The sequence below is a fragment of the Nicotiana attenuata genome, chromosome 9, assembly GCF_001879085.1.
Source record: "Nicotiana attenuata strain UT chromosome 9, NIATTr2, whole genome shotgun sequence".
In the NCBI taxonomy this organism is placed as follows: Eukaryota; Viridiplantae; Streptophyta; class Magnoliopsida; order Solanales; family Solanaceae; genus Nicotiana; species Nicotiana attenuata.
The window spans coordinates 35,666,631-35,722,279 of record NC_031997.1 but is presented as its reverse complement, the minus strand read 5'-3'; the positions used below and the strand labels follow the sequence as shown (position 1 = coordinate 35,722,279).

Sequence of the window (55,649 nt, the reverse complement as noted above, 5' to 3'; positions counted from 1 at the left end):
AGAGAGAGAGAGAGAGAGAGAGAGAGAGAGAGAGAGAGAGAGAGAGAGATTATTGCACTTGTGGAGAAATGGAGCAACATCAGTCCCTTACAAGGTAGGGTTAGCACCCTTTATATAGGAAGGGAACTCAGTTATAAATACATATTTATCTTAATTACGAAATAAGGAGATGGGATGGCTTGATGCGATGCCTCAGCGTAGGCTCCGGATAGGCCGGCCATGTCAGACTCAACTTCGTGTCATGGGGGCTTCCCATTTTTGTCCTAGCCTCGGCCTCCATCTGGCCCCGAATCGGATCTTAACAAGCCCCGAGGGAGAGGACTAAGTTGTGGCTTTGTGTCCTCGGGGTCTCGAGGCATTTACCCGAGATGGCTTGATAGCGAGAAATCAGTCCCTCTGATTTCACCGCGTACAGCATAGTTGACCTTAAAATTAACCATCAAACTGTCTGACTCTGCGGCGACTATGCGGTCCGCATAGCTATTATGCGACCGCATAATGGACCGCATAAATGCACTTTTCTGGGAAACATTATTCCTTAACTTTTCAATGCACAGATCAGTCCAAAGGGTCCGGACCATGGCAAGCAAGCTCGCCGCGAAGAATTTTTACAAATTTCAAACACATATTCCTAACTTGGCACTACGAGCTTTCGGGTTTAGAGTAGAAATTTTCATGGGGCCTTACATCCTCCCCCACTTAGGATCATTCATCCTCGAATGAGGATCAAGGTTCACCCGTTAGCAATCTTTATGCAACCCCAGCTTTTCACAACATGAAACATATCAACAGCCCCAAATTTGGCTAACTCCCTAAATTTCCAAAAATTTTGCCAGAGTTTCCTTTGTAACTAGGCCTATCCACCTGTCAGAGAGCCCCAGAAACATATCCTAACAGCATATACACAATCCATAGACATGACATAACTTGTAACGACACCAACCACGGCCGCACAGGCAACATATAACCAAAATAGAACAGTTTTTTACATAGACCAAATCAAAGGATACGTCTGTACGGGCTCTGACCACATGGGCCCACGTCTCGGAATCCGACAAAATCACAAAACTAGAAACTCCTTTCACTCTCGAGTCTGTACATACCAAATTCATCAAAATCCGGCCTCAAATGGTCCCTCAATCCCCAAATCAAACTCTCCAAAACACAAGCCCTAACCCCTTCGACTTCACCCCAAATTCCCACTAGTTTCATGATTAAACAGTAGGAAAATCATCATAAACACAAGTAATAAGGCCCAAGTAACTTACCCAACTGATAACCCTCGATTCCTCTTGAAAATCACTGCCCAAAGCTCAAAACCCAGCCAACAATGGCGAAGAATGGGCAAAAATTCGTGAAAGAACCTTTATATACATTCTGCCTAGCAATTTCCGCATTTGCGGTCCTTCTACCACACCTGCGCAACCGCTTCTGCAGTCCAATCATGCGCACCTGCGGTTTTTACTTTAACACCCAGGATCGCATCTGCGCCCCAGGCACCGCACCTGCGGTCCCGCAGATGCGTCCAGCACACCGCATCTGCTTCTCCTCTTGGCCCTCAAGTCCACATCTGCGGCTTCCACACCGCATTTGCGACCTCGCACCTGCGGTCCCAAATCTGCAAGTGCGGAAATAACAGAAGTAGCAACTTCAACTGGAACAACTAAATTCCAACTCTTCCGTTAACCATCCAAATTCATCCCGAGGCCCTCGGGGCCTCAACCAAATACACCAACAAGTCACATATCACCATTCAAACTTATTCAAACCTTTGGAACACACAAAACAACATCAAAACACCAAATCACCCACGGATTCAAGCCTAAGGACTTTCAAACTTTCGAATTCCGCAAATGATGCCGAAACCTATCAAATCACCTTCGAATGACCTGAAATTTTGCACACACGTCACAAATAACACTACGGACCTACTCTAATTTCCAGAATTTCATTCCAACCCCGATATCAAAATTTCCACTGCCGACCGAGAAACGCCAAATTTCCAATTTCGCCAATTCAAGCCTAAATCTACCACGAACGTCCAAATCACATTTCGGACGCGCTCCCAAGTCCAAAATCACCTAACGAAGTTAACCAAACCATCAAAATTCCCATCCGAGATCATTTACATATAAGACAACATCCGGTTGACTTTTCGAACTTAAGCCTATTCAAAAAAGACTAAGTGTCTCAATTCACTCCAAAACCACTCCGAACTCGAACCAGCCAATACGGTGCGATGAAATATAGTTGAAGAACACATAACAAGGCAGAAATGGGGAAAACGGGGCTATAACTCATGAAACGACCGGTCGGGTCGTTATATCCTCCCCCTCTTACAAATGTTTGTCCTCGAACGAGTCTAGAAACATACCTGAAGCCTCAAACAGGTGTGGATATCTGCTCCGCATCTCCCGCTCAGTCTCCCAAGTAGCCTCCTCCATGGGCCGGCCTCTCCATTGCACTTTCACTAAAGCTATATCCTTTGATCTCAACTTTCGAACCTGCCGCTCCAAAATAGCCACTAGCTCCACATCATAAGTCGAATCACCGTTTAACTGAACCGTGCTGAAATCCAAAACATGAGAGGGATCGCCAATGTACTTTCGGAGCATAGAAACATGAAAGACCGAATCCACACCCGACAAGCTAAGGGGCAAAGAAAGCTCATAAGCCACTTCCCCAATCCTCCGAACCACCTCAAAAGGCCCAATGAATCGAGGGCTCAATTTGCCCTTCTTCCCAAATCTCATAACACCCTTCATGGGTGAAATATTCAGTAGAACCTTCTCCCCAACCATGTAAGACACATCCTGAACCTTTCTGTCGGCATAACTCTTTTTTCTCGATTGCGCTGTACAAAGCCGCTCCTGCATCATTTTCACCTTGTCTAAAGCATCCTACACCAAGCCTGCACCCAAAAGCCTAGCCTCGCCCGGCTCAACCAACCTACTGGAGATCTACATTGTCTCCTATATAAAGCCTCATATAGAGCCATCTGAACACTCAACTGATAACTTTTGTTATATGCAAACTCTACGAGCGGTAGAAACTGGTCCCACAAACGCCCAAAATCAATGACACAAGCGCGCAACATGTCCTCCGATATCTGAATAGTTCTCGGACTGGCCGTCTGTCTGAGGGTGAAAAGTTGTGCTCAACTCAACCTAAGTACCCAACCCTCGCTGCACGACCCTCCAAAACTACGATGTGAACTGAGTGCCTCTATCTAAAATGATGGAAACCGGGACACCATGCAGGCGAACAATCTCTTGAATATAAATCTCAGCTAACCGCTCTGAAGAACAGGTAGTACACACAGGAATAAAGTGCACGGACTTGGTCAGCCGATCTACAATCACCCAAATAGCATCGAACTTCCTCAAAATCCGTGAGAGTCCACCTACAAAATCCATGGTGATCCACTCCCACTTCAGCTCTGGAATATCCATCTGCTGAATCAAGCCAACCGGTGTCTGATGTTCATATTTCACCTGCTGACAATTGAGACACCGAGCTACAAATCCCACTATATCCTTCTTCATTCTCTTCCACCAATAGTGTTGTCTCAAATCCGGGTACATCTTCGCGGCACCCGGATGGATGGAATACCGCGAGCTATGGGCCTCCTCTAGAATCAACTCCCAAAGCCCATCTACATTGGGCACACATATCCGACCCTACATCCTCAATACCCCGGCATCACCAATAGTCACATCTCTGGCATCGCCGTGCTGAACTCTGTCCTTGAGGACAAGCAAATGAGGATAATCATACTGGTGCTCTCTGATACGATCAAACAAGGAAGACCGAGAAATCATAAAAAACTAAGATCCGACTAGGCTCCAAAATATCAAACCTCACGAACCGATTGGCCAAGGCCTGAACATCAACTGTAAAAGGTCTCTCCCTAACAAGAATATATGCCAAACTGCCCATACTTACCGCCTTTCAACTCAAGGCATCGACCACTACATTGCCCTTTCTCGGATGGTACAAGATACTAATATCATAGTTCTTTAGTAGCTCTAACCATCTCCACTGCCTAATTGAGATCCTTCTATTTGAACAAGTGTTGGAGGCTACGATGATCAGTAAACACCTCACAAGACACACCATAGAGATAATGCCTCCAAATCATCAATGCGTGAACAGTTGCAGCCAACTCCAAATCATGAACAGGGTAGTTCTTCTCATGGGGCTTCAACTGACGTGAAGCATAAGAAATCACTCTACCCTCCTGCATCAACACACACCCAATACCAACTCTAGATGCATCACAATATATTGTATATGAACCTGAAGCTGATGGCAAAACTAACACTGGAGCTGTGGTCAAGGCAGTCTTGAGCTTCTGAAAGCTCGTCTCACACTCATCTGACCACCTGAACCCTTTTGAGTCAATTTGGTCAAGAGTGATGCAACAGATGAAAATCCCTGAATGAACCACGGTAATAACCCGCCAACCCAAGAAAGCTACGAATCTCTATGGCTGAGGACGGTCTGGGCCAACTCTAAACCACCTCTATCTTCTTCGGATCAACCTGAATACCCTTACTAGACACCACGTGCCCCAAGAATGCAACTGAATAGAGCCAAAACTCACACTTAGAGAACGTTGCATAAAGCTTCTCATCCCTCAACCGCTGCAATACAAATCTCAAATGCTCAGCATGCTCCTCCTAAATACGCGAGTACACCAAAATATCATCAATGAATACAATAACAAACGAGTCGAGATAAGGACGAAACACACTATTCATCAAAGGCATGAACGCTGCTGGGGCATTGGTCAGCCCAAAAAGACATCACAAGGAACTCATAATGACCATATCGGATCCTGAAAGCTGTCTTAGAAATATCCGAGTCCCTGATCTTCTACTGGTGATACCCTGACCTAAGATCAATCTTGGAGAACACTCTCGCTCCCTGAAGTTGGTCAAATAAATCATCAATACGAGGCAAAGGATACTGGTTCTTGATTGTGACTTTTTTCAACTGCCTGTAATCAATGCACATCCTCATTGTGCCATCCTTCTTCTTCACAAATAGAATAGGCGCACCCCAAGGTGACACACTAGGCTGAATAAACCCCTTATCAAGGAGTTCCTGAAGCTGCTCCTTCAACTCCGTCGGTGCCATATGATACGGTGGAATAGAAATGGGCTAAGTGCCCGGCACCAGATCAATGCCAAAATCAATATCCCTGTCCGGCGGCATGCCCGGCAGCTCTGCAGGAAATATATCCGGAAAATCCCTCACTATTGAATCAATGGGAGGGGTCTCTGCACCAACATCCCTAACAAAAGCCAAATATGAAAGAAAACCCCTCCCAACCATCCGTTTGGCCTTCAAAAACGAAATCACTCTACTGGGAACATAATCTGACGAACCTCCCCACTCAATCTGTGGCACACCCGGCATAGCCAACGTTACAGTCTTAGCATGACAGTCCAAAATAGCACGACGCAGAGATAACCAATTCATGCCCAATATCACATCAAAATCGACCATACTAAGCAACAAAAGATCCACTCGGGTCTCAAAACCCCCAATAGTCACCACACATGATCGGTATACGCGGTCCACAATTACAGTATCACCTACCAGAGTAAATACACGAACAAATGAAATAAGAGACTCGCGGGGCATATCCAAATAATGAGCAAAATATGACGACACATATGAAAAAGTGGAACCAGGATCAAATAATACAGAGGCATCTCTGTGGCAAACTAAGAAATACCTGTGATGTCTGGCTGGGAGTGCATAGAAACGGGCCTGACCACCACCTGACCGACCTCCCCCTCTGGGGCGACCCCTAGCTGACTAGGTGGGTGGTAAAGTAACTGGTGCTGAAGTTGATGGTTGACTCCTCTGCTGAGGCGGACCCCCATGACTACGAGGACACTGCCTCCACATATGCCCTAACTCTCCACACGCATAACAACCCCCTAGTACTGGTGGCAGGGACTGAAGGGGACCCCTAGCACCGGGATGACTAGCAAAAGAACCTGGCATGGAAGAGCCCTGAACTGATGGAGCACAGGACGAACTCTAGGCTGGGAGGGCACTAAGTGATGAATGACCCTGGTGAGAACTGTGAGAACCATGGCCCGATGATGCCCCATAGTGAACTGGGCGAGCTGACAGAGCATGTTTGAATGGACGGCCTCTGCCGTGCTGAAACTGACCCTGAGGAGCACCCCAAAAACTACCAGATCCACGAGGCCTCTTGGCCTCCCTCTCCACTCGCTCCTGACAGCGAATCAACTCTATGTCTCAAGCAATGTCAACAACCTCCTCAAAAGAAGCACCAGATACCCTATCTATGGTCATAAGAATCCGTAACTGATACGAAAAGCCATCCACGAACCTCCTGAGCCTCTCCCTGTCTATGGGAACCAACTAGATAGCATGACGGGCAAACTCAGAAAACCTCATCTCATACTGCATCACAGTCATATCATCCTGACGCAGCTGCTCGAACTGCCTGCACAGCTCCTCTCTGCGGGACTGTGGCACATACTTCTCCAGAAGGAGAACGGAGAACAGCTGCCAGGTGAGGGGTGCTACACCAACAGACCTACGCCTCTCATAAGCCTCCCACCAAGTAAAGGCAGCTCCAGAAAATTGAAAAGTACTAAATGAGACCCCAGTGGTCTCCAGAATACCCGTTGTACGTAGAATCCTCTGACACTTGTCCAAGAAACCATGGGTATCCTCGCCCTCTGTACTACTGAAAGTCGGAGGCTGAAGTCTACCAAACCTCTCCAATATGCGCTGCTCGTCATCAAGCATGACCAGTACCACATAATCCTGAGCAGGTGCAATCGGTTGGGCTAGTGGTGCCTCCGGTGTCTGCAGTCCCTGAACAACCTGCTCGGGTGTACGAGCGGTGGGAGTCTGAGTGCCTCCCCCAGCCTAAGAAGTAGCTGCCGTAGTAGAAACAGCGACCGCCTGAGCAAGATTGGTGCACATGGTCAAGATCTGAGCCAAGGTCTCCTGAAGACCTGGAATAACAATAGGCACGGCCAGCACCTGAGCTGGTCATGCTGGAGCGTCCACAACTGGCACCTAATCATGAACTGGGGCGGCTGGTGGATCTGCTGGTGCTGCCCTAGCTGATGTGCGAGCTACACCCCTGCCCTTACCACGGCCTCGCCGCGACTTCGGCCTCTAGCGGCCCCAACGGGTGGTACCGGTAGTCGTCCGTCCTGCCCGGTAGCACGTGTCCTCACCATCTGTAAGAGAATAGAATAACAGAAGTTTAGTTACCAGAATCAACAGATTCGCACAACAAGAACTCAAGAATGTGAAGTTTTCCTAAAGGTTCTACAACCTCTCGAAGATAAGTACAGACGTCTCTGTACTATTCCGCAAGACTCTACTAAAACCGCTCTTGACCCATGAGACCTATGTAACCTAGGCTCTGATACCAACTTGTCACGACCACAAAACCAACCCGGTCGTGATGGCGCCTATCATGGAACTAGGTCAGCCGACACATTCCCAAAATAGTTCAACATTTCATTAAAATTTAAATATCAACCTTTTTCATGCTGAAATCTTCATAGAAATTGTAAAGTCAAAAAAACCAAAATGCGGAAATAAAGCCTGACCTCGGGTGTCACTAAGTCATGAGCAATACTATAATTGTTCTGAAACATAATAAGACGAAAATAGTCTGGAAATAAACTACTAATATCTATAGGAACATAGGAGGGAGAAGGGCAAGGCTGCGATCGCCATGCAGCTACCTTGCCAACTCCAAGTATCCACGGCAGATGAAGATCAACGCTTGCTAGCACATCCAGCAACCCCTGGATCTGCACACAAGGTGCAGTGAGTAATGTGAGTACGCTAACTCAGTAAGTAATAAAGGTAAATAATGACTGAGCAGTAGGAAACACATAAATCCACATCACAAAAACTCAGTAAGTTCAACATGCTTTCAAATCAGTATATGAGTCAAAACCCTCTCGTTTAAAACCCAGTTTTTCAGTAAATCATTTGAACAAGCTTTTTAACAGTTTTCAACAGAAGTTCAATGCAATTTAGAGTAAAAATGATGAAAATTATAATAGCCCCTCGGGCAAAATATAGATCGTATGCAGCCCCACGGGCAACATGAATCATAAACCGCCCCTTGGGCATAACATCACTCAAAATCAGCCCCTCGGGCAAACCTCACAGTCACTCATAACTAGCCCCTCGGGCACAACATGAATCAAGAACAGACCCTCGGGCATAACATCATATCACTCACTCAGGGTACCCGCGCACACTAGGGGTGTGCAGACTCCGGAGGGGCTCCTACAGCCCAAGCGCTATAACAAGCCACCTCATGGCATAATAAATCAGGCCCTCGGCCTCTCATAATCACAAATCAGTAACAACATGCTGCGGCGCCCGGTCCCATATTCTCCTCACAACATAGGCCCTCGACCTCACTCAGTCAGAAACCTCTCAAGCCACTCGGGCTATCAGTAAAACAGGGTGCTCAGCCCAAAATATCATTTTATGCATCAAAACATAGTAATAAAGACTAAGTTATGAAATCAGTAAAACATAGCATGACTGAGTAAAGATCTTAAGTCAAAACAGTGAGAAAATAATAGTAAAAGGCCTCTAAGGGTCCAAACAGCTTGGCACGAGGAGCAAATATGGCATTCATCCCAAATCATAGAAATTCTTTCTAAAGCACATAAGTATCAAATAGTTTTCAGTCAAATACGCAACTTAATAGTTGCTATGGGACGGACCAAGTCACAATCCCCAATGGTGCACGCCCACATGCTCGTCATCTAGCATGTGCGTCAGCTCAAAATAGTGAAACAATGTGTAATCTGGGCTTCATACCCTCAGGACAAGATTTACAATCATTACTTACCTCGAACCGTTCAAATCCCTACTCGGAGATGCCCTTGCTTCTGGAATCGGCCTCCAAACGTCCCGAGTTAGACCAAAAGCGATACAATGCAATCAATATAGGCCAATGACCAATTCCGTACGAAAAATTATCAAATTATACAAAAATCCTAAAATTCACCCAAACCTGGCCCCCAGGCCCACGTCTCGGAATCTGACAAAATTACAAAACTATAAACTCCTTTCACTCCCGAGTCTATACATACCAAATTCATCAAAATCCGACCTCAAATGGTCCCTCAATCCCCAAATCAAATTTTCCAAAACACAAGCCCTAACCCCTTCGACTTCACCCCAAATTCCCACTAATTTCATGATTAAACAGTAGGAAAATTATTATAAACACAAGTAATAAGGCCCAAGTAACTTACCCAACAAATAACCCTCGATTCCTCTTGAAAATCACTGCCCAAAGCTAAAAACCCAGCCAACAATTGTGAAGAATGGGCAAAAATTCGCGAAAGAACCTTTATATACATTCTGCCCAGCAATTTCCGCATCTGCGGTCCTTCTACCGCACCTGTGCAACCGCTTTTGCGGTCCAAACATGCGCACCTGCGGTTTTCACTTAAACACCCAGGACCACATGTGCGCCAAAGGCACCTTACATGCGGTCCAACAGATGCGTCCAGCACACCGCATCTACGGTTTCTCCTCTTGGCCCTCAAGTCCGCACCTGCGCTTCCATACGGCATTTGCAACCTCGCACCTGCGGTCCCTAATCCGCAAGTGCGGAAATAACAGAAGTAGCAACTTCAACTGCACCAACTAAATTCCAACTCTTCCGTTAACCATTCAAATTCATCCCGAGGCTCTCGGAGCCTCAACCAAAAATACCAACAAGTCACATATCACCATTCAAACTTATTCAAACCTTCGGAACACTCAAAACAACATCAAAACACCAAATCACCCTCGGATTCAAGCCTAAGGACTTCCAAACTTCCGAATTTCGCAAACGATGTCGAATCCTATCGAATCACCTCCGAATGACCTGAAATTTTGCACACACGTCAAAAATGACACTACGGACCTACTCCAATTTTCAGAATTTTATTCCGACCCCGATATCAAAATTTCCACTGCCAATCAAGAAACGCCAAATTTCCAATTTTGCCAATTCAAGCCTAAATCTACCACGAACCTCCAAATCACATTCCGGACGCGCTCCCAAGTCCAAAATCACCTAACAAAGTTAACTGAACCATCAAAATTCCCATCTAAAATCATTTACATATAAGTCAACATCCGATTGACTTTTCCAACTTAAGCCTACTCAAAAGAGACTAAGTGTCTCAATTCCCTCCAAAACCACTCCGAACCTGAACCAACCAACACGATGCGATGAAATATAGCTGAAGAACACATAAGGAAGCAGAAATGGGGAAACGGGGCTATAACTCATGAAACGACCGGCCGGGTCGTTACACCAATTAAAGTAACAAACTTGAGTAGGGATTATTTTATTTACAGAGTCGCCACTTGGAATTGATTTCTTGGGTGTTCCAAGTCACATTTTATTTGAATCCCTAGTCAAAGGAAGGTCTGACTCTATTATTATTGGTCTGCAAAAAGTTCGGATAAAGAATTCTATTGATCGGGGAGAAGGAGTAAGGTATTCCTCGAGTCCCGTGGTTCTAGCACGGTTGCTTTATTGACAACATTTGGCTTATATTATTTTTGGATAAAATTGTGTTTTATTGATTCTCATGTTTTACCTATGTCCGCTTTTATTGCTTGATTATTGAAAGATGTTTTGAATAAAATAAGATGTCGTAACCACACTACGCAAGCGAATGCGTGACCGAGACAAAAATTATTAATTTTGTCATAACAGTGCTACGCACGCGAATCCGCAGTCATGACAAGGATTATTTGTACGTTATTACTTTTGGATAAATTACTACTTTTTGAGAAAATTAATTCGGAATTTACTAAAAGTTAACTATCGCTCTACGTAAGAGATTCCGCAATTATAGCAAGGGATAAATTAAAATAAAAATTAATTAAAGTTATTGGATATGATATGAGATTATTGAACTAATTGAATGTTAGACATCACGCTATGCAAGGAAGGCCGTGAAGTTAAAGTGCGCTTACTAATTGCCTAACGTTTAAATTAATTACTAAGAAAATAAATAAATTAATTAGTAACAAAATCTAATTTTTATTGGAATTAATTGGTGGAAACAGTGACACTTTAAAGCTTGTTCTAACTTGTTATTTTAAAAAATGGGCAGCTTTGCTACCAAAAGAAAATGGCCAACTCTTATTGGCATTGGCCAATTTTAAAGGAAATGGGCTAGCTATGGGATTATATTGGTGTTGGACTGCTATTATTAAAGAAAATAAAATGGATCAACTTTGGGTTTAGCTATTGGGCTTAATCAAATTGAATCCCCTTATGGCCGTTATATGAATTTTCTATGTTCAAAAACCCATGTTTCTGTAGGTTAAGTAAGGATTTCGACCGCTTATTTGCTCTCTTTTACTTGCGTTTTAGCTCAAAAATGCTTAAAGGCATTCCGGGAAACTAATAAAATGTGCTTACTTACAGGAATAATAGAAAACGAGCCAAAGAAGTCAAAATCAACTCATAAAGGAGTCTAAAGTAAACAAGAACCAAAACAGGGCAAAATAGCTAGCAGTGCGGACCGCACAATTCTAGTGCGGACCGCATAATTCTAGTGCGGCCGCAAAATGAAGATTCAGGGAGTGGTTTTTGGCCAGCTTAGGGAGCGGGGACCGCACTGAAATTGTGCGGCCGCAGGAGGTCAAGTGCAGCCGCATCCATTACTATGTGGACCGTAGGGTTGAGATTCAGACAGCTGGAAAGTAAATGAGTGTGGATCGCATCACTTTTGTGCGGCCGCATAATCCTAAGTGCGGCCGCACCTATTTTTATGCGGACAACATAAAACCCCAAGTTCTAAGCCCAAGTTCCCAAGAATGCGGACCGCACAACAATTGTGCGGCCGCAGTAGATCATTGTGCAGACTGCACCAGAATTATGCAACCGCACAACCTTCGCAGGGGCATTTTTGTCAGATATTTTCAGCTTAGTATAAATAGAATATTTTGTCATTTTTAGGTTAAGTTTAGCGTGCAGAGGTGCACCTGAGCGGTTTTCTTTACTTCTTTAAGTAATTTGGGTACAATATTGACTTCTTAACAGTAGATTTTCTTTGTTTAATAAATGATTGTGCATTCTATCTTAATTTCTTCTTGCATTTCTTCATTTTTCATGAGTAGCTAAATCTTTAGCTAGGGTTGTGGCTCAACCCTAGTGTGGATACTTAATGGGTATTTAATCTTAGGGCTTGTTTGTGATTGGGTTAGTGATATTTAGCCTTGTTTATGCTTAAATTCTAGAATTAATGGTTGCAAACATTTATTCATGACTAATTCACCTAGTCTTTGCTTGAGAAAGAGAGACTAGGTTTAGGAAAGCTTGGCTAACAAGGAATTGGGGTGAATTCAAGAAATTGATAGCCCCAATTAAAGGGTCAGACCTGGAGATAGTAAGACCCGACTTGAGCATACATCACTTGATTTGTGCAATACCCACTTGGGCTTCAGAAAGCCAAATTAGGCAAAATCACTAAAACTACCGAGAGGTATAGAGTGAGAAATTATGTGTGACTGCTATACCAGGATCCCGATTAGTCAAACTTGCCCTATAGTTTACAACCCGTTTGGTAGCCACCTAGGTGGAAGTCAAGACCCTAGATTCCTTTATCATTTGAAAAACACTCAAAACCAAAAACATTGTCTTCTTATTTAGTAGTTGCATATCATTAGCAAAAAGTATAAATAAAAACAACCAATGAATACGTGGAAGTGCAATCTAAGGCACATCATACATTTACTCAAGTGATATACCTAATCCCATATCTAACTCCCTGAGGAATCGACCCCAGCATGTGTTGGGATTTATTATTGCTTTGACCGCCTCACTACCTAATTGTGGTGTATGTTTGGGTGAGATCAATTTTTGGCGCCGTTGCCGGGGAGTTAAACGAATTTTGTGTTTGAATTGATTTTAGGTACAACATGGCTCTGAACAACAATCCCATTGGAAATGTACCATTGGGGGAGGACGTGGATGATGATGCAATGGATGAGGTTCCTATTAAACCTCAAGCTAATAGACGAGGCCTCCCGCCTCACGATAATGTGTCCGTCCCTCCCCCACCTCCACTAAGAGCAGCAGCCCATCGGCAATTGCCAAATGAAGGTTATGCAAGTGTTATAGTCCCGCCCCGCATTAGGGAGGGCAAATTATAAATCACCAACGTGATGCTTACACTACTTGAGCAATGGGGTTTCTCACCGGGGCTCCGAATCAAAATGCCTACAAGCATCTCAAGGGGTTCATCAATACTTGTTGGGGAGCAAGCAAACAAATGTTTCTGAGGACGCACTGAGGTTGAGGCTATTTCCCTTTTCTCTGTGGGGAAAAGCATTGGACTGGTTACAGAGGTTGCCCAACCATTCCATCCACACTTGGGATGAGTTGGCAGAAAAGTTCATTTCCAAATTCTTCTCTCCAGGACATATGGCGACGCTTCGGGATGAGATTCTTGCTTTCAAGCAAGAACCCAATGAGCCACTGCACGAGATTTGGGAAAGATATCGTACCATGGTTAAAGAGTGCCCAAACAATGATATGACTGAAGCCATGATCCAACAGACCTTCTACAGGGGGATCAACACAACAAATCAATGTGTGGTTAATCAACTCGCCTGGGGGAACTTCATGAACACGCCATATGTCGAAGCTTGTGAAATTCTTGATGAGATGGCGGATACCTCTTCGGCGTGGCAAAGTAGAGTCAATGTACCGCAAGGTGACCCTAATGTTATTCACCTACACAAGGAGCTACATGACCATGGGCAAGCTATTGCCGAGTTGACAACTACCATGAACCAATTGGCTAAGGCTCAGCTTCAAGAAGTACAAGGGCCGAAACAAATTCATGCAATGGGAGGTGTGAATATGATGGTAAACAAAATACGACAACAAGGTCAACAAATGCAAAGCCGTCCGGAACAATTTGTGCAAGATGATAGTGGTTATGATCAATGTGATTCATTCAATGAGCAAGACGAAGAAGTTCAATATGTCAAGAATTATCAAGGTCAAAGAAACAATGATCAAGGACAAAACCAACAACAATGGAGGTCACAAGGGAACCAAGGTAATTGGAACAACCAAAACCACCAAGGCAATTGGAGTGGTGGCAATTCTAATTAAAGCAATTGGAACAATCAAGGAAATCAAGACAATTGGGGTAATCAAGGAAATTGAGGTGGTAACAATCAAAGAAATTGGGGAGGAAATAACCAAGGAGGGTAGAACAACAACAACAATTGGGGGCTGGGTTTTCAAAGGCCTCCGATGTTCCAACAACCAAGCAATCCACCTCCCGATCCTTCTCAAGACCCGAGCTCTTCTTCCAATGATATTGGTAGAATTGAAAACATGTTTAAACAGATGATGGAGAAGAACGTCAACTCCGATGCTCAAGTAGCCTCGCACAACACTTCTATTCAGAATTTGGAGGTTCAATTATGACAAATCTCACAAGTTTTGAACACTCGTCCTAAGGGGGAACTACCTAGTGATACGGTGGTGAACCTGAAGGGTGGGAATAATACGGGACATGCTATGGCCGTGACTACTAGAAGTGGAAAAGGCGAAGGTGCAACCACCTCAAATCAAAGAAGGGTTGTGGGTGAAGATGTTGTGGTTCAAGAGGATGAAATCCCAAGCAATGTGGTTCAAGCTAATGAGAAGTGAGAATTGATATAGATGAAAGTGTGGAAGAGACACAAGAAGAGGTGAACCCGTCTAGGGAACACGTGATTGACATGCCGGAACCGGTGGTGCCAAAGGCTAAGGCACCAATGCCAAGGCCTCCTCCTCCATACCCTCAGAGGCTTGCAAAGCAAAACAATGAAAACCATTTCAAAAAGTTTATTGATATGATGAAGAGTTTGTCAATTAATGTGCCGTTGGGTGAGGCATTGGAACAAATGCCGGGATATGCAAAATTCATGAAGGATTTGGTAACCAAAAAAACATCAATTAATTGTGAGACCATCAAGATGACTCATCAAGTGAGTGCTATTATTCACTCAATGGCTCCAAAGTTCGAAGATCCGGGCGCTTTCACAATCCCTTGCACTATTGGGAGCCCCGATTTTGCCAAAGCATTATGTGATCTCGGGGCAAGTATCAACTTGATGCCCTACTCAATGTTCAAAACTTTGGGAATTGGGCATCCAAGATCCACATCCATGAGGATGCAAATGGCGGATCGATCAATGACGAGGCCTTTGGGTGTTATTGATGATGTATTGGTTAGAGTTGACAAATTCATCCTCCCAGCGGACTTCGTTATCCTTGATTGTGAAGTGGACTATGAGGTGTCTATCATTTTGCGTAGACCTTTCCTTGCTATGGGGAAGGCTCTTGTTGATGTGGAGGCCGGTGAGCTCACTTTTCCGGGCGGGTGACGAAAAAGTGGTCTTCCATGTGTGCAAATCAATAAGGCAACCGAATAGTAATGAAGTTTGTTCGTTTGTGGATTTGGTGATCGACGTGATAGTTGATGATGCTAGTGCAACAATGAATGTTGAGGACAAATTGGAAGTCGTTTTGCTCAACCTAGATGATGATGAGGAGAGTGATGGCTATGTGGAGTGTGTAAATGCATTGCAAGGCATGGGGTCGTACACTTATGAGCTCCAAAAGCTATCTTTGGATATTGAAAAGCAGAAGACTCCTCCAACAAATCCCTCAATCGAGGAGCCTCCTACCTTGGAGCTAAAGCCATTGCCCAGGCACCTCAGGTATGAATTCCTTGGCCCTTCTTCTACTCTACCTGTTATCCTTTCTTCTTGCTTAACTAACATGCGGGTAGAGTCCACATTGGAGGTGCTACAAAGGAGGAAAAGAGCAATCGGTTGGACTTTGGCGGATATCCGGGGCATAAGCCCCGCCTTTTGCATGCACAAGATTATTTTGGAGGAGGGTTCCAAACCCTCCGTTGAACATCAAAGAAGATTGAATGAAGCAATGCAAGAGGTGATGAAGAAGGAGATAATCAAATGGTTAGATGCCGGGGTTGTCTACCCCATTTTCGATAGCTCATGGACCTCTCTGGTTCAATGTGTCCCAAAGAAAGGGGGCATGATTGTGGTAACAAATGACAAGAATGAATTGATCCCAACAAGAACCGTCACCGGGTGCAGAGTGTGCATGGACTATAGGAAGCTCAACAAGGTTACTTGGAAAGATCATTTCTCGCTTCCATTTCTTGACCAAATGCTTGATAGATTGGCCGGGCGTGCTTTTTATTGCTTCCTTGATGGATACTCCGGCTATAACCAAATCCTTATTGCTCCTGAGGACCAAGAGAAGACCACTTTCACTTGTCCCTATGGTACTTCAGTATTCTTGCGGATGCCTTTTGGATTATGTAATGCACCAGCGACTTTTCAACGGTGTATGATGGATATTTTCACCGACATGGTAGAGGACATTTTTGAGGTCTTTATGGATGATTTTTCTGTGGTTGGGAATTCATTTGAAGATTGTTTGAAAAATTTGGATAGGGTATTGGCTAGATGTGAGGAGACAAATTTGGTGTTGAATTGGGAGAAGTGTCACCTCATGATCGAGGAAGGCATTTTCCTTGGCCACAAAATTTCAAAGCATGGTATTGAGGTTGATAAGGCAAGATTGAGGTGATCTCCAAACTCCCTTCCCCCACATCCGTAAAGGGAGTGAGGAGCTTCTTGGGTCATGTGGGTTTCTATCACCGATTCATCAAGGATTTTTCCAAGGTGGTGAACCCATTGTGCAAACTTTTGGAGAAGGATTCCAAGTTCCATTTTAATGAAGATTGTATGAAGGCATTCGAGTTGCTTAAGTTCAAGTTAACTACTACTCCTATTATCACTGCACCGGATTGGAGCTTGCCTTTTGAGCTCATGTGTGATGCTAGTGATGTTGCGGTTGGAGCGGTGTTGGGGCAAAGAATCAACAAAATCTTTCATCCTGTCTACTATCCTAGCAAGACCATGAATGATGCCCACGTCAACTACACAGTGACCGAAAAGGAGCTACTTGCTATTGTTTTTGCCATGGAGAAGTTCCGGCTGTATTTGATGGGTACTAAGGTGATTGTTCACGCCGACCATGCGGCGCTTCAATATTTGATGAGCAAGAAAGATTCTAAGGCAAGATTGATACGGTGGGTGCTTCTTTGCAAGAGTTTGATCTAGAGATTCAAGAACGCAAGGGTAGTGAGAATCAAGTGGCGGACCACTTGTCCCGTTTGGAGGAGGAGGGGAGGCCACATGACGGCCTTGAGATCAATGATTCATTTCCCGACGAGCATCTCCTATCCGTTTCAATGATCGGGATGTCATGGTTCGCGGATTTAGCCAATTATCTTGTGAGCGGAATTGTACCGAATGAGTTCTCTTCAAACCAAAGGAAGAAGCTCAAACGGGATTGCTTGGATTACTATTGGTATGAGCCGTATCTTTTCTGGATATGTACCGATGGTGTGACGGCGATGTGTGCCGGAAAAAGAACAAATAGGAATTCTTGAGGCTTGCCACTCTTCACCTTATGGTGGTCACCATGGTGGAGCTAGAACGGCTACAAAGGTTTTGAATTGTGGATTCTATTGGCCTACCCTCTACAAGGACGCTAGTGAGCTTGTCAAGCATTGTGATGAATGCCAAAGGGTCGGTGGGATTTCTCAGAAGAATGAGATGCTCCTTACCACCATTTTAGATATTGGTATCTTTGATGTTTGGAGTATTGATTTCATGGGACCGTTCGTGAGCTCTTGTGGGAACACTTACATTTTGGTAGCTATGGACTATGTGTCAAAATGGGTTGAAGCCGTGACTTTACCCAACAATGAAGCTCGAAGTGTGGTGGCATTCTTGAAAAAGAACATCTTCACAAGGTTTGGTACTCCGAGGGCCATTATTAGTGATGGGGTTCGCATTTTTCCAACTGAGCTTTTGATAACTTGCTCACAAAGTATGGTGTCACTCATAAAGTCTCAACCCCCTACCATCCTCAAGCAAGCGGACAGGTTGAAGTCTCCAACCGGGAGATCAAGAGTATTTTGTCAAAGACTATGAATTCCAACCGAACAGATTGGTCAAGGAAACTTGATGATGCTCTTTGGGCTTATAGGACGGCCTACAAGACGCTGATTGGGATGTCACCATATCGATTGGTGTTTTGGAAGGCGTGTCATATTTCGGTAGAACTTGAGTATAAGGCCATGTGGGCTTTGAAAAAGTTGAACCTTGAGTGGGATGTCATTGCAAATCTAAGAGTGGCAGATTTGAATGAGCTTGATGAATTCCGGTATCATGCCTACACAAGTTCGTCCCTTTACAAGGAGAAGATGAAGTACCTCCATGACAAGTATATCCACAACAAGGAGTTCAAAAAAGGTGATCTGGTGCTATTGTTCAATTCTCGGTTAAGGATGTTTTTGGGCAAGTTAAAATCAAAATGGAGTGGGCCCTTTGAAGTAGTGAATGTGACCCCCTTTGGTGCTCTAGATTTGAAAAATAAGAATGATGAGGTTTTTAGAGTAAATGGGAACCAGGTTAAACATTATCTTGGCAAGGTTGATGATGCCCATATTGTGGCGGTTCTTCATTTCAAGTGATTGGTAATTTACCTCGTGCCGCGACGTTAAATCAGGCGCTTCTTGGGAGGCAACCCATGTGTTTTTTTCTTTTTTTTGGTTTTCTTCTTTAGATTAGATATACTTTGTTTTGTTCTAACCAGTTTTGAAGTGTATGCAGGAATGGGTGTGCATTGCAGGGACTGTGCATGAAAAATTTGGCTAAGTGTCAAAATGCATAGTCTCTGAAGTTGGCCTGTCAAAAATGCTTAATGAATTGTGGTCGCACACATTTTTGTGTGGTCCGCACTGATACTGTGGTCGCACTCATTTTTGTGCGGTCCGCATGCAGGACTTCTCACCAGGGCAAGTAAGGAGTGCGGACCGCATCAAAATTATGCGGCCGCACTCAGGTCAAACTGTGCGTCCGACGGGTCTAAGTATAAATAGGGCTTCTCTCCTCTTTTTACACTTTTCGATCTTTTGAGCCCTGAAGACGAAGCTTGCAGCGTAAAATTTCCCATTTGCTCTCAAATTGTTCCCTCATTTCATCACCTGTGTCTTCATTACTAGTATGTTAAATTCTTCATTAGATTCTTCATCTTTTGTTTTGATTTGTTCTTTGATTTAGGGTTATTTCCATGCCTAAAAATGTCAATACTTTGTTGTTTTTGGTTAGAATCATGTGGGTAGCATATTAAGTGTTAATTGGGGGTTGGGTAAGTAGTTATCCATGCTTAATTGTGCAAACTATGCCTAAATTATGTAAAGATCGCATGAACCCTAGTTACAGTGCCCGTGAATTTTGAATTGTGCGGCCGCACATATTTTTGTATGGTCCGTAGTAGAGGCTACGCGGCCGCACACACTTTTGTGTGGTCCGCAGCCCTCTGAGTTAGGCAAATGGTGAGCTTGACTTATGCGGCCGCACTCAAAATTGTGTGGTCCGCGGTGGCCTTGTGCGGCCGCACTCATTTTTGTGCGATTCGCAATGATGGAACTTCAGAGACCCCAGTAGTCTGAACCTGGGACTCTGCGACTGCACTCATTTTTGTGCGGTCTGCAATGGGCACTCTGCGGCCGCACTCATTTTTGTGCGGTCCGCAATGGTCACTCTGTAGCCGCACTCACTTTTGTGCGGTCCGCACTGCCCTTCTGAGAGTGTTTTTTTGCAACTTCCAATCATGTTTATGCATGCATTATGAGCTTCAATTATAACTGATTTCTAGTTTTTATGTGTTACAGACAATGGTTCGCTCACGAGGCAAAGGTGATATGTCAAAAGGGAGAACAGAACCCTCCCGAGGCTGGGGTCGAGGCAAAAGCAATCTCCCTCTAGCAATCCAAAAGGTTATAAGCAAGAAAGCAATAGCAAATAGAGCCCCTGATACCTCGGAGACCAGTGAGTACATCCCATCCGGGGAAGCTTCTGAGGGTAATTCCATGTAAGCACAGCTGGAAGCCCAATCACAACAACTCCCAGGGAGATTCCACTTGGTGGATGAATCTTCATCAGCTGCTAGTTCTTCGGAAGGTTCGGAAGAGGGAATCCAAGACTCTGAGCCCTCTTCCTCACATGCTCCCCCTGCTCCGATAAACTTAGATAATGATGTTCTAGATGATGAAGAGGGGGCGATACTGCAGTGACTGGATTAGAAAGATCAAGGAGGTCGGAGATATGGGAGGACAGATTTGTTAGTGCCAATAACTTCTAAAAGTTTAGGGAATGGTGGCCACAGAGGTCACTCACTCTTGAGAGACAATTTTAATGAAGGATTTTCACAGGCACAACCCCAATGTCCTTAAGCAATTCCAGGAGTGGAAAGGATGAAAATAGTTCACCACCAGTGTCCTAGATGCAAATGAGTACCTGGTCAAGGAATTCTATGCAAATGTTGCTCACATCAAGCAGGGAACTAAGGTGACAAAAGTGCGGAATCTGAAAATCCGCTTTGACTCCTGTGAACTGAACACATATGTGGGGTTTGAAGAAGTGGAGGCAGTGCAATATCTGGAGAAGCTAGCCATGGGTGATGCAGCTCGTCCGTGGTTGGCTGAGATTCTAGCAATCCCAGGGTCAACACCTCCGTGGCTCACAGCAGGGGTTCCAATTATTCGGGCCACCCTAAACTTTAAAGCAAAAGGGTGGCAAACGTTTGTGTGTAGCCGCATTGACCCATGCCTCAATGAAAACATGCTCCCACTTCCCCGTGCAGTCTTGGTGGCTCCAATTATGGCAGGGTATTCGATAAATGTTGGTGCTATCATGTCCACCAACATTACTTTAGCTGTCCAGAAGAGTGAGAGATCTTATCCGTACCCGAACTTCCTCACCGAATACTTCAAGGATCAAGGGGTGGAGCCGAAGCATTATGACACCAAGGTGAAGGCCAAGAAGCCTTTCTCATGGTACCACCTCCAGGGAGCTGACAACCCGAAATTCAAGGGTAAAGCTACTACCTCTGTTGGCGAGTCTGAGGAGCCAGCAGTAGTAGTCACTGATTCACCTGCCGAGCCTTCCACAGCAGCCGGTACTTTCACCGGGACAGCAGTCATGCCACCATCTTCATCTACCGGACCACCTGCTTCTGCTAGACTGTCAGTACCATTGCCAGTGCCAGCTTCCTCTACCTATCCTCAGACTGCACTGCGAGTCTCCCAGGTATTGGCGAGTCTCAACAATTAGATATAGGCAGCTACTACAAAGCTGACTGATATATCCAGTGTTGTTGCAGCACAGTCCTTAGCCCAGCAGCCCCAGCAGGGCCACAGGTACCTTCGTTAGTGGAGGAAGCATTGAAGAAGATTATGGCTGACCAGAAGACTATCATGGATAAAGTGGAGGCACATGGGAAATTTATTGAGGATTTGGGCAAATAGGTCAAGAAGATACGGAGATCTCAGGCATCAAAGAAGTCGGTGGATAAGCTGAGAAAAGAGATTGAGAAGATTACATCCGCCGGTGATCTACCATTGGACCTGCTCATGGAGATAGCACCCCCAGCAGCACAGGCACCACCAGCAGCACAGACAGCACCAGGGGCAGGAGCCGGCCAGTCTGAGGAGCCGGTTGCCACTTCCCACACTACTGAGGAGAGGATCCAGATGCTCAGCAACCCAGTTGTCCCTCAGCCGGGTGATGATGAGATACAGCTTGAGGCTGAGGTTGCTGATGATCCTATGCAGACTGAAACCACATAGGGAGTTCTCTTAACTTTCTACCCTTTCCCTGTTCTTATTTTTGCTAAGCATTGAGGAAAATGCTTATTTTTCATTTGGGGGGTGGTTTAGTTTTATTATTTGACATTTAGGCTGTAATAACTCTGATACTATTTTCCTTTCATCTTTATTTTCCTTTTGGTATGTATCTATTTTTCCCATTTGATGTAGATATTCATTTCCCTTATGTATATATTCATTTGACTTTGGTTTGTATATTCATTTATCTCGCTTTCTGTAGTTTATTTCGTAGCTTCTTTAGTTTGTTTTTCCTTAGTAGTACAACTTCTTATTTACATTAATAGCTTCTTTTTAATTTGCTAGCTTCTTTTTACGTTTTAAGTGAACAATAATCCTTTGGTTTTCTTAATGCCACGGTTCTTTCCAAAGGTGGATTATGTGTAAACCGGGTGGCTCTTCCCAACGATGGATGGCATGACAACCTTCTTAAGGGATTGAGTCCATTTTCTTTTATGTTTTGGTAAATATAGTAGTAATGAATAAAAGGGGTCTCAAGCATGCTTCACTTGGTACCAACACATTTACCTATGATCGTATGGTTAAAAATAAGCTGTTGGCAGAAAATAGCTCTAGTTGTGACTCTTTTGACTTTTGTGTTGACTTAAGCAATCATCGAGTGGTTCAAATCGAGCCATTTGTGATTCTCAATTTTAGCTAGGGTTGTCGTGGGCCCTTGACTCTGTTCTCTTTAGCAATCCAGAAGCGTGAGAGGTGAGATGTTTAGTTGCAAGTCCAAGTACCCGTGCTAATGGTCTAGAACTTGCCCCGAATATTTGTCTAGGAAAAATTCTAAGTGTAGCTTGGCTTGAGAAATGATCGTAGGCTCTCCTGGATCCGATTTGAAATTTAAAATCTTCCATGGCCTACCAATGTGATATCCATCGTCAACTCCTTTGAGCCGAAGCCCTTTTTCTTTCAATAACCACGTTACAAGCCTTCATCGGTTTTGTAATGACCCTCTCTTGGCACCCGATCTTTCCTTAGAATTCTTGAGAAACAATTGGAAAAAAACATAAGTTTGGGGGAGAGAAGAGGAGTTTGAAAGTGATGAAAGGTACAAAGAAGAGAAAGAAATGAAGAAAGGGGAAGGCAAAGAAAAGAAAGAAAGAACAAAAAGAAAAATGCCAAAAAGAAAGTGAATAAAGTGAAGAGTTGAAGGGAATCCAAAAGAAAATAAGGAGGAAAGGCTGAAGTAAATAGAAAAGGAGAAAAATGAATGTCATGCTCAAGAAAGAGTGACGTTACGTTTCTCTAGTTCCCCCGAGGATGAAGAAAATGATTTAAAGAGTCGAGAAAGTATGAGCCGAAAAGAGAAAATGGAGTGTTAACGAAAGATGAAACCATTCTATTCCAACAAGTCCTACCTTGATCCAAAAGCCTTCATTACATCCCGCAAAAGACCTACATAATTTCAAGTTGAGTGAGCTTACATTAGTGGTGATTTACATGAGGGGCAAGCTTATGGTACTTAAAGCCGGACTTGTGACGTTCTTTTGAGAGAGATGAGCGAACTTTTCACAATCCTTGCTTCGAGTGTTACATTCTAAAGTGAGATTTGCTAATGGAGAGTAGAGGAGAAAGATTTTGGGATCCACAATGACCTAAATAAAAGAGCGAGCTTCCTTGATGAATAGAGTCAACTCTTGATGCTCTAGAGTCACACTAGAACTATGGTACTCAAAAAGTCATATCATGGTGTTGTTGATAATTCATATGTGTTGTGGGTAATTGTTGGTCCCAATTGATGTGTAATTGATTCACCTTAGGCTAGCTGAAATATCCCATTTTCTAGTGAAGGTGGGAATTACCTTATTTGCTTGAGGACAAGCAAAAGCTTAAGTTTGGGGGAGTTGATAAGCAGAGATTTTGACCGCTTATTTGCTCTAGTTTACTTGCGTTTTAGCTCAAAAATGCTTAAAGGCATTCCCGGAAACTAATGAAATGTGCTTACTTGCAAGAATATTGGGAAACGAGCCAAAGAAGTCAAAATCAACTCATAAAGGAGTCTAAAGTGAACAAGAACCAAAACAGGGCAAAAGAGCTAGCAGTGTGGACCGCACAATTCTAGTGCAGCCGCAGAATGAAGATTCAGAGAGTTGTTTTTGGCTAGCTCAGGGAGTGCGGACCCCACTGAAATTGTGCGGCCGCAGGAGGTCAAGTTCAGCCGCATCCATTATTATGCGGACCGCAGGGTTGAGATTTAAAGAGCTGGAAAGTAAAGGAGTGCGGACCGCATCACTTTTATACGGCCGCATAATCCTAAGTGTGGCTGCACCCATTTTTAAGCGGACCGCAGAAGACCCCAAGTTCCAAGACCAAGTTCCCAAGAATGCGGACAGCACGACAATTGTGCGGCCGCAGTAGCTCATTGTGCGAACCGCACCAGAATTATGCGGCCGCACAACCTTCACAGGGGCATTTTTGTCAGATATTTTCAGCTTAGTATAAATAGAAATTTTTGTCATTTTTAGGTTAAGTTTAGTTTGCAGAGGTGCACCTGAGCGGTTTTCTTTACTTCTTTGAGTAATTTTGTACTAGATTGACTTCTTAACAGTAGATTTTCTCTGTTGAACCAATGATTATGCATTCTATCTTAATTTCTTCTTGCATTTCTTCATTTTTCATGAGTAGTTAAATCTTTAGCTAGGGTTGTGGCTCAACCCTAGTGTGTGGTACTTAATGGATATTTAATTTTAGGGCTTGTCTGTGATTGAGTTAGTGATATTTAGCCTTGTTTATGCTTAAATTCTAGAATTAATGGTTGCAAACATTGATTCATGCCTAATTGACCTAGTCTTTGCTTGAGAAAGAGAGACTAGGTTTTGGAAAGCTTGGCTAACAAGGAATTGGGGTAAGCTCAATAGCCCCAATTAAAGGGTCAAACCTAGAGATAGTAAGACCCGACTTGAGCATACATCACTTGATTTGTGCAACACCCATTTGGGCTTGAGAAAGCCAAATTGGGCAAAATCACTCAAACTACCGAGAGGTATAGAGTGAGCAATTGCGTGTGATTGCTATACCATGATCCCGATTAATCAAGCTTGCCCTATAGTTTACAACCCGTTAGGTAGCGACCTAAGTGGAAGTCACGACCCTAGATTCCTTTATCATTTGAAAAACACTCAAAACCAAAAACATTGTCTTCTACTTTAGTAGTTGCAATCATTACATAAAAGTAGAAATAGAAACAACCAACGAATATGTGAAAGTGCAATCTAAGGCATATCATACATTTACTCTAGTTATATACCTAATCCCATATCTAACTCCCTAAGGAATCGACCCCAACCTGTGTTGGAATTTATTATTGCTTGATCGCCTCACTACCTAATTGTGCTGTGAGTTTGGGTGAGATCAGGCGGTAGTGGGTTGGTCGGGTCGGCGGTGAGGGGAATTTTGGGGGTGAAATGGGTAGGAAATGATAGATCTCAATGAGATCTATCTGTTTATATATGGAGCGTGGTGTGGAAGGTTAGATCTCGCCACATTTTAGGTGGCGGCAACTAGTTTTTTTTTTAGATTTTGGTAGATTTGGTGAGATTGTGGGTGTTTTCAGGGATTTGGGGTTTGGATATGGAAAGAGGGGGTTGAGATTCGGGGGGGGGGGGTAAAAGTTTGGGGGTGATCGGATGACGGCTGGCGGCGGCGCGCGGTGGGGCAGAGGTGGCGGTTGAAAGGTGTGGGAGAAGAGAGAAGAGAGGAGTTTAGGGTTGGGGTTAGGTCTAAATAGGGTAAAATTTCAGGGTTCGGGGTTTATATACCTAGGATTGGGGTGAATGAGAGCCAATGGACCAAAGCTGGATGAATGAACGAGATCAAATCTTGAGATCACTAAATGAAACGACGTAGTTTCAATATGAAACTATGCCATTTGATCTCAGTATATCTTGGACTGGGTCAAGCCGATTTGCCTCAAATTTTGGCCCAATTTGGACGAAGAATAAAAAAGGTCCAATCCCTTTAACCCCTTAACAACGTAAAAATAGCACGTGCTAGTCAGTTTTCGGACTGGTCATTCAAAAATAGCCAGCGTTTGCAAGGTTATTGAAAAATAGTCATTATTTTTCTGCAATAGGGACCCGTCCAGCATAATATACTGGAGATCGGTGCATCTGTGTATGAACTTCCAGCATATTACGCTGGAAATCCAATACGCGGAAAGTTCCAACATAATATACTGGAGATTGGAGCACCTGTATATGAACTTCCAGCATATTATGCTGGACCGGTATATTATACTGGAACTCCAGTATATTATGCTGGAGTTCCAGTACAGTTATGCTGGAACTCCAATATAATATACTGGAGTTCCAGTATATTATGCTGGAGTTCCAGTATACTTATGCTGGAACTCTAGTATAATATACTGGAATTCCAGTATATTATGCTGGAGTATTTTCCGGATTTTGAATAGTGTTTTCATTCAGATTTATCTTTACATGAAAAGTGGTTAAATTTCAATAACTTTTGAAACTGCGGCTATTTTTGAATGACCACTTGTAAATCTGACTATTTTTGAATTTCTCCCCTTAACAACTAGTTAAACTAAAGTCTTATTCAAAAACCTACAAATACACACATAATAATCCTAAAAGAAAATATAATGTAGAATAAAAAGAAAAGCAAAAATTAGGCATTTACAATAGCTATATGTATATATAGAGAATCAAAGATCCAGCACTAAGAGCACCGCTACTAATTGCAACTGTGTAACTAACTCTGTAACTAATTTTCAACTAACTTAACTAACTTCTTGAACATGTAAGATGAGTTAGAATTATAATTGTCTATACTTCTTATTTTCTTCCGGTATACTCAATACTTCTCAAATACACCCGGGGATTGTTAGCATCCACATTTTCAACATAATTTGGAGTCCACTGTTATTAAGCTTTGACATCTGTAAGCAAACGATTGGATGGAACTTCTTGTTGTAAGCTTATTTTGTCTCCACGTGAAGTGACGTGATGCAGTTAGTATTAAGACTTTGTATAAAGTGATTTGGAACTTCAACCAGTTAATTTAATCTACAAGCTAATCAAAGTCATACTGCAGAACTTACTGTACGTGCATTCTCTTCAACTTGTGTACAGCCGTGTATTTACAAAATAAGAATGTACTAAAGAACTTATTACTATATCTTCAAGTGCTTTCTTTTCTGGGAGGAAAATAATGTGAAGAAACTAAAAGGGGTCTTTTTATATATTTGAAATTTTAAACTTATTAAAGTAGTGTTCTTCTTCGAGTTTTATCTAGGGTTTTACAGAAAGTAACTAAAGTCTTTTACGAAATCCAATCAAAAGCTACAATTATAGACAACTTGAATAGAAATTTTTATTTTACGGAAGTCGGTCAAAAGTTATAACTTATATACAACTTGATACAATTTTTTTATTGTATAAAATCTGGTAAAAAACTACAATTTACGTACAACTTATATACAACTTATATACAATTAGGTTAGTTGTATATACCTTGTATATTGTTTGTATACCCTACAAAATATATACAATTTATTTATGTGTTCTTCTTCGATTTTTAATCTGAAATTTCAACCAAACTAATACTTGAGTCTTCACTAAATTTTCTCATAATTGAGATATAAACTCCAAAGGATATTCACAATCATTTGCAAAAACACTCAATCCAAACAAATAATAGCACCGAAGAAAAGCTTTTATTCATTCTTCACCAATAACTTTATTTTTTTAATTTTTTTTACATATTATATTATGGAGTAATTGAGTTAACATAAAGAGTCTCACCTGTTAAATAATGGTACCTTAAATTAAAGAAAATGGTAAATGGTGATATATGGGTCAATACTTGTATCTTTAAAAGTAAATGGCAAATGTTTGATATATGCGTCAAGTAGATCTAGTTTAAGTCAAACTGGTGCTTATCTATATATGCGTCAAGTAAATCTAGTTCAAGTCAAACTGGTGCTTATCTATATATGCGTCAAGTAGATCTAGTTCAAGTCAAACCGGTGTTTATTTTTATTGTCTGTCAGTATACTACTTCAACATGTGAAATTCATCAATATTTTGCTGATTACATGGTAAAATGACTTCCAAATTGGTCAATTCCGAAAACTCCTAAGCAGTTAGGACAGCTATAATAGAACAGGTAAATAGCTATAAATAATAAATATGTGTAGGAAACGTGACATATTAAATAAATTACTTTTAAAAGTAAATAGTAGTATAGTAACACTCTTTCCGTTTCAGTTTACGTGAACCTATTTTCTTTTTGGTCTGCTCCAAAAAGAATGAGCCCTTTTTAAATTTGAAAAAATTTTAATTTAAACTTACAATTCTAAAGAAGATTTTATAACCATACAAATACTCTGGACACTTTTTTGATTTGTTTAAGATCACAATTTTTAATTTTTTTTATTTTTTCTTAAATTCAATGCCAATCAAATAAGTTAACAAGGAAAGAGTAATATCTAAAGGGGCCGAGGAGTGAAAAGAGAAGAAAGACAAAAAATAAAAGCAACCAATCAAAATCATGGAGAAGATGAGGCATAGACGGTTATTTGGACAATGTTGTGGCGTTTGGCTCCTTTTTCTTTAAATATCCTTCCTTTTCCCTCGGCATATGCTCCCCGAATCTCTCCTTATCCTCCCCTCTGTCTCTTTCTCCCCTTGCACTTTCAATTACAAAATCCTCACTCCAAAACCCGCTGAGCTAACAGCTTACAACCTACGACCTTCTCTCTCTAATGGCGTCCTCGGCGCCAGTGCTTCAGCAGCACAACAATTTCCTCTTCACTTTCAGCTCAAAAACTAAAAATACCAACTCAATTTTCTTCTTCAACTCTTATAACTCTTCTCTCAATTGCGTAACAAAGCCTCTCGCCTCTACATCTTCGTCTCTGTTTTCATCGCCATTTCAAACCTCCTCGCGTCCTTTAATTCGCCTCACGCGCGTTTCCACAGCAGCTGTAGAGTACGTACCGCCAGCTCCCGACTTCGATTTTCACAAAGAAATCGCGAGGCTTAAAGCTTTGAAATCGAAGCTTGATAATTGTACTAATTTGAAGGACAGAATCAGAGTGATTGACTCTGATAGTCGTGTGAATTCCTTTTTCTTTTCGCATAAGAATTCGTTTTCTAGGGTTTTGGAGACTTTGCATTTGGATGAATTTGAAGTTTTTTTGCTTAAATGTGTGGTTGCTGCTGGGCAACAGCATGTGTTCGGTGATGTTTGTACAGAATTTGAGCAGAAAAGAAGTTCGCTGAAGAGTGCTTTGTATGCTTTGGCGGAAATGATTGAGAATTGGGATGTAAATGGCGGTAATGGTGGTGGTGGCGGTGGTGTGAATGGTTATGGTATAGGAACTGAAGAGCATGAGGCATTGAGGTCAATGTTGAAAATTATTGGAGAGGTTGAGCGGTTTTATGACTGCATTGGAGGAATAATAGGGTTAGTTCTCTATGCTTTACTTTCATTTGAATCCTTCACTAGAGTATAATAGCTTAGAGTGCCTCAACAGAGAGGATAGTACAATTAACGGGAATAACAAATTGCACTTGGCTAGAGAGAAGGCCTTTATAAACTTAAATTCGTATTTAAAACTTGGAGCTTGTAAATAAATAGCTCAAGTACTTCCTTATTGAAGCGAGAGGAGAACCATAAGGTCTCAGGTTCAAATTCCAGTGGAGGAAAAACAGCACTAGCTTATTTCTTCCCACCTATCTAACCCTTGGTGGGCAGAGTTACCGATACCTGTGCTAGTGGGAGGTAGTAGGTATCCAGTAGAGTACCTGCTAAAAAAGAAAAAAGAAAAACATAGTTTTAGTTACTAAATTTGAAGTACTTATGAAAATTCCTTTACAATTTTGAAGTATAAAGTTTATACAATCTGAATTCTTCCCTGAGCTTGTAACATGATTATCCTCTTTCATGTTAAAACCTCACATATTTCATCAAAAACCATAAAACCTTACTATGTGGAGTAAGTGTTTGGCATAATGTTTCGAATGCCATTACGAAGGTGGTACATGTTTGATTATTAATGAGCATATGCAAACTTTTTGTGCTCAAACATGCCTAAAGCTTTTGGCAGGATGTAAAGTAACATTATCAAACATCTTTACTGTTCAATTCACTTTTCAAAGTGTTTAAACAATATATAAAGGAAGAAAGACCAAGTGTTCTAAAGTAAGTTCCTTTGCTGATTTTTGTGGATAAACTTGAGATGGCATAAATTGTTTAAGGTGCTTAAGTACCTCCAACTTTTCCCGTAAATGTTAGTTTCCTTATTCTATATACTCTTCATCCATTTAATTTTTCCGAGCCTCCATACTCTGATATCTCTCGCCAAATTAGCAAGCTGTTATTATTCTACTTTAAAAGTCTTTCCTTAAAGCTTTTTGCACAAGGAGCATTGAGAAATCTTTCTTTAAGATTTTCTTTTATGTAGCTATTGTGTAATTTTTCATCAAACCTTCCATTTTTGAACTAATTGTTAAGATGTTCTAGACCTTTTTAAGCTAGCTGTGCTAATGAAATACAAGAATTTTGCTGCAGGTATCAGATAATGGTCCTTGAGCTTCTTGCTCTGTCAACTTCTGAACGACAGAGTCTGTCCCATCACTCAAATAAATCTCTCAAGCGTGAGATAATAGAAATTCATCCTCCACGTGCACTTGATCTTTCTCAGGATTTAGAATATGCATCTCAAGCAGCTATTTGGGGAATTGAAGTTAGTCAATGCACTATATCTTGTAGATGTCAATGGTGTACTATGACATTGATCTAATCATTGTTTAACTCTTTTGAAGGGATTGCCAAACCTGGGAGAAATATATCCTCTTGGTGGCTCGGCAGACAGGCTGGGTTTGGTTGATCCAGACTCAGGTGAATGTCTACCTGCTGCAATGCTTCCGTACTGTGGGCGTACTCTATTGGAAGGTCTTATAAGAGATCTTCAGGTAACAGAAATATTCTTTTCAAGTGATCTGTTTCTGCATTCATAGTGTTCTAAATCAAATCAAAACCAAGATGATGATATCCTTTTAACTATACTGCAAGGCTAGGGAGTACCTGTATTTCAAGTTATACGGCAAACAATGCATCACTCCAGTTGCAATAATGACAAGTGCAGCAAAAAGCAATCATGAGCGTGTCACCTCACTGTGTGAGGAACTCCACTGGTTCGGAAGAGGAAGATCAAATTTTAAACTTTTCGAACAGGTAGAAATCCACATGCCTCCATTCCTATGACTCCATGAACTAACGTGTGCTCTTATATTTATTACATAAGCTGTTCATCTGGTGATTTAACTTGTCAAATTGCTAGCCTCTTGTTCCAGCTGTTAGTGCAGAAGATGGGCAATGGTTGGCTAGTGGACCATTCAAACCTGTATGCAAACCAGGTGGTCATGGGGTGATCTGGAAACTTGCCTATAATGAAGGTGTTTTCCAGTGGTTTTATGATCATGGAAGACGAGGTGCGACTGTGAGACAAGTCAGGTCCATTTCATATTGATATCTGCTGTTTCAAGATAATTACTAGCTTTCTATGGCAAGAGATAATGGGGGATAATTTATGTCCTGAATATGGTAGACATTCTTGACTTTGCAGTAATGTTGTGGCGTCTACAGATTTGACTCTTTTGGCTTTAGCTGGACTTGGTTTGCGTCAGGGAAAGGTAAGATTTAACATATCATGTCAGTTTTCTCAAAAAGAATGGAGTTTGGGCAATAGAAAAGTTAGAGAATTGGATTTGATGTGATTTGACGTGACTGCAAGCTATTCTTGATATTTCCGGATTCCTGAAATTGGAGAGTGGGAAAACATTGCTGATTAGGCAAAGTAATGAATCCTTTTAGTTCATGAAATTAGTGTCACCTTGGAAAAATATCAATTCTTTTAAAGCTTGGACAAGCTGGAACAATTTATGGAACACAAAGTATATTTAGGTTTCTTGCCTGCTTGGACAAGCCAGAACAAGAGTATATTTAGGTCTAGGCCATGCGTTGAGTCCTTGACTTCGTGCCTTATTTCTTGCTTGCTCTGCACTGGAATCAATCTTCTATTTACTGTTTATAATCTTCGGTCAAATTCTAAATTTCCAGAAACTGGGCTTTGCTTCATGCAAGCGAAATGCGGGTGCTACTGAAGGCATAAATGTTCTAATTGAGAAGAAGAATCTTGAGGGGAAATGGACCTATGGTATATCTTGCATAGAATATACCGAGTTTGACAAGTTTGGAATGACAGATAATTCTCTTTCTTCTTACAGGTACTCTTATGTCCTTTCTTATTCAAATGAAAAGGATGATGGCTTTAATTGGAACATTTTGGTATCTTCCATTCATGGGTTTTAAAACAATTACAACAATCTCAGTGTATGTAAATTATGTCAAAATAACTTTCTGCTTGGGACAGTGGCTTTGGCATTTTGATCGACCTTGTTTTTGTCTCTTCAGAGTACCAACTGATGTTTAGAATTCTCTACTACAAATTGATGCTGTCAACTGTAGCTTTTGCAATTAACTTTTCTAAATAATTTTTAAGTCTTGCTGCTGAAAAGTTCCCTGAAACTGGGATTATGGTCTCTGATTAGAGATTGCTAATGCCACGGGGTCTTCCTAAAAATTACCTTTTGCTCTCAGTTGCTTTGCTGGAAGTGTAAAAACTAATTTTGTAGTGATGATATTAAACTTGAGATTTGGCGTTACTGCATAAAGGACTCCTATTTCATGCATGCTATCACCATGATAGTTTGTTCTCTTGATGTCCATTGGGTTTGTTTTGTGATACAAGGGCATGTGTGATGCAAAAGAGTGAAGTTTCAAGCACTTCTTGTCTGTCTATATGATGTGTCCCTTTTGGATTAACCACCCAACCCTTCATTTCCTGTGCTGTTCCTCGCTTCTTTGTTGTTGCTTGTGTGATATTGTATTTCACTGAGGTGTCAAGCTGGCCTCTTGGTTGTAGATAGGGGTGGCAAAATAGCTAAAAGAAAACAGTTAACCACCCATATTATCCACTGAAAAATGGGTTGGATAATGAACTTTTTAAAAACAGGTCAAATATGGATAAGAACCATATTATCCATTTAGAAAATGGATAACCAATGGGTAACCAGTGGATAGCCAATGAGTGTAACTTTTACATTCCTCAAGTTAGGGAGACTAGGAATTTTCCCAAAGGTGATCATATGCAAGAAGTCATGGATAATATGGTTACCCAAATTATCTGCCGGTTAACCTGTTTTTTATCCGTATTAAATATATGGGCCGGGTCGGATAATTTATCCATTTTTCATTACCCGCTTTCGACCCGAACCATATCCGCCCGCCCCGCCCCGCCCGTTTGTCACTCCTAGTTGTAGTTATAGGCATACTTTAGCTCATTAGGTTTTCATCCTTGTATCTAACTTTCCACGGTAATGATGATATTAATATTATAATTAAATGCCATTCTGGAAAATTCTTATTCCGTACCTTCTTCCTTTGTTAAGTTTACAGGCCGAGTTTCCTGCCAATACAAATATTCTATATGTTGATTTGCCCTCTGCTGAGATAGTTGCGTCAAGTAATGATGAGACTAGTTTGCCTGGAATGGTGCTTAATGTGAAAAAAGCAATTACATATGTGGACCAGTTCGGAAGTAAGCATAGGTACATCTTCCAGTTGTGAAAGCTATTCTAAAGGTCTCTTTGTCTTCACTGAATGGAACATGTGCTTATTATCAAATTTATTGCTGATAGATACCATGATTACAAAAGTGCATTGAACTCCATAGTTGAAAGTATCTTGTTTTTTTTATAACTTCCAACTCACATTCCTTCGATTTTGCAAGTAGAAATTAGAAAGGATCATATATAAGAATAAAGTGGTTCCTGCATGAAATACAAAGTTTTGTTGTTACACCTCTTGCATTAGCAGTTTCCTGCCTCTAGCTGCAAAGGAACTAATATGTCACACTTATCACCCAGAAAAAGAAGATGTCCACAATTTTTATCTTGATATTGTTGAGTACAGTAAGTGGACTTCCTTTCGTATTCCTAGTCGACTTAGAAATTACGAAAAAATTCAGTTTTAATTTGGTTTTGATACTAAGTAACTAACCGTCCAATCAGAAATATCAAGACTAGGTAGAAGTATTAACATTGCCACATTTGATGTGACATACTCCTCATTTTCGAGAGGGAAAAAAGAAGACGAATGTGACATACTCTCCTTTTCCTGAAAGCGCTTTTTCTGTAAACACGTGAACTTGGATGCACGCTCTAGTGTGAAAGCATTGACTACATGTCTAGTATATGTGATTAACATGTTCAAAGAACCCAAATTTATAAAGAATTCATAATTTATTTGTGTTTTAACTGTCAGATTTTCTTTTTATGCACAATTTGAGCACTAATTTCTATTCTCTTTCACCTAGCACAATATCTCTTGTCCGATTAAATTAATATTGCAATACCCTTGTCGGTATAAGTCCTAATTATTTCGTAGCTCTCGTATTTAAAAATTCGGCACTTTAAACAATCAATGTATCAATGAAAATTGGAAAACCTAAGGACTGATCCAGGTATCCTTACAGTAAAGCCAATGTTACACTAATATTTATAGTTAGTCACTTCATAAGAAATATCTGATCGGAACTGCACCTTATTGATTTATTTAATAATAGATTAACACAAGATTTTGCAACCAATAAGACTACAAGAAAGATGATTATGTCACTTATATGAACCCTTAGTATATGGGACATGTAACTTGGGAAATAATCTGCTGTTAAAAAGGTTTGTCTCGTGTAGTCACCAGTTGGTTTTACTTAGTTCAAGGATGGCGTCAACTGTTAGTGCTGTCACTTTCTTTTAAAAGAGCAGGGAGTTGTAGAGTGTCTATATATGTCTCTAAGTTAATATAAGGATGGGAATATCCTTTTGCAGCATCAGTTTGATATTAGGAATGTGTATAGCTTTCTCTAGTAAATTTTGAACTATTATGTGAAATCATGATTTTTCTGAGTGAAGCTTTAGGATTAAGAGAGAAACTGCATCTTTGTCACTCTTTCCAAAAATGAACGTGGAAGTATAACTGCAAAGCTAAAAAAGAAACAACTAAACTTTTGATTATTATTAGAAGTTATTAAAAGTTTTGGCATCGACTTCAAATACAGCCCAAAACTGGTACAACTTGGAATTGAAAAGAAAATTTGAAATGACAGCACTGTTTAAAGCACTCAAGGAAAAGGCTGAAGTGGACCTTGAAGTATTGCCTAATCCATGGCCAACTATCAGTTGTATTGTAGTTCCATATCAATGTGGATTTTGTATGAGGAAGGCCATCGAAAAGCTATCACATCGAAGAGGGATAGATCTGTCTGGTCACGCACAATAGGAATATATTCATGTGTCTGCACTGCATTACTGAAGAAGAAGCATCTACTTGGCTTTCTTTCTTGGATTTAGTTACTTTTTAAGTTTTGTCTCTCTAAAGTTTCTCTCTGTGTTTGGAAGTCTTCACATCGTACTATCTTTGTTACTGCATGATTACTGGGTCAAAATAATGTTATTGTTACTGCAGTAGCTTCTTATTTTAATGAGTTCCAAATACAGGATTCAATGAGATTTTACTTTCTGTTCCTTTCAGTGTCCCAGGTGGCCGCCTTGAATGCACAATGCAAAACCTTGCTGACAACTTTTTCAATACACGCTCATCTCGATGTTATGATGGTGTTGAAGGTCTACATGGCTACTTCCAGTGAAGTTTATTTTAGCACATACCATAAATCTTCCCTTTTGATCCAGTTTTGAATGAAATGATTTTTCTTATATTGCAGATGGACTAGATACTTTTATTATATACAATGAAAGAAAGAAGGTGACATCTTCTGCCAAGAAGAAACGTAGACATGGTGACAAGTCGTTGCACCAGGTTATACAGAATTTAGTAACTTCTTTATGAGAAATTTGGAACAGAGCATATTTTCCTTGATAGGCAGATACTCGACCTGGCCATGAAATTCAATTCTTCTAGCTTCTCGTTTTAAGTAATATTACAGAGGTCAATAGAACTGCACTGCCTCTGTAGTAACAATCACATAAAGCTATGTCTCTGCCTTTTGGATTTTTGGGCATAACAGTTTCTTCTCATGAGATGCGTAGCATGTTCTTGTTCCCCAGAACTCTGCGTGGTTTTTTGGCCTCGTTGATGTGTGTCGTACTAAAATACTTGAATCTCCAAATGTTGACAAGTATTTATTTTCTTGTGAAGTATCAATTAAATGAGGACACACCAAAGAATGTGTCGAATCAAATGTATTGGGTTGAAGCTTTATCAATTATATGAGCTTAGTTACAGCTGAGGAGAAAAGAAACTAATGGAGATATATTTCTGGTCCATGAAAGTCAAAAGCCCAGAGCCTAACATCACCGTTCTGGAGGAAATGTATTTTAAAGTCTGTTTATTTTTTTCAGAAATTAGATTAGATCCGAAATATTATTATAAACTCATTGACATTGAAATTGGTCCCTTGCAGACTCCTGATGGCTCACTGTTGGATATAATGCGTAATGCCTATGATATTCTTTCCCACTGTGAGATAAAAATTCCAAAGGTATTTTGCGGGACTAAACTTTCGCCATTTGTATCCTTATGTATTGGAATATTACGACTTAGTTACTTGAACTTGGTTAGTATATAACATATTAGTGAGCAATTTATTCAAGTCTTCTTCCGCAAAGTACCTGTTTTAGTTGAAGTTGGTATACTTCTTTAAACTCTTTTTATGTATCTGCAGATTGAAGGTAACGAGAAGTATGTTGACTCTGGGCCTCCATTTCTTATTCTTCTCCACCCTGCTCTAGGCCCCATTTGGGAAGTAACTAGACAGAAGGTAGTCTGGCAATTGCCTTTCATTGTTTTAATCTATGTTGCGCGGACTCTCCAAAATGCTGCCGCACCCGTGTCGGATCCTCCAAAAATACACTACTTTTGGAGGATCCGACACGCACCCGGCGACATTTTCGGAGAGTCCGAGCAACATAGGTTTTTATATCTGCAGTTTTCCCTGATATTGTGAATTTTCTTCTGAAACCCCCAAAAACATAGAGCTTTGCTTTTCAAAAAAAAAAAAACATAGAGCTTTGACTATGCTTTGAAAAATTGACCTTGAAAGTTGATGTATGCACCTGATTCGCTGGCCTGCTGTGTTCTTCTCCCGGCCATCGTCTATCCATCGTCTAAGCTCTAGTAGCCAATTAATTGATTTACTATCTTCAAGTTGGACTACTATCTTTACTTTTTGTCCTTCTTGATTGTTTAGGAGCGAAGTCATGGGGCATGCTCTACTGTCATGAAAGTTGTAACCATTTCCTTTTGCTTTGTCTCTCTTAGTTCCACCGAGGTTCCATCTCCAGGGGTTCAGAGTTGCAAATAGAGGTTGCTGAGTTCTTGTGGAGAGATGTGCAGGTTAGGATTCTTGGTTTGTGCAGCCAGGTCATGCTTTTCATATCGTTATGACCTATTTACTTGGCTTTGTTTTCCAGCTTGATGGGAGTTTGATCATTTTAGCTGAGAATGTATTAGGTTCAACCACAATTGATGAAAATGGTGAAACCATTCTACAGTATGGAAAAAGGTAATGAAGTCCACCTGATGAAAATTCTTGAAACTACTAGTTTGATAGATGTCCATTTAATGATAAAATCCCTTATGTAGGTGTGGGAGATGTAAGCTAGAGAATGTCAAGATATTGAATGATGGAATTAATTGGAATTCAAAAGAAAATTTATACTGGAAGCACGATGTGCAGCGATTTGAGGCAGTAAAAGTGATACTGCACGGAAATGCAGAATTTGAAGCAGCGGATGTTATGTTGCAGGTTTGCTTGACCTTAGAGTATATGATTAGCATTTCAACATGCAAATGTGTAGTAGTAAATTTTCATTGTTTTTTGGGAGGTAGTTAAGATTATCAGTAACTTCTTTGTTAAGTTAGTGTTTAGTCCCAGATTTCCCTTTGGCAGGCGAGGTAGGGGTTATTGGAAGTAAATTAAAAAGCTAAGGGCAGGATAATATCACCTATATTGACAGTTAACTGCCTTTTCTAGGGGTCATCCTATCATGATTTTTTGCTTCTGTTAAAAGGAATTTGAAGTATACGGTTTACATGACATCTATTATGCATGCCCTAGTAGAAATTCTATAACTGTTTTTTTTTTAATCAGATGCTGATATGCTCTTTTATCTTGTTTTCCAAATGCAGGGTAATCATGTTTTTGAAGTTCCAAATGGTTACAAAATGAAGATAACAACAGGAGACTCAGGTTTTTAGAAGATTTTGATCTAATATATTCTTAAGTTGCTCTTTTGTTATCATATTATTTTTACAAGGGCATTTCATACTGATTAATAATACGATTAAATTGTTTCCAGTTATTATACAAAAAATTTAATTTAGTAGCTAACTATTACTATATAAAATTGGCTCTTTAATCAAGTCTCTAATAATCACAAAAAACAACCACAACTACGCCTCTGTCCCAAATTACGAATACTCACTTCTTTCCTTAAGCTCTATTCATATCGTCATCAAGCCAAAATAACATTAAAGTAGTAGGAAAATAAGTTTATATATATATATATATATATATATATATATATATATATATATATATATATATATATATGTATATATATATATATCTAACAAATTTAAAATCCCTAGCTAATATCACCTATATGGATCATTTTCATCCATTGTACCCTATCTTTAGCTAAGCCTGCATCGATTCCAAGGATTTGTAGGTCTTTCGAGATAACTTCCTTCCATGTGATTTTAGGTCTACCTCGTCCCTTTTAACACTTCCACTCACTATTGTTTTACACCTACACACCAGTGCATTTGTAGGCGGCGTAAAACATGACCAAACTATCTCAAGTGACCACCTCTTATTTTATCCTCAATGCGTGCTAATGTAGATTTTGAGAAGACAAAAAGGCTTCTTGTATTTATGTGTGTGTTTACATCCCATGAGCAAGAGAATTTATACAAAGCTCCTAATGCTACTTAAAGAAATAAAATAAATCTTTAAAATCAATCCATCTACCAAATCAAATCAAATAAAATCAGATCTTCTAAATATAATCAAATCTCCTGAAATCATGCTAATCAACACTCCTTAATCAAGTCTCCTTGAATCATGCTAATCAACACTCCCCCTCAAGTTGGTGCAAAGATGTCGCACATGCCCAACTTGCAGCTCAACGTATGGAAAGTTCGCTTGTTGAGACCTTTGGTAAACACATCAGCTAGCTGTTTTTTCGATGGCACATGAAATAAACTCATGACACCAGTTGTAACTTTTTCTTTGATGAAGTGTCGATCAATTTCCACATGCTTTGTCCGGTCATGCTGGATTGGATTATGAGCTATAGTGATGGCAGCTTTATTGTCCCAGTACAAGGAAAGTTTTTCTTTTTCATACAGTCTCAATTCTTGTAGTAGCTTTTGTAGCCAAAACAGTTCGCAAACACCCTGAGCCATAGCTCTATATTCTGCCTCCGCACTTGATCTAGCAACTACACTTTGCTTCTTGCTTCTCCAAGTAACCAAGTTTTCTCCTACGAGTGTACAGTAACCGAATGTTGATCTTCTGTCATCTAGAGATCCAGCCCAATACGCGTCTATAAAGGCTTCTATTTGGAGGTGATCATGTTTGGAGAAAAGTAGACCTTTCCCTGGAGCAGACTTCAGATACCGCAATATGTGAAAGACAGCTTGCATATGAGGATCTCGGGGATCATGCATGAACTGACTCACCAGGCTAACTGAATAGGCTATGTCTGGTCTAGTGTGCGAGAGATAAATGAGTCTTCCAACTAGCCTCTGATATCTTTCCTTATCAACTGATTCTCCAACTCCGCTTTGCGACTTGTGATTGCTTTCAATGGGCGATTCTGCGGGGTTGCAACCTGTCATACCAGTTTCTTTCAAAAGATCCTGAATATACTTCCTTTGAGAAATAAAGATTCCTCTTTTGGATCTAGCAACCTCAATAAGTACTGCAATTTTCCTAGATCTTTGATCTCAAATTCATGTGCCAACAACTTCTTCAATCGAGACATCTCCTCTTTGTCATCTCCTGTTATTACTATGTCATCAACATAAACTATGAGAAGAGTGAGTTTACCTGTTTGATGTCTTATGAAGAGGGTATGATCAACATTGCTTTGTTGGTAACCGAAGTAGATCATTGCTTTGCTGAATCTGTCAAACCAAGCTCTGTGGGATTGTTTCAGTCCGTATAAGGCTTTCTTCAATTTGCATACCTTTCCTTGACTCTGTGCAGTATCAAATCCAGGAGGAATCTCCATATACACCTTCTTTTAAGTCTCCATGAAGAAATGCATTCTTTACATCAAACTGTTGCAAGTCCCCATCAAGATAAAAGAATTCTAACAGTGTTCATCTTAGCAACTGGGGCAAATGTCTCTTGATAATCCACTCCATAAGTCTGAGTGAATCCCTTAGCCACCAATCTTGCTTTGAATCTTTCAATTGAGCCATCAGCTTTGTGCTTCACAGTAAAGACCCATTTGCAGCCAACCAACTTCTTGTCTGGTGGTGAAGTAACAAGTTCTCATGTCTCATTTTTTGACAAGGCCTTCATTTCTTCAATCATAGCTTGTTTCCATTTAGGATCTGCAAAAGCTTCCCTCCAATTCTGGGGAATATACACAGAAGAAATAGACAAGACAAAGGCTCTATAGGAGGGAGACAAAGAATTATAGGAGACAAAATTAGATAAAGGATGTTTGGTGGTGCAAGATCTGACTCCTTTTTTGAGAGCAATAGGTTCATCTAACTCATTAGGAAATGTAGATAACTCACGAAGGTTTAGCTTCGGTAGATTGCATGATGGCTTCTTCTGCTCTATTTTTCCTCGAGTAAGTTTTCAAATCAGGCCTATCCAAACGCCCAATAGTCTCCCCTTGAATTCTTTCTCCAATTTCACTTTTCTCAGTGACAATGTCATCAAGAGGTCCAGTAATGGAACTAGGTAAAATCACCTCTTCCTCCTTACTGCTCTCCCCCTGAAGAGGTGATGAGGTAATACTGAAATAGGGCTCAGATTCTCGAAAGGTAACATCCATGCTAACAAAAGATCTCCTAGAGGGAGGATGATAACATTTGTAACCTTTCTGTGTCGGAGAATACCCAATGAAAACACACTTAATAGCTCTAGGATCAAATTTCCCAGAATTTCTAGTGTGGACAAAGCAAACACACCCAAACACCTTTGGAGGAACAATATATTCATTCTTACCCTTTAAAGTTTCCAGAGGACTTTGAAAGTTGAGGGGTTTAAGTGGCATTCTATTGATAAGATAGGCAGCCGCTAGAATAGCATCCCCAGTAAGGTTTTGGTAGATACATGGTGAACATAAGAGATCTTGCTACTTCTAACAGACGCCTTTTTTTTTCTTTCAGCGATCCCATTTTGTGCACTAGTGTAAGGACAACTAGTTTGATGGGATATCCCATTGGACTCCAAATAAGCACCAAATCTTTTATCCATGTATTCGCTGTCGTTGTCAGTTCTCAAGATTTTTATTTTGGCATCAAACTGAGTAAAAATCATCTTATGAAATGACTAAAAACAAGAGAAAAATCACTTTTGGCTTTTAACAAATATACCCAAGTCATCCTAGTGCAACAATCAATGAAAGTAACAAACCATCGACAACCAGACAAAGAAACAGTTTGGGTAGGACCCCATACATCAGAATGAATATCTATAAACGGAGTTGTGCTTTTGTTATCACTCACAGGATAATAGTTTCTAGTATGCTTGGTAGGGGTGTTCATGGTTCGGTTTGGATCGGTATTTCCCTAAAAAGAAACCAAACCAACTAAGTCGGTTTTTCAAATATTAGAACCAAACCAAACCAATTAAGTCGGTTTTTTCTCGATGCGGTTTATGTCGGTTTTTCGGTTTTTTCGGTTATTTGTCGGTTTTTTCTTAAATATAAGACATACACTACCAAACACACATTTTGGCGACCACATTTTCAACGTAACACTATCAAATCAATTGCCTTTGAGAAATCTATTATTTACCAAGATATATGGATGATAGTTGAATCAAATAGTGATGAATAATTTAAGGACTCAATTTAAAATATATTATTTTTAACATGAAATAGATTCTTACACTTAACAAAAGAAAACTACCAATTAAACTAGAATGTAACGGTAAAGAACTGTACCAAAAGTGCAAACGATTACTATTTACTATAAAAATTTTAAAACTTTGTATAAAAATATACATATATATAGGTGTAATAATAAATTTAAAATAGCTACTCCTATATTCGGTTTGGTTCGGTTTTTTTTTTTTTTAATTAAAACCAAAACCAAACCAAATTCGATCGGTTTTTAAATTTCAAAACCAAAACAAAACCAAACCAAACCAAAAAGTATCGATTTTTTTGGTCGGTTTGGTTTGGTTTTCGGTTTGGTTCGGGTTTTCGGATTTTTATGAACACCCCTAAAATTGCTTGGCATATTCACACGCATCACAGAACAAAGATTCAAATCAAGTCCTTGAAAACAAATCGGGATATGACTTCTTCAAAACAAAGAATGATGGATGTCCTAACCGTTTATGCCGTTGTATTATTTCTTGGTTGACACCCTTACTTTCCCCAAAAAAAATCTTGACTAGAGTTTTGAATCCCATCTAATATATACAAGTCATCACGCAATCTACCATTGCCAATCCTTTTCCCTGTTTGAAGATCCTGAAAAATACAATGATCGGGAAAGAACTCGATTTTACAGTTTAGAGCTTTGGTGATGGCACTAACAGATAAAAGATTGATAGGGAACTCAGTGACATGGAGCACAGATGATAGTTCAATATTAGGAGTTCAAATGACAGAACCTGTTCCAGAGATACGTGTTTAAGAACCATTAGCTATTTTAGTATTATCTCCTTTGGGACATGGAGAATAGTTTTAAATGCCTTTAGAAGAGCATGTCATGTGTCTATTTGCACCAGAATCGACAATCCAAGAATTAAAGTTATCAACAAAGGCAGTGCCTGATTGCACATGATTGGATGTGGCAACATTAGCGGAGTCAAGTTTGGCTAGGAGGCGACAGGAAAGCTGAATTTCATCCGAAGACAAGATTTCTTCAGAAACCGTCTCTTTGAATGTCTTTATATTTCGGCCCAATCAGAAGGAAATCAGAAGGAGTTTGTGTTGCGAATAGCCAACATGAGAGAGAAAACTCGACCTCTTTGATAAAAAGGAACTCTAGTGCTGCGAGGGAGATAACTCACCTCAAAAAGGCAACAATGACTCTGATACGATGTAGATTTTTCTTCTTGTATTTATGTGGTGTTTATATCCCATGAGCAAGAGAATTTATGCAAAGCTCCTAATGCTAATTAAGGAAATAAAATAAATCAATACAATCAATCCAGCTATTAAATTAAATCAAATAAAATCAGATCTCCTTAATATAATCAAATCTCCTGAAATCATGTTAGTCAACACTCCTAAATCAAGTATCCTTGAATCATGCTAATCAACAGCTACTTCCACCTTGTGGCGAATGTGGTCATTTTTAATAATCACTTGTTAAATAATCAAAAACGGGTTTGATAATCCAAACCAAACAAGCCTATACTAAGGTATTGCTCTTCTGGGCACTTAAGTGAGTTGGAGATATTATTATCATAGTGTCCCTCTTTGCATCTTGTCACAATCACATTTTCTTCTTAGTTGGTATTAGTAAAAATAGCATAGAAGATGTTGCACCATTATAGCTGGCAGCGTATACATGTACCTGTATCGATTACCAGAAGACCTTGTAGAGGCCCAACTCACTTATTGTGAACATGTGAAATGTGGACAGAAGTGCAAAACCTTTAGTTGCATTCATAACATTTGTATATTGATTATGAAAAATATGTGGTGAGGAAGGTACGCGTGCAGTCTCCCAGTAGGATAGGTGAAAATTCATTGGCAGCATCGTATTGGGCGTAGAGCTTTTTGTGGGTTGAAAATACTAAGTTTATTCACTAATTGTTGTTTCCTATCATTCAGGATTAGCGGTTGAACTTAAACCTATTGAGAATAAATTGATGGAGTGTGGAAGCTGGTTTTGGAACTACAAGATAATGGGCAAACATGTTCAGTTGGAATTGGTGGAGTTATAGGATGATTGACAGAGGTCTTACCAACTTCTTTTGTGAATCGTGGTTCACAACCGGGGCTTGTAACTCCATTTTCAGGCTTGGTTGAACAAAAGTTGAACCACTCGAACTTTCTGATTAGTTTTGTGATTAATTGGAGCTGTTTGTAATTTAGTTGTAAATCATGTTTATAGCAATTTGACAACTCTAATACCACAGGTGTATATTTTTCTTTCCCTTTTTCGTGTAAATGTAAATAATTCATGTTTCTCTCCAGGTTTCTTGGTCATTGTTGTAAATTTTTTGAATATTTGTAACAAAATCTATTCCATTAAAGATGAATGCTCGTGGCATCTATGTTTATTTTTATGTTTGTAGTTTGATGGCAGTTAGGGATAACCTCTTTTAATTTGGATTGAAGTTGCAGTGTTTTATTTTTGAGAAAAAAAAGGAAACAAGCCAAATAAAATATGACGATAGTAAGAAGTTGCAGGTTTTTTCTTTTCACGGCAAGGGCCTAATTAGTGTGTGAACAATGTATTATCATTGATTATGTTGCCCGGAGGTGAAGCTGTTTCTATCGGTAGTCAAGTTGGAGAGGAAGAACGCGCCAGCAAGCGTTTATGGCTTGGATTCAAACACTTGGACATTTTACTCCTACTCTTCTCACGTTTCTGCTTTGCCACTTCATTCTCTATCCGGTGATCGCTTCTCTGGATACTAATGTTAATCCATAAGGTTTCATCCTTGTCAGAGGACCCATGAAATGCAGTTATATCTCCATTTGAATGTTCTCATCTTAGAAGGTTTCCCCTTGATTTTCTCCTCTGTGCTTTTTTCATGCTCAAAGGAAGTCGCGGGTTCTAGCCGTGGAATCAGCCTCTTGCAGAAATGCAGGGTAAGGCTGCATACAATAAACCCTTGTGATCTAGTCCTTCCCCGGATCCTGCGCATAGTGGGAGTTTAATGCACCGGGCTGCCTTTTTTTAAAGAGAGCAGATTTTCATGATCAAAGTGCTGAAAGTAATATACCAACTCATAATAATTTGCATTTCAATGTGGCTTCAATGAAGAAGAGTTTTACAACTTGATTGGATGTTATCAGGTTTATGGTGAAAGGGATAAAGGTTGAATTACAGTAACTTAACGTAAAAACTATTTCCATCCATTTACATTCTTGTTAACAGTGTATTCATTTCTCTCATTCATCAGGGTTACTGAGATTGAGAGCAGCATCTATTAAGTAATCTTAGGAGAGCGTCAGCCTTTCTTCGAGCTCTCAGGGATCCATCTGCAGCCAAGCTTTGGAGAGAAGGAATGCTTCTTGGATTCATTAGTAATTTTCCTGCAATCTCTTCTCCACTATCCTTGCAGAGTCCCAACAGTAGTGTTATTGAATGATCCTTCCCTTTTGAAGATCCAAATCTCAAGAGATCAACAAGAAGAGGAACCAAGATCCTACTCTTTCTCAATGCTTGCAGCCCTTCGTTGCAGCCCAAGACAAGGGCAAGAACCGCCAACGCATCATCAGTTATACCAGCTTTGTCATCCATCAGAAGTTTAATAAGTAGAGGAACAGCTCCAGCAAGCACTATACTTGGCCTGTTAGCATCATAGACTGCAAGGTTAAAAAGTGCTATAACAGCATCCTTTTTCCCTGCTGTAGTTCCTTCTTCTAAAAGTCCAACCAAAGCTGGAATTGCTCTGGTACGTGCCCCTATGATTACTTTGTATTCGTCGATTACAGACAAGCTGAATATTGCTGCTGCTGCATTTTCTCTTGCTTCCATTGTTTTCCCACATTGGAGGACTTCAATTAAGCTGTCGATAACACCAGCAGACATAATCAGGATCTTGTTATTCTCATGTATTGAAAGGTTGAGCAATGCTGTGACTGCATTCTCCTGGATTCTTGGATCACGGGAACATAGCAGAGTCATCAGAAATGGAATAGCTCCAGACTCAGCTATGATCCTGCGATTGTCCATGCCAGTTTTTGCTAGCAATCTTAGTTCATATGCTGCCTGTCTCTGTATATCTGGAGATCCTGTTGCCAATTTCCCAACTAAAAACTCTGCTGTCATTTTCACAGCATCTGTGGCAGCTTTAGTAGCAGAAATGTAGTCAATGGCCTTGTCACAGTTCTTAATCTTACTGCTGCTGCTGCCTTCTGAATCTGAAGGAGATAATGTAGGTTCTGTTATTGGAATGTTGTTCTCTTGGCACCATTGATGGATTAGACTTTTCAGTGCATAGTTAGGAATGAGAGCCATATGTATCAGCCTCTGACCACTTTTTGGACAAGTGTGGTGCCCTGAATTTATCCACTGAGCGATTGAATTTCGGTCATAAGTATGGCCTGATGCTATTATCACAGGATCCCTCATCAAGTCAAGTGAAATTGGACACCGGAATTCATCAGGGATGTCGGGAACCACTGAATAACACAAGGAGCATTGATCAGCACGAGCACTCATTGGTGCTGGCTGCTTCAAATTTTGCTTAATCATGAGGTGTTCTTCTTCCAAAATTGCTGCTTTCGATAAGGAGACCAAGGATATTAGGCTGTTGATATTCGAGATGGCGATGAGTCCACCTGTGCCTGCCTGTTTCTCAGCTTCTGCCTCTAATTTCGAGATCTCTTCCTCATAATCTAATGAGCTTCTCAAACCAACGCTGATCATAGTGTCCTTCATTCTCCGAAAGTCAATGAAACCTTTGTTCTTGCTGTTCTTATCACAGTTATTAGTAGCCATCAACTGGAGAATCTCTTCCCTTTTCTGAATTTCTCGAGGATCAATGAACAAGTCAGCCCTTTTCGCCTGCTTAAGAAGTAGCTCCACTTGCTCCTTGGTGTCTACAGTTACATTAAGCAATCTCAGGGGTAAAATATCAAGTGCCTTCTCCATCTCCTTCATCAGTGCATGAAATTGGTTCGAAACCAATTCTGTCTGCATGAGATTCCACAAAGAGCTGCTCTCTTTGCAACTTCCTATGAGGAGCTTTACCTTTCTTATGACAGAGAAAAGCTCAGTCAAACAGAGGATTGAGGATGGTGGAAGTAGTGCAGTGGATGATGTTTCTTGAATTTCTTCAAACAATGAAGAAAGAATCTTGATCCTTCTTACCATTGTTGAGATGTTCTTGACCTGTAAAAATGGAAGCTTTTCCATTGACAATACTTGGTTAGAGATGTGAATAAGTGTTTCCAGCAAATTCCCACTTGGAAGAAATCCTGAGGAAACCATGAGTGGAAGTTCATTCATTTTTTGGCAATGCGTTGAATATGTATCATCAGTTCATGATGACTAAGTCATTGATCAAGGTTTTGTTGTTGAAACTTTCTAAATTCTGTTAAGGGGAAAAAATATTAAAGTTATGAACTGTATTGACTTTTTCTGCTTGTACTGTTATGTTGTAAGCGACAGTAAGATGGCTGGTTGAAGGTTAAAGCAAAAGTCTTGAATTGCTGCCACTTGGAGGACATACTAGGCTGCAGGTTTTTGTATAATTCCTATTGCTAATTTTGTATTCCCATTTGACTAATGGGGTAATATATTTGTCAAATGAGACAGAGGACTCCGTCTACTTTCATTTTGGTGGCCCAACTTTCTTATTCAAACTGTATTTTCATGTTTTGTGTCTAAGTTTTGGGCACTTATCGTGTATACCCGTATTTTTTACCCCATCAGGTTATAAAGTTAATGATCTTTATAACAAGCTTGATATGACCATATGAAAAATAAAATAATAGTTTGCTATAAATGAGTAAACTTATATTTTTTAAGACACTGCAGTTTTCGTCCATGCATATATTGTTGAATCTGAATACACTGGAAGTTCTAACATCCGAGAATTATCCTAATTAGATTAACTGTTTAAAGGTTTGACCTGGGAATCATAGTAATACTATTTTCTGTTTAAATGGTTAAAATATCATGGTATAGCCAGTTTTCACACTGGTCAATGAAAAATAGCCAGCGTTTATCAAGTCAATAAAAAATAGCCACTATTTTGCTGCAACAGGGACCGGTCCAGTATAATATACGGGAGTTCTGGTGCATTTGTGTACGAACTCCAGCATATTATGCTGGACCGGTATACTTTGCTAACTCCTGTAAAATTTGCGGGAGACTGGAGCACCAGTGCTCCAAACTCCAGTATATTATACTGGACAATTATACTTGCTGGAACTCCCGTAAAATTTGCGGGAGTTCCAGCATAATTATGCTTGAACTCCCGTAAAATTTGCGGGAGTTCCAGCATAGTTATCCTGGAACTCCCGTAAAATTTACGGGAGTTCAAGCATACTTATGCTGGAACTCCCGTAAAATTTGCGGGCATATTTTTCCGGATTTTGAACAGTGTTTTCGCTCAAATTTAAAGTGGCTAAATTTCGATGACTTTTGAAACTTGGCTATTTTTCAACGACCAGTGGTAAATCTGGCTATTTTTGAATTTCTCCCGTTTAAATGAGGCTGGATTTATCTACCTGTCAAAGGTACATTGAAAAGTTCTTGACGGGTATAACAAATAACCTTGTATTTTAATATTATCAAACACAGTGATCTAAAAGTTACAATAACATTTGGCATTTTATCAATACCCACAAAATCTCCTGCCGAATCTCACAAGAAATATTAACTACAAGACGATATATAGAACAAAATTGGATATGAAGACAATGTCCTGGACGAATAAATTAAACTTTTTATAGTCTATTATATATTCAAGGTAAGATAGCTGGGTACTCCAAGAGTAAGAAACAAAAAATAAATTAGAGAAGTCAAGCAGAAAAATTTTATTGCTATCTCTGCGCACATGGGAAAGCGAAAAGTGGTAAATCTATCTCCTCATATAGGTGATGCATGTTTTTGCTTTTGATAAATCGCCTCAATTAACTGTATTATATATACATCAGGGTTATATGGTTCCCAACAAACAACAGCAAGTAATTGAAATGTACGACATGAACAGGGAGCATTCTTATGGTTGGTTGTCATTGTATATAGTTATATACTGTCGTCCACATAGGATTAGGTTGTAAGAATATTTCAGGAAAATGATAATATCTAACATCCATATAGTAATGATCAACACATGATGCCATGCATGAGGTTAATTAAGTTTTGTGTATTGGATGTGTATACAATTTTTACATCATCAGATTAACAAGACCTATAACGTGTAACTCTTCAAAGAAAATTTGATATGGTAAATTGAGTAATAAAGTAACTACTTATTGTATCACTCAAGCAGATCGAATATTAGTTTAGGTTGAGTTTTCTTGGTGTGGTGATACCATATTGATAATCGCATAAGTGCACTGCCTTAAAATAAATAATTGTTGCATTATAGTTAATAGTAGCAAAATGGTTAAAAGAAAATAACCATTCACCCATGCTATATTAAAAATGAGTTGGATAATGAACTTTTTAAAAACGGGTCAAATATGGATAAGAACCATATTATCCACTTAGAAAATGGATAACTAATGGGTTTAACCTTTACATTTGTAAAGCCTCAAATTGTTCCCGAAGTTTGGGAGACTAGGAATTCTCCCAAAAGTGATCATATTCAAGATATTCATATTATTCGCCGGTTAACCCGTTTTTTATCCGTACTAGTTTCTATGTACGCGTTTCACACGTAACAGCCCAACTAAGAAGAGAAAGATGAAAAAAAAAAAACGATAAAGTAAGTACAATACAATAGACACGACTAATAATAAACACTGTTAATTTCATGCAACTTATATCTTATAAAATATCACCTTTTTAGCTAATTCATACCATATAGGAGTATGTTTTATTATCACTATTGCATTTTAATTATTTATATAAACAAAGCAGGTAAGGAAGACTGTGGTGTGCATTCATTTACAGATTAAACTACAAGAACTTGTGTTTTGTTGTAGCCTTTTACTATAAGAATGAGAAGAAGCTTTTATGTGATGACCCAAAAGGTCATCACTTGTTTTAGAAATAAATTCAGTGTTCCGAGGCCTGAAAATCTCCTTTTTATCCCACCTTGATTTGTGTGCGTGGTCCGGACCTACATCCGAAAAACCTTCTATGTGAAAATATGAGAAATAGAAATTCCAAGAGTTAAAATTTGATTATGGTTGACTTCAGTCAACATTTTGAGCAAACGGACCCGAATCCATGTTCCGACGATCCCGGGAGGTCCGTAGGAAAATATGAGACTTGGGCGTATGCCCGAAATCGAATTCCGAGGTCCCGAGCTCGAGAAATAAATTTTTAAAGAAAATTATTTTCTGGAAAATATATGAGTTTTTAGAAATAAGATGTGTTTAAAATTTGATGGTATCGGGCCCGTATTTCGGTTTCGGAGCCCGGTACAGGTCTTATATGTGGTTTAAGTTAAGCCTGTGAAATTTGGTAAGAAACGGACTTGAAATGACGTGAATCGGACCTTATTTGAGAAAAATTGGAAATTTTTTGATGTTCTTAATTGATTTCATGATTTTGATGCTAAATTCATAGTTGTTGATGTTATTTTGGTGATTTGAATGCACGAGCAAGTCCGTATGATATTTTTGGGTTAGTGTGCATGTTTGGTTTGGAGCCCCGAGGGCTCGGGTGAGTTTTGGATAGGCCACGGAGTAAAATTTGGACTTAGGATGTTGCAGATTTTAACTGGTATATTGCAGGCATGAAGGCTTCGCATTTGCGAAGCCTGGCTCGCAAATGCGAGCTTGCAAATGCGAAGGCTATATCGCAAATGCGAAAGAGCCCATGCCAGCATTACCTTGCAAATGCGAGGTACCCATCGCAATTGCGATGCCTCCAGTTGTAGCCGGTCCTCGCAAATGCGACAAATGTATCGCAAAAGCGACTTCGCAAATGCGAATATCCCTTCGCAAATGCGAATGTCCCTTCGCAAATGCGAGAATAGAAAACTTCTGGGTTCGCAATTGCGAACCCTGGTCGCAATTGCGACATCAGAGACCTGTAAATTCATAACTTAGACGCATTTTAACCATTTTTCACACTCTTTCAAAACCAGAACGCTCTTGGGCGATTTTTCAAAGGCAATTTCTTCTCTAATTCGATTGTAAGTTGTTTCTAACTCGTTCTCTTCAATCTTTAACATCTTTTCACATGATTTCAACTCAACAAAGGTTTCATGGGGGAAATTGGGGTGTTCTGGGTAGAACCTAGGTTTTTGAAATTTTGGGAATTTGGACCTCGATTTAGGTCCGATTTCAAAACAAATTGTATATTTGAGTTCGTGGGTGAATGAGTAATCGAGTTTTGGTCCGAACCTCGGGTTTTGACCATGTGGGCCCGGGGTCAATTTTTGACTTTTTGGGAAAAACTTTAGAAAACTTATTTCCATGCATTAGAATGGATTCATTTAGAGTTTATTGATATAATTAAGTAACTTGTGGCTAGATACGAGCGAATTGGTGGTGGAATCAAGAGGTAAAGCGATAGTTGAGGCTTGAATTGTGTTCGAGGCATCGAGGTAAGTGTTTGGTCTAACCTTAGCTTGAGGGATTAGGAGTCGTGTCCTATTTGCTATGTGTTATTTGTTGAGTACGATGTATAGGCATGGTGACGAGTATCTATACGTTGGTGTCAAGCATGCCCGTGAGTCTTATATTATGATTATTATGACTCCGTTTGTATTGTTTATGCCCTTTTGTGATGATTTCTATTATTGGGCAAAATTTGTGGAATAAATGGTAATATTGAACATTGAGGAGCGTTGGCTCAAGTTGTGAAGTGAATTGTGAAAGAATAATTAGCAATTAAACATTGTAGAGCATTGGCTCAAATTGTGAATCGAGTTGTGAAATAAATGTGAAAAAGAGAAGAGGATTATGGTATTGCTCCATTGCCGGGACGTTGTGGTTTTTAATATTGCTCCCTTGCCGGGATGTTGTTGCTTTGCTATTGTTACCTTGCCGGGATTTTATTGTGATTCATTTATTTCCTTGCCCTTATTGTTTGTGATTGTTGTTTGGGTGAGGAAGAGTGTAAAGCACGAAGGGTGATGCCGTGCATTGTTTTGGTGAGAGAGTGTTAAAGCACGGAAGGGTGATGCCATGTATAAATTTTGTGAGGAAGAGTGTAAAGCACGAAGGGTGATGCCGTGCCGCATGATGTACCATTCTGTGCCGATTATATTGATTTTATGGTGAGGATGAGAATAAAAGCACGAAGGGTGATGCCGTGCCGATTATATTGATTTTATGGTGAGAATGAGAGTAAAAGCACGAAGGGTGATGCCGTGCAGTTTATATTGATTTCTATGGTGAGGATGAGAGTAAAAGCACGAAAGGTGATGCCGTGCACTTGTTTGATTTCTGATTCTCGTTGAAAATTGAGTTATGGTGTTCCTTGTGTTTACCTGCTGATTTTCTGTTATCGTTTGTTGTTTCCCCGCAGCATGTTTCCCCCTCCCATCCTTGACTGTACATTTCTGCTTTATTTTTCTGTTGTATATGATTTAACTGCACAGGTTTATTTAGTAGTCTAGTCCTAGCCTCGTCACTACTTCGCCGGGGTTAGGCTAGGCACTTACCAACACATGGGGTCGGTTGTGCTGATACTACCTTCTGCACTCTTTTGTGCAGATCCCAGTGCTGTAGATTTCGGACAGCAGTGAGTTTTGCTGATTCGCGTTCATCAGGCGAACCGAGGTAGTCCTGCAGGCGTCCGTAGGCCTTGGCGTCTCCTCCTAGCTATTACTCCTGTTTCTTTCTTGTATTTCCAGAGACAGTACTGTATTATTTTTTTCAGACCTCTATTTGTAGTACTCCTAGACGGTCTGTGAAGTTGTGACACCAGTCTTGGGTAGATTGTTATGGATTGATATTGGTAGCATTATTACAGCTTGAAATTTAGTCTTCCGCATATTAAATTATGTCATTCATTAACTGTTGGTTCTTAATTGTTAACGGTTTTAAAATGGAATCAAGGTAATTAAATTCAGTTGTTTGGCTTGCCTAGCTTTCACTAGTAGGCGCCATCACGATTCCCGAGGGTGGGAAATTCAGATCGTGACAAGTTGGTATCAGAGCTCTAGGTTACATAGGTCTCACAATTCACAGACAAGCTTAGTAGAGTCTGAGGGATCGGTACGGAGACGTCTGTATGTATCCCCCAAAGGCTACAGAGTTGGGAAAAACTTCACATCTATTCTTTCTTGTCGTGCGGTTTGGTTTCTCAATGCTAATTGAATTTCTACTCTGTTCTTTTGCAGATGCCGAGAACACGCGTTTCCTCTTCCGCTGATCAGCAGCCCGAGCCCCCAGCAGCAGCTCCCACGAGGGGTAGAGGGCGAGGCCGAGGCCGTGCTAGAGGCCGAGGTAGGGGCAGAGCTCAGCCCGGAGCAGCAGCACCAGTGGCGGAGCCTCGGGTTGAGTTTGACGAGGAGGTTCCGGCCCAGGCAGTTCCGATGGGCCCAACTCAGGTCCCAGAGGGGTTCATTGCTACCCCAGTACTTCAGGATACTCTGGTCCGTCTAGTGGGCCTCATGGAGAGGGTCGCCCGGGCAGGCTTGCTTCCTGTAGCACCAGCCGTCTCTCAGGCTGGAGGAGGGGCCCAAACTCCTGCTACTCGCACTCCGGAGCAGGTGGCTCCCCAGTTTCAGACTCCAGCAGCTCAGCCAGTTGGAGCGGTTCATCCGGGTGTGGTAGCCCAGATCGGTGACGGAGCAGCTATGACTACCGATGCCTTGTGGAGATTGGATAGGTTCACCAAGCTCTTCACTGCCACTTTCAGCGGTGCATCTTCTGAGGATCCCCGGGATTATCTAGACAGCTGTCACGAGGTTCTCAAGAATATGGGGATAGTGGAGACCAATGGGGTCGATTTTGCTACTTTTTGCTTATCTGGATCCGCCAAGACTTGGTGGAGAGATTATTGTTTGGCTAGACCAGCCGGATCACCAACTCTGACTTGGGAGCAGTTTACTCAACTATTCTTGGAGAAGTTTCTTCCCGTTACTTAGAGAGAGATCTATCAGAGGCAGTTTGAGCGTCTCCAGCAGGGTTCCATGACTGCTACTCAGTACGAGACCAGGTTTATCGAGTTGGCCCGTCATGCTCTACTTATACTTCCCACTGAGAGAGGAGAGAGAGAGAGTGAGGAGGCTTATTGAGGGACTTATCTAGCCTATTCGACTTCAGATGGCTAAGGAGACGGGGAGTGAGATTTCTTTCCAGGAGGCAGCCAATGTGGCCAGGAGAGTTGAGATGGTTTTATGCAGGGAGGTGGTCAGGGGTCTGACAAGAGGCCTCGTCATTCAGGCAGATTCAGTGGAGCCTCATCTGGAGGTAGGGATTCGTATGGTAGAGGCCATCCTCCTAGGCCTTTTCAATCGGCACTTCAAGTTTCTCACGGTGCTTCAGGTGGCCGTGGTTCTCACATGCAGTATTCTGATCAGCAATCCTACAGTGCACCACCAGCTCTTATCAGTGCATCCCCGCTCTAGAGTTTTCAGGGTGGTCATTCAGGTCGTCAGGGTCAGCAGTCTCAGCAGCCGAGGACTTGTTATACTTGTGGTGATATGGGTCACATTGCTAGATTTTGTCCTCGAGGATCGAGCAGCTCTCAGCATCCGGGTTCCCGTGCCATGGTTCAGGCACCGAGTGTTCCACAGCCCGCCCAGCCAGCCAGAGGTGGGGGTAGAGGTTCTAGAGGTAGAGGTAGAGGTGTTAGAGGTGGAGCTCAGGCCGTTAGAGGTGGGGGCCAGCCAGCAGCAGGCCATCCCAGGGATGTAGTCCAGGGTGGTGGGGCCCAGCCCCGATGTTATGCTCTCTCAGCCAGACCTGAGGCTGAGGCTTTCGATGCAGTTATCACAGGTATGGTTCTGGTTTGTAGTAGGGATGCTTCAGTGCTATTTGATCCAGGGTCTACATACTCTTATGTGTCATCTTATTTTGCGCCGTATCTGGTCATGCCTAGTGATTCTTTGAGTGCTCCTGTTTATGTGTCTACACCGGTGGGTGATTCTATTGTGGTAGATCGCGTTCATCGTTCTTGCGTAGTTGTGATTAGGGGTCTTGAGACCCGAGTAGGCTTGTTACTGCTGGACATGGTTGATTTTGATGTCATATTGGGGATGGACTTTTTATTACCTTACCACGCTATCTTGGATTGTCATGCCAAGACTGTGACCTTAGCCTTACCGGGTCTACCTCGTTTAGAGTGGAGAGGAGCTCCTGGTCATTCTACCCGTAGTGTTATCTCATATATGAAAGCTCGGCGAATGGTCGAGAAGGGGTGTTTGGCCTATTTGGCATATGTTCGTGATTCTAGTGCCGAGGTTTCTTCTATTGATTCTGTGCCCGTTGTTCGTAAGTTTCCTGAGGTATTTCCTTCAGACCTGCCGGGTATGACACCCGACAGGGATATTGACTTCTGCATTGATTTGGCCCCGAGCACTCAGCCCATTTCTATTCCGCCATATCGTATGGCCCCGCCTGAGTTGGAAGAGTTGAAGGAGCAGTTGCAAGACTTGCTTGATAAGGGTTTCATTAGGCCCAGTGTCTCGCCATGGGGTGCGCCGGTGTTGTTTGTCAAGAAGAAGGACGGATCGATGAGAATGTGTATAGATTACCGGCAATTGAACAAGGTCACAATCAA

General features: G+C 40.8%; 2 protein-coding genes across 3 annotated transcripts; one reads left to right on the top strand and one right to left on the bottom strand.

Moving 5' to 3' along the window:
- On the top strand, positions 28,435 to 44,397 carry LOC109232255 (UTP--glucose-1-phosphate uridylyltransferase 3, chloroplastic). 2 transcript variants are annotated; one of them, XM_019397949.1, is made up of 17 exons: positions 28,435 to 29,279; positions 30,387 to 30,561; positions 30,641 to 30,790; positions 30,891 to 31,052; positions 31,159 to 31,331; positions 31,444 to 31,510; positions 31,938 to 32,104; positions 33,329 to 33,487; positions 35,469 to 35,560; positions 35,659 to 35,753; positions 36,358 to 36,435; positions 36,619 to 36,714; positions 37,215 to 37,289; positions 37,367 to 37,458; positions 37,539 to 37,701; positions 38,085 to 38,145; positions 43,940 to 44,397. In XM_019397949.1, exons 1-17 carry the CDS (start codon positions 28,576 to 28,578, stop codon positions 44,050 to 44,052), a joined length of 2,622 nt encoding a protein of 873 aa, XP_019253494.1. In that variant the 5' UTR covers positions 28,435 to 28,575; the 3' UTR covers positions 44,053 to 44,397. The 2 variants fall into 2 exon arrangements, with proteins under 2 accessions (XP_019253494.1, XP_019253495.1); XM_019397950.1 differs by lacking the exon at positions 33,329 to 33,487.
- On the bottom strand, positions 45,071 to 47,484 carry LOC109232254 (U-box domain-containing protein 1-like). The gene has a single exon (XM_019397948.1). The coding sequence runs from the start codon at positions 47,292 to 47,294 to the stop codon at positions 45,243 to 45,245; it is 2,052 nt and encodes a 683-aa protein (XP_019253493.1). The 5' UTR covers positions 47,295 to 47,484; the 3' UTR covers positions 45,071 to 45,242.

Bases quoted from the DNA above. Each gene is read 5' to 3' on its own strand.
- LOC109232255 (XM_019397949.1), top strand. From the start codon at position 28,576: ATGGCGTCCTCGGCGCCAGTGCTTCAGCAGCACAACAATTTCCTCTTC. The intron at 31,332-31,443 runs GTCCATTTCATA...TTGACTTTGCAG, and splicing joins GCGACTGTGAGACAAGTCAG to TAATGTTGTGGCGTCTACAG. The intron at 36,436-36,618 runs GTATTTTGCGGG...ATGTATCTGCAG, and splicing joins GTGAGATAAAAATTCCAAAG to ATTGAAGGTAACGAGAAGTA.
- LOC109232254 (XM_019397948.1), bottom strand. From the start codon at position 47,294: ATGAATGAACTTCCACTCATGGTTTCCTCAGGATTTCTTCCAAGTGGG.